General features: G+C 30.8%; 4 protein-coding genes across 5 annotated transcripts; all 4 read left to right on the top strand.

Annotated features, from left to right (window-relative positions):
• Positions 1 to 1,489: 1,489 nt before the first annotated feature.
• LOC129961110 (uncharacterized) lies at positions 1,490 to 5,874 on the top strand. Its single transcript, XM_056074940.1, has 2 exons — positions 1,490 to 1,785; positions 2,508 to 5,874. The coding sequence occupies exon 2, from the start codon at positions 2,579 to 2,581 to the stop codon at positions 3,662 to 3,664; it is 1,086 nt and encodes a 361-aa protein (XP_055930915.1). The 5' UTR covers positions 1,490 to 1,785; positions 2,508 to 2,578; the 3' UTR covers positions 3,665 to 5,874.
• Positions 5,875 to 48,419: 42,545 nt separating this feature from the next.
• On the top strand, positions 48,420 to 49,562 carry LOC129960404 (uncharacterized). The gene is made up of 3 exons (XM_056073823.1): positions 48,420 to 48,435; positions 48,930 to 49,270; positions 49,425 to 49,562. The coding sequence occupies exons 1-3, from the start codon at positions 48,420 to 48,422 to the stop codon at positions 49,560 to 49,562; spliced, it is 495 nt and encodes a 164-aa protein (XP_055929798.1).
• A 569-nt stretch (positions 49,563 to 50,131) lies between these two features.
• On the top strand, positions 50,132 to 52,694 carry LOC129960402 (uncharacterized). Its single transcript, XM_056073821.1, has 3 exons — positions 50,132 to 50,282; positions 51,743 to 51,973; positions 52,045 to 52,694. The coding sequence occupies exons 1-3, from the start codon at positions 50,132 to 50,134 to the stop codon at positions 52,692 to 52,694; spliced, it is 1,032 nt and encodes a 343-aa protein (XP_055929796.1).
• Positions 52,695 to 62,221: 9,527 nt separating this feature from the next.
• On the top strand, positions 62,222 to 66,680 carry LOC129960225 (uncharacterized). 2 transcript variants are annotated; one of them, XM_056073476.1, is made up of 2 exons: positions 62,222 to 62,299; positions 63,290 to 66,680. In XM_056073476.1, exon 2 carries the CDS (start codon positions 63,361 to 63,363, stop codon positions 64,444 to 64,446), a length of 1,086 nt encoding a protein of 361 aa, XP_055929451.1. In that variant the 5' UTR covers positions 62,222 to 62,299; positions 63,290 to 63,360; the 3' UTR covers positions 64,447 to 66,680. The 2 variants fall into 2 exon arrangements, with proteins under 2 accessions (XP_055929451.1, XP_055929449.1); XM_056073474.1 differs by having other exon boundaries at positions 62,228 to 62,533.
• Positions 66,681 to 72,089: the final 5,409 nt, after the last annotated feature.

Raw genomic sequence — 72,089 nt, 5'->3', positions numbered from 1 at the left:
CTTTGGGACGTGTTATCGAACTATTTGAAGGCAAAGACAGCGTCGAACAAGTTGTCAAATTACGTGTGCCTAGTGGAGAAATTATTCGTCCAATTCAGCGAATTTTCCCTTTGGAAATAAATTCTCTTGATATGCCCAAAAATGTACCTAAAAAAGTTGAAGATGCTTCTGATATCATTGATGATGCTGATTATGTGAGCACTGTTTCAAACGAGCCAACTTGTCAATCTGAGGCTTTTCCTAAATAACAATTACAGACTGTGAAAAAACGCGGTGTGGATGACGAATTGTTCCAGTGAAACGATTGGACCTGTAAATTAAATTAATTACTTTAATACCATTATTTATTATTAGTTAATGTTGTACCAGCATTCAGTAATACACAAATTGAAACTAACTTCAAATTACTAAAAAACGCTGGATCAGCAGATTCTTTTGACTCGTAAAATAAGATAGGATCTTTTATCACAAGTGAACACGTTCAAATTATGGGTAAATAATATCTTAATTACTTCAAAGATACTTTTACTCTTTCAAATGAAAAACTCGTATTTATATAACGAACACTCTTTATTCACAATATTTACAAGAAAGAAGTAGAAGTTCTAGTTGTTCTCTTTCTCTTTTAGGACAAGAAACTCCGAAGATGAGTTGTATACAATTTCGCTCACGGACGCGACAGTTAAGATGTATTTGTAGTGATCGTACATCGCCATCTTACATTCATGTTATTCTAAAGCGCCACCTATCTACTTTCTCTAATACACTCTATATTAATACTTCGCCCGGGAAATCCCCGTTATATGTATACGTAGGCTTTTGTATTTTGGTTTATATACTGGACTGCAAACCACAAGGTCCCAGATTCTATTCTAGCACATACCATACTGCCAAATTGGTGACGTCGGACAATGAACCTTCAACATCGTACAGCTGTTGTGGCGCCATCTACCCGCAACCAAAGTCATCAGACTCACTTGACGCATCAATCAAAAGTCGCCAGACTCACTTGGCGCAGCAGCATCGGCAATCACTCACCCACACACACTCGCTATTCAACTGGATAGGCCCATTAAAAAAACAGCTACTAACAAATACATCAACAGTCAACAGTCATATCGTTCGACTCACTGGAGAGACAGTACTGTGGTGAATAGCATATAAGACAGTTAACAACTACACTGCATGAGCGTACGCTTTTGTATCCTGGTTTTGTTACTGGACTGCAAATCTCAAGTTCCCAGGATCTATCCTAGCACATCCCGTACCGCCAAATATTGTATATTATCTTCATATATTGCATATTATTATTTCATTGTATTAAGTATATTTATTGTTTTCATTTTGTATTACTTTAGGCAAATTTCCACTAAATACAATTATTTTGTTGCCAATTTTAATAAGTTGTATAATTCCTTTATCTGTTGCATCTTATTCCAATATGGAATCTGGCAACCACGTTTTGATATAAGTGGAATAGCGTCATGAATAAACTGGTCCGAAAACGAAAGTAGAGTTCTCTGTCATAACATATGAGTTTTCATTGTTGACGTAAATATGTTGAGTTTATTGCAATGAAAATTTTATATTAAAATTTCATTCAAACTATACATGTTAAAATTTTAAGATTCTGTAACAATCATTTCTTAATGCAATGTTTTCGAAATTTTTAATGGACAATGTCAAAATTCCTCTTAATTTTAAATTAAAATTTAGGTAAGAATTTTTTTAAAAAAGGCCCGAAATGGACATCCCTACTCTCCATTGTAAATCTGAGACAAATTGGTAATATTATGTTTAATGATCTCTCTCTCTCTCTCTCTCTTTCTCTCTCTCTCTCTCTCTCTCTGTCTCTCTCTCTCTCTCTCTCTCTCTCTCTCTCTATATATATATATATATATATATATATATATAATAATTGTTGAATGTATAAAGTGAAATTTTCATATTTTTCCAGATTCAAGTTATGGTTATTTAGTCAGGATATAACAAAAATTTTTGCAAATTCAGAATAGTTTAATTTTCAAATGAAATTTATTTTCAGAAATGCACACAAACTTTGAATGTGAGTCTAGAAAAATTATGGTTTTAATGACCATATTGTATACATTAATGAGTTGTGAACCAAAACATTTAAAACAAATTACCTGTCAGAATATGTGGTGTTGTTTACAGTTTATTGATAATTACCTTAGAATGCAATTTGCTTTCAATTTTAAATTCTAAAGACATTTTTGGAACTTTTTCCCCTTTCATCAAGTATGGTCTTTATGATTACTATAATTTATTGCATGCATAGCATTATTTTTTTACAAGATTGATGTATTAATTGTTACATTTTAAAAGAAAAACAATTTGTAAACTAAGTACTTTTTCATCATGCACTTTAATGCAGCTTTAATCTAAGTTTGATGTCAGATTCTGTTAACTGATTAAAAAGATGCTTGCAATGAAATATTCATTTTGTATTGTATGGGAAATACGTAAGATTTTTTTTTTCTTTTCAGATTTCATTGAGATTTTACAGAAGATTTTCTTAAAAATAATTCCTATTCCACATAGAAATTTATTTTAAACAATGTCAGAACCTACTGATTCGAAACTCGTAATTCCATTCATGCCATCACTTTTCCACTTTTCTGTGGTAAAAGTAGCTTTAATATTGTCCAAACATATTGATGCCATAACTGGCTTTACACTCTTTAAAGAAATGAGGCGATTAGGTCCGAAAAAATTTCATGAAGCTAACTATAACTCTAAGGTAAATAAAGCAAAGGAAAAGTTACTTATCGTTCCTGCACATTTAAGAGAGAATGTAGTGCAGGCAATTCTAGGCTTGGATGCTGCTGTTACAGAATGGCATTCGGACCATGAAGGTTTATGGCGTTTAAAGAATATAGAGGAAATCTTTCAATGGAAATCTGATGGGGCAATTGACAGAATTAAAACAATGCAGCAATTGGTTCTAAAAAAAGATGTTGATATCGTTTGGAAGTTTTATTGGGCATGCAGTTACTTTTTGGAAGAAAGTATACAGACTTTGTGGGCAGAAATGAAGGTATGCGATAGATGGTCAATACCTGGTAATCCCTTTACACGATTTTGGGTTAGAAGGATGCAAGATGGATGTGGGGTTCAATGGATAAAGGACATTCCAGAATACCTACAGCTTTCTGAAGAATATCCCAACTGTACCTTTGGTGCATTTTTTCCTTTCTTGCAGCTGCAAGAGAGGGAGAAGTTTCTTTCCTCTATAACAAAGACTACAAATGATGATTTTCTTTTATGTATGTATGGAGCAACTAAAGAAGAAGAAGAGCAAATATTAAAGATGGAGGCTTTCAAACTCCTTGTTGTCTATTTGAATTGGCCTCTGCAAAATTTCTTTCTACAAATAGTGGAAAAGATGTGGCCATTTATTGATTATCCTGTTTTTGAAAAAGTACTACATACTATATTCTCATACAAAGTGAAGAAGCAAGATTTCGATTATGAACAACTTTTGGTGGATATGTTTGCAAAAAGTCCAAAGGACTTCAAAGAAAAGGCAAATGCAAGCCAATATCTCTCTCGCCAAATTTATTTCTGTTTTGAATCAGTAAGGATGAGGAAAAAACGTTATAATGCCAATTTAAAATTAAATTCAAAAAAGAAAAGAAATTAATTACATGCTAACTGGCTGGTATTGGATATGGTGATAGCTGTTTAACTAACTCTTTTTTTTTTAAAGGAGATGAAGGATGCACCGTAGATATGGGGTTCAATGGATAAAGGATGCTCATAAATACCTTGATCTTTATGAACGATATCCAACGTATACCTTCAGTGCATTCTTTCCGTTCTTGCAGCCACAAGACAGGAAGAAATTTCTTTCCTCTATAACAAAGACTACATCTAATGATTTACTTTTCTGTGTGTGTATGGAGCAAATAAAGAAGATAAAGTGTAAATATTTAGGACAGAGGCTCCCAAACTCTTTCTTCTCTATTTGAATTGGCTGCTGCAGAATTTCTTTCTGCAAATTGTGGGAAAGATGTGGAATTTTATTGATTATCCTCTTTTTGAAGAGTACTACTTACTCTCTTCTCATACAAAGTGAAGAAGCAGGATTTTTATTATGAACAACTTTTTATGGACTTTTGGGAAAGAAGCCCAAATCACTTCAAGGCAAAGGCATGCTGTTAACTCTCCCACAAAAGTAATTTATGTTTTGATTCAATAAGGATAATGAGAAAACATAACTTTGATTAACCTGTCAATTCCAATTTAGATTCAAAAAAGAAAAGAAATTAATTATATGCTAACAGGCCAGCATTAGATATGGCAGTAACTGTTGAACTAACTCTTTTTGCTAAAATAATGTCTTTTTTTAAAATGTAAATAAGATAATCTCCTTGTATATAATGCAATACAAAGTTTTATATCATACATGAAAAAATAACTTTAGGCATTTGTTTGTTAAGTGTTCAAAGTTTTAGAATTTACTTTTTTTCATATTGTGTGAAAAAAAAATTTCCACTAATTTAATATGTCATTTTTTTTTTATTCTATCTTGCTAAAAATTGCAGTAATAAAAATTCCATTATTAAATACATTCTTATATTAAATATGTATGATTGCATTATGTTTTAAATGTCATGATGATAGTTTATAGCAATATTGCTTTGGAAATTCGACTGCATATAATATTGACATGAATGATATTTGGCAGCATTGAAGGTTGTGTTAAGCATTACTCTATTTATTTCACTGAAAGAATTCCTTTGTTTTTGAAAAATAGAAAAGCAAATTTCGAAGAATAAATGTATAAAAGATTTATTTTAAATATTATCTTTTGGTTTGTCCAAGACAATATTTGTGGTACTTGGTTTAACAAATGAAAGATATTAATTATCGGTTTGAGTACATATTTATGTATTTTTATTCTTGAAATTTATGAAAATAAGTCACTCTTCACACCAATTTAGTAATGGTGCATTTTATTATCTCATCCACTATTTTATGGTCAATATTAATTATTGATGTCTTACAGAATTGATTTAAATCTTAGATAATTGAAAATTTTGCATGATTTTCGATATAAATTATATTACATGATTCTCATCTGCTTTGGGAAGAAATGCCCTGTTTTTGATTACAGATAAAATATTTTCTTTATGCATGCTAGTAAAAATTGTATAGATAAATTTGGATTCAATTTAATTCAATTAAACATAATTCTAGATGTGTGAGCTTTATTCTAAAATTATATTTCATTTTTTTTATTGCTCATGGCTTTTTTTAAACTATGTTTTTTGTGCTGCAATTTTTTAAATTTTAAAGGAATGTATGATTTTTTTTCCTCTTTTTAATGGGATATATGTTTTTATACTAATTTGATAACTAGTATAATAATCATTTGATTATGTAAGTATAATATTTTTTAATGGAATTTTAAAATATTTATTTGTTTAGTATTAAGAGATTCTTTTCACTGAGTCAAACATACAGAGATTTCACTCTCATACTGCTGTGGTTTGAAATAAGGTTTGTTTTGAGACCTAAAGTTTTCAGTTTTTAAATTCAGTTCCAAAGAATTATTTGAAAACATGTGTGATGTATGTAAATATATTGGATACAATAGTCTTGCTGATGTGCTATGAAAATTTTGAGAATGATTCTGACTCTAATAACAACCTTGTTATATAATCCTGCTGTTGTGTGTGGGTCCATTTCGACACAAAAGCTACTTAATTTTGTAATTAAATTAAAATTAGCATGGATATTATGCTGCATATTTATAAATGTGGTCAAGATTTATTCTGTAAAATATGTTAGTATTTTGTTGTGATTGCAATATAAGCTTATTTGTCAAAAGAAAAAAATAAAATGTTTACATATACTATGTTTGTGTCCTTTTACACCTTTATGTTAAAATGCATTGATTTAAAACGAAAAAATACAATTTTCTCTTTTGTAATATGATGAATACATATATTTAAAGTTTGAAAATATATTTATTATTAATATATAATATAATTATATGTATATTTATAATATTTATTTTATGGTTACATCAGAGTGCATAGCGGCATGAAAAGGGCTTAAAAAGTACTTGAATTTGAAAATCATTTTTAAGTGCCTTAAAAGTGCTTAATTTTCTTGAGAAGTGCCATCACGTATTAAAATAAAATAAAATCCCCCTCTGGCTTTCTTCAACAATGTGTACTGTTGTTTATTGAAATATTGGGAAAGTTATGCCGATGAGGCAATGTAAAATGTGTACTATATCATACTTGTTGTGACTTCGAAAAACGTTTGATCTTCAGTAGAATTAAAAAATTCTGAAATATTGCTTTAGCTATGTCTGATAAATATATGCTTAACCTTTATATGTATTATCAAAGAAAAATACGCAGATTTGTGCAACAGACTGAAAATATAAATTTTGTGCCTCAAAGAGATTTAAAAATGCTTATGAGAAGCCTCTTTAGTTCGTTACACTTTTGATCATTATTCTCTAATATTTCATTTCTGAGCAATGTTTTGATCAACTTATTAAAGGGATTTACTATAAAATGTATATTAAATTCTTACTCATTGCGTTAGTCTTTGCATAAAATCCAAATATGATGAAATTTTAACTTTAAGCCATAGATTTTCAAGGATTGTGATTTCTTTCATGGTGTTTTCTTTATTGTTCCACAAATTGTTATTTGTTGGATCAATCTTGAAAAATTTTAGTTTTTGTATGTATAAAAATTTTTTTTTAGATCTGGTACTTAAAATTTCAAAAAAGACTTCAAAACTATTATTACTATTATTCTTTAGGGTTAAGCTTCTATTATATTTCACGATTTTTGTTTTTTCTTTTTTTGTAACTCATACAGATATATATATATATATATATATATTTGAAATCTCTACTCTTAGAAATTTGCCCTTATTGAGAAATCGTTGAAGTTAGAAATGTGAAATGTTGCAGGAAGCTGCTTCTGGGATGTTAAAAACTCACTAAGCACGTATTTTTTGAAATTTTAATTAGAAGTTTAATTTAAAATTAAAGACAGGATTTATTTCTTTCATATCATTAAAGCATATTATTGAATTAAAAAAAATTTTACACCGTTTTAATGGTTTAAAGAGGTTTTTTAAATTCCAATTTTACTTTAGTGAATGCTTTTTCTTCCTTCCTTTCTTTCTTTATTATTTTTTTTTATTTTTAAAATTTTTTGCAAAATTAATCTTGTAAACGATTTGTAATAATGATTTTTTAAAATAAATTTTAAAATGTCATTTCTTTATTGAATTGTTGAGTAATGTTAAACGTGTTTAACGTTATGATTAAAATTTTAAGGCAATGCAGTATTTAATTTCGCACTAACTTTAAAAATTACTATTTAAAAAAATGCATTAACTGTCATTTATTATTTTAAAATTTTCAAACAAAATTCAAAACTTTAAAGCAATTCATGGAATAAAATTTTTCACTTGATAAATGTTGTGAAATTTGAAGGCAATGTAGTATTTAGTCTCGGATTAGCTTCAAGAATTATTATTTTTTTAAAAAATTCATTAACTTTCATTTTTTTATTTTCATTTTACTTCTAATGTTTTTTATCTTCGTGAATTTGTTTCCATTACTTATGAAAAATAGGAATTGTGAAATGATTTTCATTTCTTCCCAAAATATATAATCACATTTTTCTTACTTTTTTAAAGTTAAAGATATAAAATTTTATTTATTTTTGCATAGAGGTTAAAAAAAAGTTTTTCTTAAATTTTCGAAATGTGAAACATTTAAAAAAGCCCTTTACTAAACATCAGAAATAAGAAGTGATAATCGTTTTTTACTGTTTAGTTTAGTTATATTAACATCCTGTTTAAAGCAACACTTGGGCTATTTTGGGACGGACCTCGTAATATTGAACGTCGGTCAGATGACGAGGACGACACTTGAGCTGGCACCCCCCCCTCTCCACACAACGCCACACCAGCGGGAGGACGTTTGGTCATGACGAATTTAACGTGCAACAGACCCCATTAGAGGACGCTTCTTCGATGGAATCGAGACACGAACCTGAAACCCTCCGGTTCTGAAGCCGAGACCTTACCATCAGGCCACCGCGGCCCTCTGTTTTTTACTATTATTTTCTATTTAATTTCTATTATTATTTCTACTATTTTTATAATTTTATTATTATTTTCTATTTAAAAATTGATCTCAAAAATTCATTTAGAGCATTGCATTATTCTATCATCAATTTCTGGCAGTTTTGCATGTTTTATGATGGTAGCTGTGCTGGTATACTTTAGCTCTTAGCTTTATAAAAGAGTAAATAATTTAACTGATTGATTAAATCTTGATTTAATTTTTTGGTAATGATCAAACTATGGTCATTTTTGTTTTTGTCAAAACCAAATATGTTTTATAATAGACGCTTCTGCAGTGTTGCAGAAATAAATATTAAAATTACCATGGTATTGCAGAAATAAAATATCAAAAATACACATTTAAAATTAATTTTAATTAAATTTAATAAAACCAAAGCCTTATTATAAAATAGAAAGCATCCTTTGCTTTAAAAAAAAGCAGGCTCATGTATGCATGAATGAAAAAAAGGTGCTTAATTTGGGGGGGGGGGGGTAAGGTACTTAAAAAGCACTTAAAAGTGGTTAATTTTTGAAGCATTTCTTCAGTATGCACCCTGTATATTTTATTGCTAGAGATGTGTAATGGTGACATAAAGTCTAGACATAATCATATAGAATCAGAAAAAAGCTATGCTCAGATCCACCAGATATGCTAAGTCAAGAATTTATAATGAACTGTTTATTTTAAAATTGTTTATAAGAGATCATGAAAACTAAACAGGCATTTGAATCAAGTATGCAGAAATTGTACTTCTATAATTGCTCATTTAAGAACATTTTTCTATGTTGGAAAAAGTCATGAACAGGTAACTTTGTCCATATAATAATATAAACATGGAAACGAATATAATATTTATTGTATTTCATTTACTACTTTTTTTAATAATGAAGATATTTGATAAATGGAACAAAATTTATTTAATAATTTTAATTTAATTTCTTTTGTATAGAAAAAAGGGAAGCTTCTAAAGTATTTAGTTTTTGTGCCTTTTGAAATTAAATGTAGATAAATATGCATACAAAATTTTGTGTTTAGCATAAAACACTTTTTTAAATACAAAAAGAAATTGTTCCATTCATTTTATTCAAAAATTGAAAATAAAAGTAATATTAGTAATTGAAATAAGAAACAGTGAGTCTATTTGCACCTGAACACATTGTGCACATATTTGAAATGAACACAACTGAAAAATTAATTATGTTTCAAAATTGCTAAGCCCGTTCAGAAATAGCCCTTGTATTGTATTAAAATGGAGTTTAAGTAAGAACAAAATTCACTTAACTTCATATTCCTCCATATGTAGTGGTGCTGTCATGTTGTTCTTTTAGAAATGCTTAATTTGAAATAGATACAAATGAAATAATCCTCATTGTAATGACATACAAGAAACAATGTACATATTGCATTTTTAATTTGCTTTAATGGATATTATTAAATCCATCGCTAATTTTACATAATTACCATTAAAAAGAAAGTTTTTTTGAAGTATTTAATGCTATTAAGCTCAAAAGTTACATATATATATAAAAGCTCTTTATCCCTGAAATTATATAGAGTACAGTTTTTCATTTTTGATAATATCTAAGTACTTTATTCTAGTTGCCTGATTATAGGCAGTTAAATACCTTCTGCTATATTTTGAGTGTATATATTTGAATTAAAAGTTTCAAACTTCTATGGAAAATTGAGTTTCTGCCATTATGCAAGTATTTACTATATTTTAATAAATAAAAAACTGCCTTTGCTTCTTCTTTCAAGCATTAATTCTTTCAACCAACTTCTTTACCAGAATTATATCAACTTGCATAAATGTTGAGTCAAGCATTTTATATGATTTGGTCTCTCAATACCTTCTTCAGACAAAATATTTAAGCTTGAAATTTTTATAGTCATAACTCATAATATTATGGAAGCCTTATGCTGTTCTATTCATTGTACTATGTATCTCTAATTTTTTCTTTTAATTCCTGTAAAATTTGAAAATTAAATTGATTTAGAAATGATAAAACTTCAATGAATACAAAAACATTTTTGCTTAAACAAAAGGTTTCTGAAAAATAAATAGAGAAAACAGAATTGATGAGTGTTTGTCTCATGGACTACAGAATATTTTTTTAATAGCTTATAAAGTATCTCAAACACTTATTGAATAAAAATTTCTCTGATTCATCATAAAATTCAATTCTTATTTTACTTTTAAAAGGATTTAAATGATGTAAATAATATTGTTTCAGTCAGTAAATGTATTTTTAAAAAAAAATTATGACGTCTAAATTTTCTAGTCTTTTGATCATAAAAAAATCATATTTGCTGACAAGGGTGCTTTGTCCGCCACCCGATGTTGCCTTCGAATTAAGCATGACCTCTGTCTGGTAGGGTCGCCTGAGGGATTGATTCCCTCCCTTTCGACGAAAAAAAGTAAACAAGAACAAACTTTTTAAAATGTCATGAGCAAAAAAGCTCAATTCCAAATTAAAAATATATATGTAATGATATTTTAACTCTTAACTTCAATTCAATTAATTTCCAAAGTTTTACCTTAATTTAGCCCATAGTGAGTTCATGCTCTTATTTCTTGATCCAATTCCACTGTCTCTATTTAATTAATTCAACAGAAACTTTATAAAATTGCTGAATCGGCTAAAAGCCTAACTTTTCCACACTCCGCGTGAAGTGGTAGTAAAATGTCCAGTAAGCACATTCTTTTTAAAGAACCCTGTGTTTTCCTTACTTGTGATTGACATGCGTCAGAAATCCCTATCAGAATCTTATTAATATATTAGCACTATTTAGAAATATTTTCCCAATCAAAATCTAAGATTATATAAGACGAGGGATCAGAGGCGGCGGTAGCAGGGGGGCAATTGCCCCCCTGTCGGCAGCCGCTTGGCCCCCCCCCTTCGGCGAGAAATTCAGAGTGTCGTCGGCAAAAGTGTTCACCATTTCATAATGGTTGTAGAGAGTTGAGCATTATCGAATATGATTATTTAAAATCCACCTTAAAGTTAATATTTTGTAAGCAATCGAAATATCCAAGTAATGGTTAAAGTGTTTTGGTTATATTTGGCAAAATCGATTGGGGGTAGGTCAATAATCGATAGGGCGGTAGTTTCAGTAATATGCCGTATTTTGCGGACAATTTTTGATAGACCAAATTAAGAACTGAATGCAATGGATGTCGAAGACTTTAAGTTCGCAGATTTTCAGACGTCTGATTCAAATGTCTTTCATTAAGCTTATGATTTGTATTACTTTTGCCAATATAACGACAAGGTAACAAGTGAATAAGATATTGACTAGGTGATATTCTCATTTTGTTAGCAATTTTTGGTCGGTCGAATGAACTCAATGCGGTGAGTACCAAAGATATGATTTTGATATATTTAGGCTTAAAAAAAACCCAATGCATTTTATTTGAAAAAATAAATTAGATCTTGAACATGAATTCACCTATCTTCATTTTTATTTATGTACTTTCTGACTATTCTATGTACTATTAAGTACTTTCTTAATTCGAAGTTATTACAAGCTAATATTAATACCAAAAGGTGAGTTTTATCCCTCAGTTGCATGCACAGGCTTTTTTTAACCCCTTCGTATACAATGGCGAGTCTAACTCGCGTATGGAATTATTTAATTTTTAAATTAAAATTTTTATTAAGTGAAAATATTAAGTAATTTAAAACGCTAAAATCACTTGAAAACGCATCATTACCTCAAAGGTCCTTATATTTTTCTGGGGATTCAGATAACGATAATTATCCCAAATAAGATCTGCCATCTGATTAGGAAATTAAGTAAATTCGTATATCAAGGGATTAATGTGTTATTTATGAACATTCTAATAATAACTATTTCAATCTTCTTTTTTATCAAAACATCTTTATTCAAAGTCTATTAAAAATTTAGGAGTATTTGAAATTATATACTTTTTGCCAATAATAGTAATTGGAAGAAAAGTATATATAAATGATATGTTCTCCGATTACATAGTCATAATATTGAATGCAGAGTCGTAAGCATTTAGGTAGTAATTTATTTTTAAAAAAAATTAGTGCATACTTGGATAAATTCTTTTGGTGTAGCTATAAAGCTACCATACGAAAAAAAAATTTTTTTTTTTTCGTCGTCAACTGCAGTCGGTAAAATTTCTTTAGTGTAATAATTGTAGCCTGATAAATTAGATTGTAAAAGAAAACAGATATTTTATTGTTAAGGTATCTGTCTACGTGCGAAGACAAATTTTTGAAAAAAACTGTTTAATTTTCATTTTTAGTTTATTTTTTAGGTCATTGCAATTCAAAACAATGAATAATACCATTTAAAAAGTTTTATGTAATTTGCAACTCAGTCAAATGGGGAAATTTGGATAAAAAACCGTGAAAATTGGTGTAAAACGCAAAACATCATAACAAGAATTTTAATCAAAATTTTCAAATTCTTTTTAATGGATTTAATTTACAATTATACAATTTACTTACTCCAGTGATTTATAATGAATTAACATAATTTGGTTGCAGCAAAATAATTCTTCTTACCATACATATTCACAAGAGTATCAAAAGAAAACAGTTTTTTTTTTTTTTTTTTGCTTTTTAAATTTAGTTTAACCACTTTTAATTTAGTTTAACTAGATTTTAGGCAGGCAATTCTCATAGTGAAATGAATAAAATAAATTTGTCGATTCGTTACCGAGGAAGTAACAATTATATGAATAAGATGATGATTAATTTCAGAACTTGGATTTGAATTATGAATTATGGAAAACAACTCTATAGTCCTATTCATGAATAATATAAAAGCTTCAATTTCAATTTCTCTAATAATTCCACTGGCAGGTAATCGAAGTGCCCGATGAAAAAAATATATCAGCCAATCAAAATCTAAGATTATATAAGACGAGGGATCAGAGGCGGTGGTAGCAGGGGGGCAAGGGTGGCAATTGCCCCCCTGTCGGCAGCCGCTTGCCCGCCCGTCGGCGAGAAATTCAGAGTTTCGTCGGCAAAAGTGTTCACCATTTCATAATGGTTGTAGAGAGTTGAGCATTATCGAATATGATTATTTAAAATCCACCTTAAAGTTAATATTTTGTAAACAATCGAAATATCCAAGTAATGGTTAAAGTGTTTTGGTTATATTTGGCAAAATCGATTGGGGGCAGGTCAATAATCGATAGGGCGGTAGTTTCAATAATATGCCGTATTTTGCGGACAATTTTTGATAGACCAAACTAAGAACTGAATGCAATGGATGTCGAAGACGTTAAGTTCGCATATTTTCAGACATCTGATTCAAATGTCTTTCATTAAGATTATGATTTGTATTACTTTTTCCAATATAACGACAAGGTAACAAGTGAATAAGATATTGACTAGGTGATATTCTCATTTTGTTAGCAATTTTTGGTCGGTCGAATGAACTCAATGCGGTGAGTACCAAAGATGTTAAATCTGCAGATTTTCAGACATTCGATTGAAATGTCGTTCTCTTAGCTTATAATTTGCATTAGATTTCGCAATATATCCGACAAGTGAATAAGATACCGCATTCTGCCGATAACTTTTGAACTAAATCTAATGGACTAAATATGATGAATGTCGAAGAATATATCCACAGATTTTCAGACATTTAATTTAAATGTCGTCAAGCTTTTAATTTGCACTACTTTTGACAATTTAACCGACAAGACGACATGTGTATAAAACATAAGACATGTCGCATTTTTTCAAAAAATTTTGCTCGGTTGACTAAGAATTCAATGCGAAGGGATGTCGACGAGTCCAAATTCTCAGTCATTTTATTTACATGTTATAATGTTCATTCAGCATATAATTTATACTATGTTTAGCGGAATAGTCAATAAACTGGCAGATGAATATACGACGTCACATTTTTTCCGACTAATATTTATTCTTCGGCTAAGATTTTATCATAGATTATATATATATAAAAAAATTGTTTTCATCGGGCACTTCGATTACCTGCCAGTGGAATTATTAGAGAAATTGAAATTGAAGCTTTTATATTATTCATGAATAGGACGATAGAGTTGTTTTCCATAATTCATAATTCAAATCCAAGTTCTGAAATTAATCATCATCTTATTCATATAATAGTTACTTCCTCGGTAACGAATCGACAAATTTATTTTATTCATTTCACTATGAGAATTGCCTGCCTAAAATCTAGTTAAACTAAATTAAAAGTGGTTAAACTAAATTTAAAAAGCAAAAAAAAAAAAAAAAAACTGTTTTCTTTTGATACTCTTGTGAATATGTATGGTAAGAAGAATAGAATAGTCAGAAAGTACATAAATAAAAATGAAGATAGGTGAATTCATGTTCAAGATCTAATTTATTTTTTCAAATAAAATGCATTGGGTTTTTTTTAAGCCTAAATATATATAGAAAAATAAATACAAGGGGGATCTAATGTTTAAGCAGTCCATTTTTCATTAGAATATTTTTCATATCTTACATAAAATAGTAAGTTTGGACATATATTTACAAAATGTTTTCACCGGCCTTCTTAAAAAACAACATATTGTATCTTTTCTGCATTCTATATTGTTCGTGTCCGAACTATAGTAAATTTTTGTTGAGTACGCGCACTTATTTTCCTCGGATTCGAAACACATCTTAACTCTTGCTCGTTGTTGCAATCCTTACTTAACAAATATTTTAGGTAGAGGACTAAACAGAAAAATCGGTTTTTGGAGAAAACATCGAATATTTTTTATTTATTATTCTGGATTTCTAAAACAGTTACTTTTATAAAACTTTTTGTTTCAACGTTCATTTTATATAGCTTTTAATATAAAATAGTAAGAGCATGCATTTGTCCATTTAGCATGACACGTCATTCTAGTACAATATGTGTTTCTATCTATATACTACAATCTAGAATGGAATATGATTATATTTTTCTAAAATTCGATGGCAGAGAAATTAAATTTCAAGAGTCTCATAAAAAATAGATTCAAATATTGACAATTTCTTATGGTTAGTAAAAGAAACTGAGAACCTGTTTTTTTACAAATACCTTTATAAAATTTTAACAATGAAAAAAAAAGGATCAGCATCTGAATAAAAAAGAATTAAACAATACTTGATTTTCTTTAATTAAATTTAAAATTAATTATTATGAGTTATTTTGAGGCCAAATTAGAGATATTGTGCTTGCCCCCCTGTCGGATCTGTCTTGCCGCCCCCCGTCGGCAAATCTCTACCGCCACCTCTGCGAGGGATAATTTATTTCTCACTTCTTCCCCACTTTTGCTTTGTGCCGCGCTGTGGCGGGCGAGCAATATCCGCATCTTTGCTTGTAAATGATTATGCTTTCCCGTTAGATTAAAAAGAATTTTTAAAATGTAAAAAATCTCTTCACTGTCGTCAAACAGCCTTCTGCTTTACATAAAATAATGTTACATATTAAAGAGACAAGGATAGTTTCCTGTGAAAAATTGTCAAATTAATTAAAATTAAATCCGCTGGTCAGGCTTCAACGTTGCATTGCGCTCGTCGTGCTCCAAAGATAACTGCTTCGGTCCAGGTTCGCCCAGCTGCGATGTTTCCGTGGCGAAGACTAGCGTCTCAATCGCAACGTCTATCCCTATGGGATGGGCGAATCCATCCCAAACCATACTTTCGACAGGTAGGGACGTTGACCGAGAGGGGCAGCAGGGATAAACGTTGTCTTTTAAATGTTGAGTTGTAGCTCAACGCTTATCCCGCTTCAATTGAATCGTTTTCCGCTGGAGTGGAAGGATGCGTTTTCCAAGCAAGGTGTTGACATATTAGCTTAAAATATATTTTTCAGTGACCTTCATCTTATTCAACGGATATTTAATACAAATACCATTTATTTTACCAAAAGCAATATTTCAGACAATTCATTTTCAGGTGGCTTTTACTTGTTTTCTACTGTTTTTTTTATTATTATTACTAATTCTGTTTTTATAGGGTTCTGAATTTCCTGATATTAATGAATCTTGAAATCATTTAAAAGTACTTTTGACCCGACGAATGTTTCCATTAATACATCATCTTCAAAACTGGTAATTTACTGATTTTGAAAAAAATTTAATTGTAATATGATAACATTCCTTTACAGAAAAATTTCTCAATAATATGGAAACATATTTTTCATTTACATCTAACGTGTACTATTTCTGCAGTAAGTAAAAAAGATGTGCCTATTATATGATTGTATGGATATAATATCTTTATAGTCTGAGAAAAAAAATTATTCTGCCAATGGTTATATTTGCCGTTACATTCCCAGAACAGTGTATGTCTATTTTTTTATAATTCCTAAATTTCACATTTCTATTTGTCTTAATATGTTACCATGAACGGAAAAAAAATGTATACTGCTATTTTTAAATTTAAAATTTGACATGAGAACATTTCAATTTTGTAATATAAACTAAAATTTGGATTTTTTAAACCATAGATAGTCACAAAAGGCATTGACAAATTGAAGCATCTGAAATATATATACTTTAAATAGAATATGCTTCCTGATATAATCTTTCTGTAGAAGTATTTTCTATAATATGATTAGAATGTTGTTAATTCAGAATATAAACTCAAACAGAATAAATTTGGAATGGATTTAGAATGTGTTCTGATATTTTGCATTTTCTGCAGTCCCAATTTAAAGATATAGCTGGCCAATTTTTTTCTGAAATAAAAATTTCATTCCCAAAACTGTATCATGTTCTCATATCATAAAAACACAATTTAAGACATTATTTGGGAACTTCATATGTTTTACATTTATTTTCCCATTAGCCAGTTGCAGTTATATAGTTTCTAAAAATAATTATGCAATGATAAATTCTTTTTAAAAAGAAAAAATCCAAGTAAAATATTGCACACATAGATTCATAGTGTCTCTTTTAGAATGTACTAAGTATTCAAAAATTGATTATTCAAAATCAATTGTAGTATTGGCAATTTGAATCTTGGAACGTTTTTTAACGATAAAATGCGACACATCACATGATTTGTGAGAAGATGTACTAGTGTTTAAAATACTTAGGTAAATTTTTCCTTCTTGTCGCTTTCTTTACTTTATTGATCCTGAAATTGTAATTATGGTAACTATGTTTTTCAGTTGTAATATTTTTTTTTATATTATGCGTTGTTCTCATTCTTAATAAAGTTTACAAATTTTGCTTAGCATTTTATATGTAGTTTGTGCATTTAATATGTGTCTATTCATTGCAAAACCCTCTTGATAATGTTAATTCCTTTCATTAAAATTTTACATTGTAAATTAGAGCCAAATATATCAATTCAATAGACAATTTTTTTTTTTCATATTAGTATTTCAATTTAGTTACATGCTAAATAATTTGCTGTTTTTATTATTTGATTTTTGAAAGTTATATAGTAAAATATTCTACATCCAAAGCATCTCCTATTATGCAATATCAATGTTTGTTGGACTAACTCGGTCAAATATTCATGTATAAATGTTTTTCATTGTTAGTCTTATAAATTATGAGAATTACCTATATAATTCAGTAAAATAAATAACAAATTATAGTTATTTTTTTTAATCACTAACCACTTACCAAAGACATTTTTAGCAGGCATTCAGCTAAGTGTAGCCTTCTGTAACCAATCTGTAAATATTTTTACTATATTCTTTAACACTGTAACATTTCTATATTTTAAGTGAATAAATATTTTTCCTATACCTATAGCACAATTATGAAAATTACATATATAATGCACAATGGTTCCAATGCTAATTGAGAGTACATTATCTATGCTTATCATTCATATTTTGGTTTCCTTAATGATTTCGAAGCAAACCTAATGAAAACAAATATATTATTTTCTTAACTGCCTCAGAAAAATGAGCTGTTATGTAAATATTTAAAAACAAGTTTTAATCAAATTACTTTCATTCTGTTTACTTTGCTTCTAGAGTGTCCATCCAACTTTATTTTGTGTTTATTATTTTTTTTATTGTAAAACAATAAAATTAATATAAAATTATAGAAATATAACATTTCTTCTCATAGAAAAGAACATATTTTTATATAAATACTAATAAAAAATGGAAATAACTATTTTCATTATATTTTTTTAATTTGTGTTAAGTTTTTTTTTCTGCCTCTTATAGTCAAATAGCACAATAAGTTCTTCAAATGATGAAATATATTGTATGCTTTTGAAAAATTCTTTGTTTCTAATAAAACTACAATGCTATATTGTTTAATAATTAGATACAATATACCAATGGAGAAACTAAATTGCATTTGAAATTTTTAAAAAATCTGCCTTGAAAAATTTAGATTCATTATATTAAGTAAAGAAACTATTTCATTTCTTATTCTATATTCAATAAAGATAATAAAAAAAAAAGTTGTTTGCTATAGAAAGTTTATAAAATATTATTATTTAAATTTATTAAATTAAAAGTTTCTATAAAATATCTATTAACTATCATCAAATTTATTCAATTCTTGAGAGCTGAAGTTCTACAGATTCACTAGTTTATTTAGCATAATTATAATATATAAACCAAAATACAGTTTGTAACATTTAACCAAATAATAGAATTGCAAGTCATCGTGCTCAGAGTTGTTGTCTGTAGTATTTATGTAAATATCTTTGTCTGCATTATCTAATCAATAAAAAAACTCATTTATGGTATCACTTGCATATTTTTTTAGTATTATTATATTTAACTATTTTATTTTAATACATTATAAAGATAAAAACGGAATCATTTTTTAATCCACCTCATACCTAACTTGCTTCAACGAACGAATAACGAAACATTTAATTATAAAAAAAAGTGGAACAAATATATTTATATACTAATAATAAAGTTGAATGTGTGTGTTTTGGTGCTCTACAAGCCAAATATTTGACCTACATGTATCAAATGTGACACATATGTAGAATGGTGGATGTGTGCACCTTGGACCGATTTTTTGGAAATTTTAAATAATATTTTAAGCTGAAATTCGCTGTTTTTCCACGATAATTTCTGAAAATATCACTGCACAAACATAAATTTTACATTGTTTGAAATTTTTTTAATTATATCAATTGAATTGTAGAACAAATATTTGCTTTTTTAAAAAATCCCCCCCCCTACATTTAATGTTACATTTTTACCCTGAAATCCAAATCGTTTTCATTTTTTTATCATGTAATTAATCGCATGGTTTTCGCCTATTATTGAAAATCAAGTAAAGAAGTATTATATTTAATATCTGAGCAATTTATAAAACAAATAGAAAAAGGGAAGTTACAATACCTCAAATTTAGAAGATAGATGAAAGGGTTATTTACATTTTCAACAGCGCCATGATGTCAAGTAACAGTCTCAATCAGAAAAGTTTATGATCACAATACACAGAGTAAATAAGAATATTTAAGTAAGTCAGTTAAAATCACAATTTTAATGCTAAACTATTTAATAGACTCATTGATATGAAGTTATATCTAAACAATTTACCTAAAAACAAATACAACCAATGTTCCTGATGAACAAACTGGTCACCTGATGTGACAAATATGAATATATATACTATGAAATGCATAACAGAATGATGGAACAGACTATAACAAATATGAAAACAATGTCATGTTTCAATATTGCATAGTATTCCCTTGTCCTTTATTAATCCATTTTCTGTTTGTTTCATTACACAATGTTTTCGTAATAAATATGTCTTGCGTTTTTATTATATTTAACTTTATTACATACTAAACATTTTACCATTTGTGAGCAATGTCATTTAGATTACATCTCAAAAAACAGTTTGCTTCTGTAGGCTCTTCTAAATTTAGCTTTTAGTTTTCCTTGTTATGATTCAAGTGAACTTGCTAATCATTATTTAATTCTTTTTTATCATGATTTCATATTTGGCAAGGATATCTTTGTATTTTATTTGATAAACAGTAAGATGAGAATCTTATTTTGTCATTGTTTTGTTATTAAAATAGTAGAAACTTTAGTAATGTGTAAACTTGCACTATCATTTTAATAAGATAAGCACTAAGATTTAGATGAGAAAAATTTTGACAAATCAAATAAAACCTTTCTCATGATAAGGATTATATATATCATAACTATTTCTTTTTATGACTCTTATAATGAAACCAACCAAGATTTTTCAAATAAATTAATAAGTATTGCAATTATTCACAAAAGGAAGATAACACGATTACTTTATTCCCAAACACTGTAAATATGATTTTATGTCACAGAACAACAATCTGAAAAAAAATTACCATGAACACATTTATTTACATTTTCTAGTTGTATAAAGCTAACAATCGATACGTTATATTTTTCATCACTCTAAAAACTGCCTAGTTATGATCATTAACTAGTTTAAGTTTTGCATTTGGTTAAGTAAGTTGGCATTAAGTTTTGGTTATATGTCTTCTACTCACAAAACGTGTTATTTAAATTCAATGTTATTTCATTCCTGTTAGTTTATTACCTTTACAAGAATTTAACATGCATTTACTTAAAACTACAAAGCACAAGAGTAATATAATGACAAAAAAAATCAACAAGTATGAAAATGAAATGGTTAATGATTTGCTTTATTTCCATATTACATACTATGAAACTTAAATATCACATTACCTCTTCATTCTCAATGTAATTTTATACATTTCTAAAAATTATACGATCCGTTTATGAAATGCAACACAAGAACAAATTTGTAAACATTTTCAAAGATAAGAAATAGTGATTTAAAAATAGACATTAATAGAGAGGAAAACTATATCCACATTCACATGGAAAAGTAATGACAACGTATTCGCTTCTGATCCACGAAAAACGATTCAACTGAACCGGGATAATCGTTGAGCTACAACTCAACATTTAAAAGCCAACGTTTATCCCTGCTGCCCCTCTCGGGCAAACGTACCTACCTGTGAAAAGTACGGTTCATGATGGATTCGCCCATCCCATAGGGATTACGTTGCGATTGAGACGCTAGTGTGGCGAAGCTCTTTCACCGCCGTCTCCTTCGGCTGCCTCCGGCAATATCGTTTCACGCAAACCGTAGTCCAGGGTCCGGTCCAGTTCTCGTTGAATTTCCTGCTGCTCAACACTACTCCTGCCGCAACCTGAGATCTCATCCGACGTTCCTGCACTGCTGTTCAATAAATACCCTTGTTTTGTGCTCCATATCGTCATGTGCGGGCTCCTTATATCTTCAAAGAGTTGGGACTCCTTGTCATCATAAAAAATTTCTGGCTCCTTACCTGCGCTGAATAATTCCGATCTCGACGTCTTTTCCTTGTTCTATTATCATCACCAATATAATAATCACCTGCCATAGTCTCCAGTGCCAAATTGAATCAACCAGATTTCCATAATATCACTTGTGTTTTAAATTATCACCAAAATATACTGATCCCCTTTCGTTTACTCTCCAGTAATCTACAGTGCCAGTCCAGTGCTCAAAATTGTCTTTTGTGATTAATTAAAAAGTGATTATTCTTCAAAAAGTGATCAGTGTTTTAAAAAAATCATCCATCAGCTGACTCAACGAGGGAAATTCAAAATTTATATTCTGTACTTTTGATTTGATTTTAAATTGCATTTTTCTATTATAATATAATTGCAAATAATCTTTTTATGTTACTATTCAAAATATCATGAGTTTTAGTTTAAAATATTGAATTTTTAAATTTTTTCTGATCTATTATTTAAAAATTATGCATACAGACTTTGTGAACGAAAAAAGTAGCATATCAAGATTTTTATATACAGGGTGGTTATAATTAAAGTTACCCTGTTTAGACCTACGTAGTGTCCGCTCTAGTAGAAGGATGTCGAAAAAACTTGATACTTAGGTTGTACGGATCATGGGGAAAAGAAATATGCAATAAAAAAAAATTTAGTTCAAATTTCAACCGCCAGGTGAGAAGGCGGCACATGAAAAACAAAAAACACAATTTGGAACTTAAAAACTTTATTTAATTGCAATATATGTTCAATGTGCATTCCATTTTCGTCAAGCACATGTTCAAAGCGTCGTATGGTGTGTTCAACAGTGGCACGAAGGGTTTCTCGATCAATTTCAGCAACATGACGTGTTATACGTGCTTTCAATTCATGCAGAGTCCGTATGCTTCCTCCATAGACACGATCTTTGAGGAATCCCCACAACCAGAAATCACAGAGATTCAAGTCCGGAGAACACGGAGGCCAGGCAGTTGTAAAACTTCTTGAAATTGCCCGTTGATCTTCAAAATAGCCACGAAGTAATGCCGTCACTGGCCGAGCAATGTGAGGTGGTGCACCATCTTGCATGAAGACAGTAGTCCCTAAACATTCTCGTTCGTGTAACGCAAGAATGACTTGCTGCTGAAGAAGGTCGCGGTAACGGGCACCCGTAACAGAACACCTTTGAGGGCCATGAGGCGTGTTCTCCTCAAAAAAAGGGGACCAAGAATGAAATCAGCAGTAAAACCACACCATACAGTAATGTAATCAGGATGTAGAGACTGTTCATGCACATCATTAGGACTTGTAGTACCCCATATGCGACAGTTCTGAGTATTAACTGCCAAGTCTAGGGTAAAATGAGCCTCGTCCGACCACAAAATGTTCCAAGGCAATGAATTGTCAACGGCTATTCGGGCTAAAAAATTCTAGCAAATTGATTTCGTTTCTCCGGGTCCAGGATTCAGCGCTTGCACATGATGGATGTGTATGGATACCACTTTACAATGGGTCGAAGAACATTTCGTACTGTAGACCAAGGGAGGGACAAATCACGTGTCACCGCTTGAGCACTTGATGAAGAATATTACGAATCAGACGCTCTTTCGACACGGCAAGAGCGACATCTTTCGCAGTTTCATTTGAAATCCGTTTCCGTTCTCTGCCATGTACCACACTCACCTCTTCAGTCTCTTCAAATTTAATAATCATCTTTTTCAAAACCTGCCCGGACATAGGCACTTTTCGTAAGTCTTTCAAGCGCCGATATTCTCGCAGTGCAGCTGACAAATTATGTTGTTTTGATAAAACAACTTTATCAGTAAAGCTCTTCCTTTCTTCTCTAACGACATGGCGAAGAAGATTTTGTGGCAGTGAGTACTGGCTTTTTAAATTACTCTGAATTTGCATAACGGCCTTTATCGTACATGAAAACCGCCATCTATCGGCCGAAATTTGAACTAATTTTTTATTGCAGATTTCTTTTCCCCATGATCCATACAACCTAAATATCAAGTTTCTTCAACATCCTTCCACTAGAGCGGACACTACGTAGGTCTAAACAGGGTAACTTTAATTATAACCACCCTATACTTAATAATTAATGGCACATGATAATTAGACTAAGGTAGTGAATACCTCAGGGGAAATTTTTACACCCCTAACAGTTATTGAGTTGCCCTCTATTATCACTGTGTCCAAATACTTGTTTTTTACAAAATACAGATATATTTTATATTCCATATTTGTTTTTTCAAATATTATAAGAGTATTTTGATTCTTGTGTTTGTTACATTCATTCACAAGTGTTTTGTACTAACTCTTTGAATTTTGCATTTATTATTTTTAGTTTCAAGTTTTTCATTTGATATTTTTGAATTTTGCAATTATTATTATCATTTCCAAATGATTTATTTGAAAAACATAAATCTTATATTTATTAACATTTTTAAAAGTTTTATATGAAACCATTCAATTTTACAAGTATTATTTTCATTTCCAAGATTTTCATTAGATATTTTTGAATCTTATGGTTTTAGTTCCAAGTGTTTAATATGAAATATTTCAATTCTGCAAATATTATTTTCATATCCAAGATTTTTTACCTGAAGTTTTTAATCTTGTGTTTTTATTTATAGCTGAAATACTTTATTTAAAATCATTACTATACTGATATTTCAATTGGTTGAAATCATCACAATATTGATATTATAGTTAATAATTTAATAATTTATTTCTAATTTAATAATTTATTTCTAATTTAATAATTTTGTTGAGTCAGATTTTCTAGAATTTAAGAATAACATAAGCAAGCCTGTCAGATTATTTTCACCAAATTAAGTAAACTGCAGAATAATAACAAGAATACATGGGTGCACCATAGCATTTAATTTTTAATATGTTGTTATTACTGTTAATTATTAAGGTTTTATATAACGTTTTCACAATTATAATTCTTGGTATTTTTTTATGTTTCTAATATAAAATGATGAATGGGATTTCTGTATTAATGTTTATTAATATAAAGGTGAGGGAAACTTGGGTATCACTTTTAATATGCCTTTAAATTTAAATTTTTCTTACTTGAACACCACTGTAAGGTATGACTGTGTGTCAAGGGCACTTCCAAGTCTTACGGTGGGGGGGGGGATGTAATGATATTTTAACTCTAACTTCAATTTAATTAATTTCCAAAATTTTATCTTAATTTAGCCCATAGTAAGTTCATTCTCTTATTTCTTGATCCAATTCCACTGTTTCTACTTAATTAATTCAACAGAGGCTTTATAAAATTGCTGAATCGGCTAAAAGCTTAACTTTCCCACACTCCGCGTGAAGTGGTAGTAAAATGTCCAGTAAGCACATTCTTTTTAAAGATCCCTGTGTTTCCCTTATTTGTGATTGACATGCGTCAGAAATCCCCATCAGAATCTTATTAATATATTAGAACTATGGAAAAATATTTTCCCTATCAAAATATAAGGTTATATAAGACATTAGTTAATTTTAACATTAGTTAAACTAACTTAAGGTTATATTAGACATTAGTTAACATTAGTTAAAATTTAGAAGATTCACATAAAATAATTATATATATATATATATATATATATATATATATATATATATATATATATATATATATATATATATATATATATATATATATATATATATATATATATATATATATATTAACATTAGTTAAAATTTAGAAGATATCTCATCATAATTTTACTTATTTTCACCAAGAATGAAGAATTAAAACATAAAATTTAAAAAATTCACAAATTAAATAATATCTTTTTTAAACAATTAAAAGATTTCTTCTCTTTTCAAATTGGCAGATTCTTGTTTGATTCTTCGAATGTTTACTTCATCTAATAGTACTGGACGCACCATTACTATTTTTAAAAAACATTGCAGAGTTAACATATATATTTCTTAGGTACTCAGACTATTGCTACTTATCTCCGTTACTTGTAAAAGGTAAAGAAGCCTAAAAGCTATTCCTTAATGTTGGCACAAACAGTGTTTCTAACGGCCGTATTCACCAACCGTATAATTAAACGCTGCTCAGCAGTCAAATCATTATTCTTCAGACCAAACCGGTTGTCGATTTCCCCCTGTTTGGCTCTATTTTTTGATCATCCGACAACGGATGATCACATTCTGATCAACTGTTTTTCGGACGCAGTTACCGACTGGTGATGATTTCGAAATGGAAAAAGTAATGTTTAGACTAATAAAGAATCTAATATCATTGTTTTCGTGTATTTAACCTGAAATTGATCGTTTTTGCTCATCACAAGAAATAGTATTTTGAAGAAAATAAAAATTATGTTTTCTATGTTTTGATTTTTATCTAAGGTTATCTATTAAACATTCTTGCTTTAAAGAGAATTCCAAAATTTTATTATCTGTATGTTGTAAATTATAGTATGATATTTTAAAAAGATTTATTGATGCATAAAAATGTTTGAAAGTTTTGTTCAAATCTACAAAATTTTGTTGTTAGGTTTATTTAAAATTAATTTCTCGAATCTCTATCTCGAATGAAGAGTTTGATATCTTTGAATTATATAAGTAGGGATTGCAATATTGGATCAAAAGTTCAATACCGGTATTCGGTATTTTTTAGATCTTAATACCGGGATACCGGTTTTAATACCGGTATTAGAAATTTTAGAAAAAGAAAGAAGACACAGGCGTTTCTTTGTTTTATTTGCCAGTTTTATTAGAGAGTGTAAATATCAGTAAAAATAAATTGTAACATAAATTATAACAATATATAAAGAATCTCAAAAAAGTAAAAGAACATTTTATTTACAAAAAATCACAAAAAAGTGTAAATGTAACTAATCAGTCTGTGGTACTATTACAAATTTTTGAAATGTGATCTTAAAAAACATAATGCATCAATTGCACTGTCATTAACCCTGGAACGCAATTTTGTTTAGCTGCCGAAAACGCTCTTTTGGCATCTACGCTAGTTGGTTGTACTTTTAGCAATGCGCGATATACTTTTTCCAAGTATTTAAATCCCTCATCTTCAAATAAATCGATTTCTCGTCGGAAGGGTTTGGATGTAGCTGATTTCTGTATTGTATTTTGGTTTGTTGAATTTTTTTTATTAATCACTAATTCTAATTTTTGTTTGAGAGACAATTCCTTTTCATTATCGACTTTAGTGTCATCATAATCTTCGATAACTGTATCCAATTCTTCTGAATGTGGATAGGTTTGTGGGTAAAAATTTTTAAGAAAATTTACTATAAACTTGATCAGATTTGAATTGGTTAGTCTCTTTTTTTCTTTTTCATTTTTAAAATCATTATAATTATGTAAATACCATAAGACATTTTCTATTTCTGTATGCTTTTCTTCTGTGCGGTTTTTCAATGTAATATATAATTCTTCAGCTAGTGATGTGTGCTGTTCTTTCAGTGACTGCAACATGAAATTTATTTTTGCATTAGTTGTTAATGAATTTGAATCTCTCCGACATAATGCCTTAACAGCCAGTTTTATTGGAAGTAGAGCTGACACAGTTCTGGATATTAAGTCGAATTCACTATTTGAAAAATTAATTTGCAGGTTTAAATCGATTATTGCTTTTTGGATTGGATTTCTCAGTTTCAAAAATCGTTCCATCATTAGGAGTAAACTGTTCCAACGTGTTTTAGAATCTAATATTAACATATATTTTGCTTTATTTTCAGATAGTATATATTTTTGAAATATGGAATTTTTTGTAGGGGAATGTTTAAATATCTTAACAATTTTTCGAACTTATAAATTATAGGAAACAATTCTTGATGGGTTAATATTTCATCCTCATTAGCAATATCGTCTTCAACAGTTACATTGTCTTTATCTTCATTGTTAATATCACTCTCACTCTCTTCAAAGTCGGAATCCGAAGTTTCTATATCCAAAGTATTTGGATTCTTCTGTTCTTTATTTTTTTGGTAAAATACATCTATTACTCCTAATTGAATTCCATGAGCATAGCAAAATTGCTTATTTGCACCAATCAAATTTCCAACTTTTTTCATATCTTCTTTCAGGGATAATCCATTTTTCGTTAATTTCAACTTAATCACTTCCACACATTTTTTCGGCTCGCATACTTCCCGAGACATGTGTAACTCCTATATTCCCAAATTTTTTTTCGGAATGAATATTTATATTTAAATAGCGTCTATTTCTTACACTTGTCCATTAATCAAATATAAGACTAAATTTTTGACCATTTACTTTTAATTGTAATAGCTCGTGTTTCAAAGAATTGCAAACACCGTTACTGTAGTTTATAACTGTTCTTCTTATAGTGTTTATCGATGTTCGTAGATTTTTAAAACCTCTGGCGGGTAGTGATTTTATTAATTCAGTAGAAGTGCAAAACACTCGAAATGCAAACCATCAAAAGCTGTCATTTTACTTATAGTTTCATCCAAATTATCTTTTCTTTTTTTCAAAATAATCTAAAATTCCTGATGGCTTGGCCTTAGAAACTGTGCTTAAATTTGTATCTTCATCGCAATTAGATTCTTTCCTCTTTAATAAATTTGTATCATGTTTCGTTTTTAAATGTGTATGGAGTCCGCATTTACTTCCTCCGTTCACTTTAATAACTCTTTTCATCATATAAATAATAAAACCAAACCGAAGTATTAGCAACTGATTTTTTATGTTCTTTAAAGTTATTCTTATTCATTACTAGCCGCCTTTGGCAACCAGCCGGTTCGCCAATCTTAATGCATGTTAAAATTTTGATAATTAAATATTTTATGGAACTCTCATTTTAATTGCTTTTTCATTAAAATATTTTAAAACTTCAAATTTTAATAGTCATATAATTCGCTCAAAATATTATAAAGGCCATCAACCATAACGTAATATGTATCTCTCTAATTTTCTGTTAGCTCCCGTAGAATTTATGCTTTAAATTAAAGTGAAAATGATTAAACTGCAATAAATATAATATTTTTTTTTACTGAAACGAAGCATTTTTTTTTAAATATGAGTACTGAAAACAGAGTCGCTGAGTATTTAAACCTTATGGGCACTAAAGAATAGTTTTCTTAATTTATATAATATTTCAAGAAGTTTTCAACAAAATTTTCTCCGATTCATCATGAACAGATCGATTAATTAACAATGTTTAGTTTTAAATGCATCAAACACTGAAAAAATAAACAGAATCGTTTGAAATAATCTGTCGAAAACACATTAAACCTTTAAAACCAAGTCCGTATTGTCAACAATCAGAACACAATGCGCATGCTTGAATTTTCAACGCCAGTTACGGTAATGCAAATGCGTGAATTTTTCTACGCCAGTTGGGGTAACGCTATGCATATCAGAAATTTTTAATTTCCTTTATTCTGTTTTATTTTAATTCAAAATTACCTCCGAATGAATCTGAAGGATCAATTAATTAACAATGTGTAATTTTAAATGCATCAAACATAAAGAAAATAAACAGAATCGTTTGAAATAATCGGCCGAAAAATCTTACCCCTAGCCTCATTAGCGTGGGGGGGGAATGAAGCCTTACTCATTTGGCGGTGGGGAAAATGAAAAGATTTTTTTGGCGGGAAAGTTAGATTTAATTAATAATTAAAATTCTAATTAAAAATTCAAAAACGGGACCCCAGGTGCAAATTCCCAACCTCCAAGGTATGCATGTGCCAAATTTTTTAGCTGTAGGTTGAACGATCTGGCCTGTAGAGCGCCAACACACACACACACACACACACACACACACACACACACACACACACACACACACACACACACACACACACACACACACACACACACACACACACACACACACACACATTGAGCTTTATATAAGTATAGATTATGGGTTATTATTTATGAGTATATATATATAATAAATCTGAAAAATATTTTGATCCCTAAAGTATGATATGCAAATACAATGTGAATAACAAACTCGCCAATCATACCAGTTTTACAAAATATTTTATTCAATTTTAGATAATCATAACCAACCTTCTTAAAATCTTTTTTTTTAGATTACATGTAACTTTTGATTTGATTTTTTCTTTCATTCTATTATTATTTTAAATCGCCAATTTTTTTTTTCCAAATGCATTTCAACTGTGGGTATTAAAAAATTCATGGAGGGAGAACCTGCTAATTTGGAGAATCATACCAGTTTTAGAAAAATTTTTATCAACATTTAGGTAACTTTAGATAACATTCTTAGAATCTTTTTTTAGATAACATGTAACTATTGCTTTGAATTTATCTTGCACGCTTTTATTATTTTAATTCGTCAATTTTTTCCAGATGAATTTCAGCTGTGGGTATAAAAAAATCCATGGAGAGAGAACTGCTAATTTGGAGAATAGTACCAGTTTTAGAAAATTTTTCATCGATATTTAGATAACCTTCTTAGAATTTTTTTTTTTTTTTTTTTTTTTTTTTTTTTTTTTTTTTTTTTGAGATAACATGTAATTTTTGCTCTGAATTTTTCTTTCATTCTATTATTATTCTAAATCGTCAATTTTTTTCCAGATGAGTTTCAACTGCGGGTATAAAAAAATCCATGTAGGGGGAACCTGCTAATTTGGAGAATCATACCAGTTTTTGAAAAATTTTTATTCACTTTTAAATAATCATAATCAACCTTCTTAAAATCTTTTTTTTTTAGATAATATGTAAATTTTGCTCTGAATTTTCCTTTTACTCTTTTATTATTTTAAATCCCAAATTTTTTTCCAGATGCATTTCAACTGTCGGGATTAAAAATTTGATGGAGGGGAAACTTGTTAATTTTAAGAATCATACCAGTTTTAGAAAAATTTTTATAATAATCATAATCAACCTTCTTAGAATCTTTTTTTTTTTAGATAACATGTAAATTTTGCTCTGAATTTTCCTTTCACTCTTTTATTATTTTAAATCCCTAATTTTTTCCAGATGCATTTCAACTGTGGGTATAAAATAATTCATGAAGGGAGAACCTGCTAATTTGGAGAATCATACCAGTTTTAGAAAAATATTTATCGACATTTAGATAACTTTAGATAACCTTCTTAAAATCCTTTTTTTTTTTTTTTTTTTTTTTTTTAGATGATATGTAACCTTTGCTCTGAATTTTTCTTTCGTTCTATTATTATTTTAAATCGTGAAATTTTTCCAGCCGAGTTTCAACCGTGGGTATTAAAAAATTCACAAAGGGAGAACCTGCAAATTTGGAGAATCATACAAGTTTTAGAAAATTTTTTATTCTCTTTTAGATAATCATAATCAATATCTGATTTTTATGTATCATCAGTAATGTGGTTGGCAGTGTGGTAAAGAAAATAATTTCGTTTATTAAAATTTCTACGTTCTTATTATAATATTAGTTTCATTTTCAGCGTAACGTGGATTTCAACTTTGGGGGGGGGGATTATAATGTTCGTATTAAAATTATTTATTTCAACTAATTCTTCTTCTTTTTTTCAATAAACTAGTTTTTTTCTTAAAAATATTTTTAATTGTAATGCAAATAAATAAATTACCACTTTAACATAACGTTTCGTATGTTTTTTGCTAAAACCTTTTGAAGAGGTATATAAAAGATAAATTAAATAATTGGTTTTTTACACTCGAAAATATTATAAATTTGCTATAAAATGGTTTCAAGAAAATGCCGATAATACTTGCCGAGTCTCAGTACCTAACAAAGACAAACAAGAATGAAATTTCTGAAATTAAAGCAATTGGTGAAAAAGGACTGTAACCCGCCTTTTGACTGTCAGTCAACTATTCCAGCGTGTAATATGTCTACATATTATCTTTATTCGAACTTTATTTTATCTTTTCAGAAAAACTTTAATAAAAGAAACGAGCATAGAGTATATGAAAAAAAATTATAACATTTAATCATTTACAAAATATTTATTAACAAAATAAAATTATCTTCAAATCATCAGTTTTAAATGTTAAAATAAATATATTGGAAATATTTTTTTAAATGTTGTACATTTCTAAGCTATGTTTCATAGAAAAATTTTCACAAATTGGTATTGTGTATAAGTAAGGTATGGCAAAATGCGATATTTGTGGCTCTCAAAACTATATAGTTTTAGGAGTTAAAACAACTTAACACTAAAGTTATTACATTAATGACATAATATAATGAAATAAATAATTTCATAATCAAAATTAAATTATAAATTAAAAATACAATTTAAAAAATCATAAAAGGTTTAGAGATCGTAATTCGTAAAAGTCTTTTCCTCCCTTTGCGCATTTTAACCTTTAACAAGATAATCCAATAGAAGCCCGCATGAAACTCAGTATATTTACATAATTTTCGAAAAAAATCTGTCTTTTGTTGCTTATCGGTTCAAACATATAATTTACAAATAATAGCACTTTGTAGCGGTATTCGTCAAAATTATACTTTCTGTGGTTTGTTTACTCATTAAGAGTGTAAAAAAACAAACTGAGTCAATAAAATACTCTTATATAATTCCTTCAGTACATAAAATTAGTTTACACAAATTTAATGTATGTTAAATAATTCCCACGCTTGGTTTTTGCTGCGTATTAAGAACTCATTAATAAATCCGATGTGTCAATTACGATATTATTTATATTTGTTGTTCCCATATACACTCATGTCCATAAATTAAGGATAGTTCAGAGAAATCGAACTGTAAAATACATATATCATCCGTAAAATGACTACATACGTCTTCAAAAATTTCAGGAAGCCACCAGATGACATCGATAGTACGTCAAAATGATAAGAGTGTAAGCGAGTGATGTATAAGGAATACAAGCAAAGAAGTAAAATTGTTCGCAAGCGCTTTATAAGCCTTTCAATGCAATAACCGCATCGTTATGACACAAAGGACGCATTTGGATGATTTTTTGCTCGGTAGCTCCATGTGGGCGTACCCAAGTGGAAGTATCCGAGGAACTTGGAATCGCCCAGAGTGTCATCTCCAGGCTTTCGCAAACGATTCCAAGATTATTGTAATGTGAGTAGATGTTACAGCACAGGTCGCCCCCGAATTACAACACCGAATAAGGACCGGTATGCATGATTGCTCATTTGGGGAGGTGGTGCACAGTCGTGCAGGATTGCTCGTTTGGGGAGAAATTATACTGGGTTCCAGAACTGACCTGCACGTTGAAATTGGAACCATGACTGGCCAAATCTATCGGGACGTCATTCTGGAAAAACATGTACTTTTGTTTCAGGGCGCCATCGGCGCAGAATTCGTGTTTATGGATGATAACGCCCGACCTCACCGTGCAAACATCGTAAATGAATGCCTTCGATCGTAGGATATCACCCGTATAGACTGGCCAGCATTCTCACCGGACTTAAATCTAGTAGAGCATGTGGATGACGTGTTGTAGCCCGTCAACCACCTCCTACATGTCTACCGGAACTTCGGAGAGTATTGCTTGATGAGTGGTGTAATATTTCCCAAGATCAGATCGATAATTTAATACTCAGCATGCCTAGACGTTGTACGGACTGTATTGCATCGTCTGGGAGACATACTATGTATTAACCATCATACCAACCATGTAATAATGGTTTTTGTAAATAAGTTTTTTTTTTGTAATTTGCTCCAGGGAGCAAAAAATTGCAATTTTTATTAATGATATCAAACATATAGCACCTTTTTTGCACTTTATCTTTTGTTTAATAAATAGGCTTTACAAATAAGTCACATTTGTTTTGCTTCTGACTCTTTCCTTTCCTGAACTTGCAATATTCTTAATTTATGGACACAAGTATAGATAACTGAAAACTGAAATCTACTGAAGCCAAAATGATAAAAAAAAAACAAATAATTTATTTCAGTTGAATTTAATAACATAAAAGGAATACCATCTAAAAGTTTCCTATCCCCCAAATACCCAAATTATCAATATCAATAAATGATAAATAGAAAGCGTTCTTCAATTATTTACTAAAAAAGATAAAAGTTTTTTTTTAATGTTTCTTATGCATAAAATAAGTTAAAAGGTTCCTGATGTCAGTCGTAATAAAACATATTAAAATATCGTATTATTTAACTGCATATTTTTCTACCAAAATTTCAATCCTTCAGAGTTCCTATAGCACATATCACTGTCAGTGTTCACTGTTGACGAAAGCACATTTCACTATTAGGGAATTCAGATTCCCACACAAAACATATGCCGAAAAGGCATTACCATTACAACAAGTAACAACAACAACAAGATTGAAATCTTGCTCCTTAGCTTTCATTGGACAGATCGTATCGATTGGTACTTTCTGTCTTGATCCAAGATCTGCAATCGAAATATCAACAGTAAAATCATATCAAGGATTTGAGTCACACCTCTCTTTGAAAAGTATTGATTACATATGATATTCTGTTTGTAACTTTTTGATATTGCTTACATAAGAATCACTCGAAAAATATTTGTCATCCCTTCTTATTTCTCGAGGCGAAGATCGGCTTCACCACAATCATAATCCCAGATTTTCCTATTCAATCAATCAATGCATCATAATGCTTAGTTTGAAAAGTAAATATTAATGGTAAATACATCAAAATTTCGAATTTTTTTATTAAAAATGTGCTTTGGACAGATATCTATTCAATATGGCAAATTAAGCGTAATCTTCGTACTTTGATAATAATCAATAATGAAAGAATCCTGGATGAAATATTTATAAATATTTATGTCAAGAATGGTGTTGCCATTCTTAACAAGTTTTATATTTCCTGTTTCTGTTGCATCTTTTTCCAACTTGGAATCTGGAAACCCGGTTTTGATTTAAGTAGAATATGCCGTGTTTGCTTTAAGTACGGAATTTATACGTTACATTATTTTCATCTCTTTCATGTACGGATCATTTGATCAATTTAAGTCTACTTCATCTGTAAATACGCTCATAAATTTCTATTATCATTGTGTAAATAGCCTCATGAAATTCTCTGTCTTCTGTTGTGCATAAATAAACTGATCCAAAAGCGAAAGTAGAGCTCCGAGTCCTAACAAACTGGCATCCGTGAACTGGATATTGTACTTTGCATTACGTAATGAAGCAGAAATCCTCAAATTTACGATCTGGATATTATTTTGTTCAAGATAAACCAGGTAATTAATGATTTTTGATTTTTGACTGCTTCTGTTTTATTTATATACGAAGTTCCGTTTTCGTATTGAGCAGCGTTTCTCAACCTTTCAGTATTCTTGGCCCAGTTTTCAATCATTATTTTTATCGCCCCCCCCACTTACCATAAAATGTATACAATAATAATGTATGTTGAGTCCTTTGGATTCTGTTTTTTAAATTATTTTTAACTCACTGCCAAAACAAGATTAAAAACGAGCCAACGTTGGCGAGAAACCACATCTGGCATTTTGCAAAGCGGGCGGTGAACAGATGGAGCGAAAGAAAGAGGGGAAAATTTAAATATTATATTTGAAATGAAAGCCAAGCAGAGATATAACGTTAAAAGAATATGAAAGTAGAAAATTACAATAGTTAATGAAAGTTAACCTAGACGGGTGAGCTAAATTTAGAAACTGGGAATACATTTTTTTGAATAATAAAAGAAATAAAACAAAAGCATAACTAAACAAAAGAAAAAAAATTATGTTTGTGGAAGGGAATCCACACAACCAAGCATGCGCAGAGTAAATGTTTTCTCATAGGAAGAAGGAGAATGTTCGATAACACAAGTTTCAATTCCAGCCAGACTCATTCGAATCGATCCTTCTATCGCTATTAAAATCTATCGTGAATGTGTATGTTATATAGGTTTTCGTGTTAATTGCAATTCACCATATTAAATATTCACGGCAGCAGATTATGCAAACTCATGGATAAATTTTTAAGCGGAAGTAAGCTAGCATTATATGGTAGTCAAGCATCAACAAGTACACTGATGAGCGTCATTCCGAAAATAAAATCAAGAAAATATTCTCAAGAATATTTAAATTTTGGTTTACTAACACTGAAGTAAATGAAGAAGAAAGGCCTCTGTGTATCATTTGCTCAAAAATGTTGGTCTTAGACAGCATGAAACCTAATAAACTTAAACAACATTTGGAAACGCGCTTCATAGTGAGTACGTCAACAAACCCAGAAATTTCTTCGAATTAAAATCATATGAAAAGCAAAAATCATTTTTAAATAAACTTTTTCTGTGAATAAAAAAAGCTTTAATTGCATCTTACAAAGTTTCATATAAAATAGCCTGATGTAAAATAACCTCACACCACTAGTGAAGAGCTTATTTTGCCAGCAGCAATTGAGATTGTAGAAACTATGTTTGGAGATAGTTTTTCAAAACAATTGCAGTCCATGCCTCTTTCAAATGATACTGTTGCTCGTCGAATTGGTGATATAGCTGAAGATGTACAGTGTCAGCTTTTCTCGAAGTTGCGTGACAAATTGTTTTCAATACAGCTTGATGAGGCAACATATAGTAATAAAGATGCTCATTTAATTGCCTATGTTCGATTTTGTGATAATATGTTAGTAGTAGAACTACTTTTCTGCAAACCAATAGAACTCAAAACAACTGCATTATTTGCTATTTTAAATGATTTTATGAACGAGGAAAACACAGAATGGAAAAATTGCGTCGGAATATGTACCGATGGTACTCGTTCAATGTCCGGCTTCGAAAGAAATGAGTCCTTGTCTGAATATTGTGCTAACTACGGTTGTAAACGTAGTAAATTATATGAAAATGAGAAATCGAGAATCTTTTCTGCACTTTGTAAAGGCATGGGTTCATTACATTCAGCTTTACAATTTTATTGCCAGGCAAAATGGTTATCAGGTGGGAAATTTTTGCAACGTGTTTATGAATTAAGAGAAGAAATCGCCATTTTCCTAGAAGAAGAAAACAAACCGGAGGCCGAGAATTTTCGCGATGGTTTATTTGTGATGAAATTGAGCTACTTGGTCGACATATTCGAGAAATTAAATAACTTGAACCTTCAACTCCAAGGAGCAAATACATATATCTTGGATACGAGTGATAAAGTTCATGCTTTTTGTATTAAATTGGAAAGGTGGAGCAGAAATTTAAAGCAAAAAAACCTAATAATGTTTTCAAATGTGGATGCTTGTACTAAAACTTACAAGGCTGAAGAAGAACATGTAAAAATTGTTTTTGTAACCATTGAAAATCATTTAGCCATACTGGCAAAGAATCTTAAAGTATTTTCTTGCTGACGACAAACTGATAGAAAGTTACGAGTGGGTTAGGGATCCATTCATAAGACTCCCGAAGGACTCTCAATTGCTGAGGAAGAAAAATTCATCGACTTCACAACAAGCGGCGAAGCTAAAAGTCAATTTAGTTATAAATCACTATTTGAATTTTGGGCAGAAGTAGTGGATGATTTTTCTGCTCTAAGAACAAGGGCATTTCGCATTTTCTATTACCATTTTCAACATCCTACATTTGTGAAACTGGATTTTCTGCTGTGGCTTCTTTGAAGACAAAATATAGATCTCGGCTAAATATAGAAACAGAACCGAGAGTATCTATTTCTAATATTAAGCCTTCCTTCGAAAAACTTTGCTTTGCAAGACAGGCCCAAGGAAGTCACTAATAATTATTAATTTTGTTTTTAATTTAGTATGTTTTAATTTAGTAAGCTGTTTTACTTTATTAAATTATTAAATATGTCGAAATGTATTTTGCTTTCCTTTCAGTCAGTTAATCAATTTTTTTAAATAAAATTTTCTCTTGGATATTCTCGCGCCCCTCCTCTAGTCTGCTGGCGCCCCCCTAGGGTGACGCGCCCCACAGGTTGAGAATCGCTAGTGTACAGTGTTTATGATCAATTGATTTTCGTTTATTATAAATTAAAGTGATTCTGGATTCGAAACAAGCAGTGACTGAGGCTAAAGTAAAGGCTGAACAAGCAAAATTAGAAACTAAATTACGGAATAAAAGAAATAATCCGGAATATAACGGAATAAAGAAATTACTACATCGGCAAATATATTCGATGAAATGCATCGTAAGGTCGATAATGAAAAAGATATTCATATTCAGTATAAAAAGGTTATCGAGAAGGTGGAACGTTTCTTTAAAGTTGATGAAGAAATTAAAGAATTGATTGATTATACTGATGAAGATTATGATATGATAGAATCTTATAGAGACAGATTTACAGAAATAAGAGTACATTATGAAAAACATTTTATTGAACATGCTGTATGTATCTCTGTGATTTCAAATAAATGCTCACTGGAAATTTGAAACTACCGAAATTACGTTTGAAGGAATATGATATTATTCCCAGATTATGGGTTGCTTTTTGGGGACAGTTTTGTATGATTCAGGAAGAAGACAGCATAAGGGAAGACGGCAAGTTTCAATATTTGTTATCTTCACTAAAGCCAAAAACGAAAGCAGGTGATATTGTTGAAAGCTACCCACAATCCAAAGATAATTATTCAAAAGTTATCGGCCATTTCAAGTCCCGATTCTGTAGAAAAGATTTATTGCTAGAAGATTGCTTTTAGCATTAGTAAACAACAAATCAAACATCCTAACTGATTTATATGATAAACTTGGTTCGTATTTAAGAGACTTAGAAACATTATGTTTGACAACGTCCAATTATGCAGTGATGCTGTATTCTGTTGTGGAATCATGTCTTGCAGCAGAGATCCTGAAGGCTTGGGATAGATATAGAGTCAATAGAGAAGTCAAAAAAAGAGGATTCTGTTCTGACAAAGGAGAAGGTTTTGGAAAACGTCATGAAGTAGAAAGCGAAAAACATCGTGTTTTAGCAGAATCTTCATTTGGAAGTGGGATAAAACGAAAGGATTCGCTTAAATCAGTTCAGAGAAATGAAACTCTGGCTGCTATATTGATTGCAAATGCTACCTCAAGAAAAAGTTGTTGTGTTTTCTGTGGCCGTTCTCAACCGAATCAGGACTGTCAGAAAATATCGAATATGAATTATGAGGATAGAAAATTACAAGTAACGCTCAAATGATGCTGCATAGTTTGCTTCAAGCCTTGTCATATTGCCAAAAAATGCCACAGTAGTGTAAAATTCTTGATTTGTAAAAGGAGGCACTATGTAAAGAAGGTTTTGTCCAGATTTACACAGAGCTTATAATTGTTCATCAAAGAACAAAGCACCAGATGAAGAGCAAAATTCGACAGAAGTCTTGTTAACAAATCTTCCCTCAGTGCGTGAAATATACCTAAAAACAATAAAAGTCAGACTTCGGCACAAAGGTAAAGAAATTTGTGTCAGAGCATTAATGGATGATGGATCTCATCGTTCGTTATCGAGAAGAATTTAATTGCAGAGTTGAATCTTTCTCCCTCTGGAAAGGAAGTGTTTTATGAAAGATTTTGGAGATGGCCTTTCTCCTGCAACAGAGCACGGTAGATTTACAGTAACTGTTGAAAGTTTTGATCGTAAATATTCTACTTCAGTAGCTCTCCTTGATCAACGGAAAATTTCCCAGGTTACGTGATGAAATTTACTGGCTGAACTTGCTTCTCGATGTATTAAACTAACAGATGTTGGAAAGGATGCGCCACCTATAAGAGTTCTTCTAGGAGCTGACGTATTAGGCAGCATTTTGACCGGAAAGATTGAGGTGTTTACATCTGGAGTGTCAGCCGTAGAGACTTTATTTGGTTGGGCAATTTTAGGACTAGGCAGTAAAAGGCAAGTAGTTAACATGGTTACTTTAACCATACAAAACATCGAGTTACCGAAGATTTGGAATTTATAAGTTTTTTATATCAAAGATCCAATTGAAAGGAGAAACAAGACTCTTCTTGAAGAAGAAACTATGACCCATTTCCGGGAAACCTTAAAGATCCGTGAAGATGGGAGATACGAAGTAGCTTTACATTGGTTGTCTGGATATCCACCTGTTTATGATAAACACAATGTTGCTGAATCTAGACTACGTTCAGTAACAAAACGCTTATTGAAAGAAAATATCTACGAGATCTACGATTATGTCTTAAGACAATGGCAAATTGAAGGCATAATAGAAACTATACCAGATGATGAAATTTTGAAGCCAGATCATTATATTCCCCACAAACCCGTCCTCAAATCCTCGAGTGCTACAACTAAATTACGACCTGTTTTGATGCCTCTTTCAAACGACCTGGATATGCTTCTCTAAATGAGTGTTTAAGTGTTGGACCTAGTCTTTCAGAGCAGATTTCACAATGGGGTGAATTCAAGGTCACGTACCAAACAAACCGCTTCTGTTCAACTTTCAACCGTTCTGCGCATGTCGTAATGTCTGCCGATAACGTTGATGAAACCATTGTTTAGTAAATATTACGTTAGCCGATCAATTATTAAAAACTTCTGATTTTTTTTAAAGATGTTATTTTGAATTATTTTCACCAAATTTAGTTATATAATTTTATTTCTTATATTAAAATTTTTATTAGTATTTTCAATGGAAGTATTGTTTTTGCATAATTAATTTACATGGCTTTTTAACTCGTTTGGTGCCGCTTTATTCTCCCCCCCCCCCTTTTTATCCGAAGGATAAATTTTGACTCATGACAATGGCAGTGTTTTTGAAAAATTACATATGTTCTTTTTTACATATTATTTAAATATCATTGAATGTTGAATCTTATGAATATAGTTCCACCAGTTAGTTCTTTTTAAAAATAATTATTACTCTTAGAAAAGTTAATATTTTAAAGAGCTTACTAATAAAATTATTATTTTTTTTTCTTATATAATTACTTTGATGTTTTCAGTTTGCTCAGAGGAAAGAACATGAAACTCAAATTAGTATATATTGAATAAATTATGTTTACAATTTCAAATTATGAAATATAAAAGGTATGGATACCTTTTTTTAAATCTATGCAACTTATGAATAAATAATTTCATTTTAATTTGTTGAAATCATTAAAGGAAAACAAACAAAATCACGCTTTCATAAATTTTATTTACACATTACAAATATATATATATATAGAGAGAGAGAGATATAAAATATATGTGATAATTATTTGAAAAAATATGATCAAATGTATGTTTCAACGTACACCCTAATTAAAAAAAACTAAAAAAAAACTATTTAATATTTACCAGTATTTATTTTTCTAGACACTTATAAATTATATAAACACAGTATGACAAGAATGTTAATGTAACTGATGAAATCATTTTTATTCAACAGGAACATCCTAGATACTAAAGAACAGTTTTTGTTATCACTAATAAAAACATAATGTTGAACAATATACTTTTAAAGCAGAACATTTATGAAATTTTTTTTAAATGCTAAAGATACATTGATAACAATTACATTGAATGAATATCATAAAATAAAACAAAAACATACAATACAGTAAATTTAATAAACACGAATAAGGGCATGATATATATATATATATATATATATATATATATATATATATATATATATATATATATATATATATATGTGTGTGTGTTAAAAAAATATAAAAAGAAAAGAAAAAGAGTGAAACATGCATGTAGCAATGAAGTTGGGAATAAAAATTATATAATAAATGCTAATATGGAAATTGATTTTCAATGAAAACACCTGTATTTATTAAAACAGAAATCACTGAGGTGCACAACGTTAGAACAGGATATTATGATAACAGTCAATTTCAGTTTAAATACAATAAACTATTGACATTTCATTTTTAACAATAGAAACGTTGTTTGATATAAATTCACTTTGTATCCATCCTAAATCTGCAAATGTAATTAGAAAGCTAGTAATATTCACTTCCACCTAAATTTATCATTATAGCAGCTGCAACAGGAGTTTGTTTACTTAAATTAATTAAATTTATATAAGTTTTTGTAAAAAAATGCATTGTAATATTCATGTAAAAATTTTAAAACCTTCTAAGCATATTCAAAATTATCAGAAATTTCATCAAATGGGAATAAAGTAAATTAGAAATGCACTCGCGATTTTGTTTGATTGTTTTTGACGGCAAATCGCTTACCGATTTCTTTTTCTTCAAAGAGTTTTTCTTACAAATTACTGGAACTGCTATATTTAATAAATGGACACACACTGAATGAATTCTTCAAAATGATCGGAGCATAGCAGCGACTTCGAAGGCTTGAAAAAATCTATACCAAAGCTATCAACCGTAGTCAGGATTGTTAAAAGGAAAATAAGAAAACATTTCATCATTACAGGCACTCTTGTGTTTCGCATTAAAGCATGCATCCATCAGCACACCAGTATTTCCTCTTTTAACACATAATAAGAGGAAAGAAAATGACTCAAAAATTATAACTTCAAATGTAAACAAAAAATCCGCTTCATACTTGGCGGAGAACGTTAATGACAGACTGATCAACGAAAGCGGTGCGGATGAAACTTAAATGCCATGCGCAGAAAAGTACATGACATGTGACTTTTTCGTCACATGAATTGACGCCATTCACGCTCACGTGTCAGGTACCAAACAAACCGTTTCTGTTCAATTTTCAACCGTTCTGTGCATGTCGGGATGTCTGCCGATAACGTTGATGACACCATTGTTTGGTAAATGTTACGCTATCCGATCAATTGTTAAAAACTTCCAACTTTTTTAAAGATATTATTTTGAATTATTTTCTCCAAATTTTCGTAGTTATATAACTATATTTCTTATATTAAAATTTTAATTAGTATTTTCAATAGAATTATTGTTTTTGCATAGTTAATTAACGTCGCTTTTTAATTCGTTTGATGCTTCTTTATTCTTTCCTTTCCCATATCCTCCCCCCCCCCTTTTTTTTTATCCAAAGGATACATTTTCATAAATGACTATTGCAGTGTTTTTGAAAAATTACATATGTTCTTTTTTACATATTATTGAATGTTGAATCTTATAAATATAGTTCTTTTTAAAAATAAATTATTACTCTTAGATAAGTTAATATTTTAAAGCTTACTAATAAAATTATTACATTTTTTTTTCTTATGTATTGATTTTTATTAATATTGAGACTTTGCTGTTTCAGTTTACTCAGAGGAAAGAACATGAAATTTAAATTAGTATATATTGAATAAATTATGTTTACAATTTCAAACTAAAAAATATAAAAGGTATAGATACCTATTTTTTTAAATCTATGCAACTTATGAATCACTTATTTCATTTTAATTTGTAGAGATCGTTAAAGGAAAAAAAACAAAATTACACTTTCATATTTTTTATTTACAGATTACAAAAAAAAATATAGATAAAATAAATATGATAATTATTTGAAAAAATATGATCAAATGGATGTTTCAATGTACTCACTAATTCAAAAAACTAAAAAAAAAAAAACTATTTATCAACATTTATTTTTCTAGACACTTAGAAAATATATAAACACCTTATGACTAGAATGTCAATGTAAATGATGAAATCAATTTTATTCAACAGAAACATTCTAAATACTAAACAACAGTTTTTTTTTATCACGAACAAAAACACTATGTTGAACAATATACTTTTAAAGCAGAACATTTACGAATTTTTTTTTAAATGTTCAAGTTACATTGAATTAATATCATAAAATAAAACATACAATACAGTAAATTGAATAAACAAGAATAAGGTCATGATATATGTATATATATATATATATATATATATATATATATATATATATATATATATATATATATATATATATATATATACAGAGAGAGAGAGAAATGGAGAGAGAGGGAGAGAGTGAGAAGTTAAACAGAATATAAAGACGAGTTAGAAGAAACACTTTTATGCTTTTACAGAATTTTATAATTCAAAATTGATATGTTAAAAAAATAGAAATAAAAAAAAAGTGAAACATGCATGTAGCAATGAAGCTGGGAATAAAAATTATATAATAGATGCTGATATGGAAATTGATTTTCAATGAAAACATATGTATTTATTAAAACAGAAATCACTGAGGTGCACAATGTTAGAACATGATATTATGATAACAGTCAATTTCAGTTTAAATACAATAAATTACTGACATTTCATTTTTAACAATAGAAAAGTTGTTTGATATAAATTCGCTTTGAATCCATCACAAATCTGCAAATGTAATTAGAAAACTAGTAATAATGCTTTCTGGAGTTATCCATTTTGCTCTTTTTTTATTAGTCATGATTACCCAGCAATAACTGAATAACATGAATTACTAAAAGATAAAGGAATCTTTAAGGTTCATAATATAAAAGTAAAACCTCATAATGCATTTTATTATAATGCCAAAAACTAAAAATGAAATGCAAAAATTATTTGATGTTAATTAATGGTTTTTATACTTAACTAATTTATATGCTTAATTAAATGACATGTGTTTTCAAAACTTAAATATTGTTACGTACGTGTTACTGTATGCTGCTTCCCAACATAGTTGTTTCCATAGGAGGTCCCATAGCTTGGCAACAAATTTGGCGACCATTTGGCGACTTTGGCGCCAAAATAGATTTTAACATAGATTATAACATAGACATAACATAGATTATACAATAGATTAAACATCGAGAATTTCATCATGCTGGTGTGCAAACTACCCTGTCTCATCTACGTGAACCATTTTGCATACTTCCGGGCCGGATTTTTGTTAGAGAAGTTGTTCAGAAGTGTGTAACATGTAAGAGGTCTACATCAAAGCCCGTTCTGCCAGTCGATTCAACTCCGCTTCCTGTTGATAGAATCAATCGTGTTGCTGCATTTGAAGTAACCGGAGCTGCTCTATCAGGTCATATCAATTTGAAAGGAGGTCAGAAAGCGTAGATAGTGCTTTTCACATGTGCAGTTTATCGTGCTATTCACTTAGAATTAGTGACATCTCTGTCGACTGAAGCCTTTATGCTAAGGCGATTTTTTGCTAGAAGAAGGCGTAGTTTTATTATGTATACATATTACGGGACAAACTACGGGAACTTCAAGAGCTCTCAACACTCTCAGTTGGCAAGAAATAAGAGCTAAATGTGCCATTCGAAAGACTAAATGGCATTTCAATCCCCCAACCACGCCATGGTATGGATATTGATGGGAAAGAATGATTCGCACCATCAGACAGCCTCTGAGAAAAGTCTTAGGTCGTGCTTGTATCACTTACGAGGAGATACTGACATTGCTATGTGCGTGTGAAAGCATAGTCAATGGACGCCCGCTCACATAAATTTATGATGATCCGAATGAATTGAGAATCATTAAACCATCAGACTTCATCCAAGTTATAAAAGGAAATGAAACTATGGATCTGGACATCGTAGACGCTAAGCATCTACTTAAACACATTCATTACCTTCAGAGTCTACGTTATCATTTACGTCAATGATTCCGAAAGGAGTATTTAGCAGAACTTATTCGAAATCTACAGTTATCTTCTAAACGACAGAACCTGTCACCTGGGGACATGGCTCTCATTGGCTTAGACAATGCAAAGCGTTTAACTCTTTAACCGGCTGGAACGTAGAAAGTCGCTAAACACGTCTCTTGAAACCCGACTGGAACATAGGAAGTTGCTTTCCACAAACTGCTTTAAACCCGGCTCCGACGTAGAAAGTCGTCAATGCTTTCCCCCGTAAATGCAATAAACGGGGTCGGTCATCTGCTTGTTAAGGTCCTTTTGTGGTTTTCGCTGACAGTTAGAATTTGGGTGGTCCCTCCAATTAGGGGAATGAACTCCCGAGAAGGGGAAATAACGTTTTTCGTAAGAATGCGTGATTGCAGGATCGATTGGTGATATGAGCTGTATACTTCATTTCTGAATTGAATATTTCATTATTTCACCACAAATTTAATATCAAATGAAAACTATTATACTTAATAAAGGTAGGGAATCCCTCATATTTACATGTCATAATCAAGCATAACAGTTAATGATTGTGATTAGTTCGCACAAACATGTTCGATTTTTCTGTACTTGGTTGATGAAATATTAAAAAAGTACGTTTGAACTTTTAATAAAACTTTTATTTAAATGCAGTAAAATATTAAAAAAAATATCCTATATAAAAATTTTAAATTTATTTATTTTCATTCCGATTATTAAGTGAGACAAATATTTATTTATTAATGTAATTTTAATTATTGCTTAAGGTTTGTATATAGATTTTGGCCAAGCATTTAATACGTAATGAAAGGCAAATTTGAAAATTTTTGGATCTAATTATTTATTTTTTAATGTTTAGAGTGAGTTTTTAGTAAAACGTTTTTAATTATTTTTATAGACGTTTTTATTTAAAGTATCTTGATAAATATAGTTAAAATTATTTCTTTCTACTGTTTAATATTATATTTTATTTCATTATTTAAATACAAGCGTTGTTTACTGCTTTTTGCAAATCATATTTGTCTTTCTTTTTTTTGTGGGGTTCTTTGATAAATATAAAAAATACTCTTTAGAAATTTTATCTTTAAAATGTATAATTATATTATAAATATGTATTTAAAATCTCGATGAAAAATTAAAGCACATTCAGATGGGAGGAAGTTTTGTGTCTTATGTCTGGCTTCAAAAAGCGTAAATGAAAAAAAAATACCTAGTAATAATAAGGAATATTAAAAAAAAGTTTAGCATATGAAAGAAAGAAAATATTGTTACCAACCTGTGATGCTGCTTCCCATCATAGTTGGTTCCATAGGAGGTCCCAGTGCTTGGCGACCAACTTGGCGACCATTTGGCGACTTTGGCGCCAAATTAGATTATACCCGAGACATCGAGAATTTTCCCGTACCGTCCAGTAGTAACCGAGTTACTCCTCGAACATTCCTGATTGGTTGAGAGGCTTCTAGCCCCGCCTCCTGAGACCTATAAAAGGAAGCAGCCGCAGCTGCCGAGTAGTCGTTGACCGGTGGAGTCGAAGAGCAGTCGGAATCGACGGTGAGGAAATTGCCTTCCATAGATAAGCGGAGCAGCGACGGAGTGAAGCTAGTGCTGAACTGAGCTGTGTGCTACTGTCTGCAGTAGAGTCTGTTGCATGCTGCTGTTTATGCTGTTTTGTATGCTGCTGTGTATGCTGCACGTCTCAGCTGAAGATAATTGTCTTCTGTGCTGTATATAGTTGCCGTCTTTGTGCTGCCCTGTGTGTCTTCGTGCAAATAAATGTCGTTGTTTTATTTTCTACTGCCGCCTTGTGATCGAGCGTTCTTCGCACCATATAACTCCCACTATCCAAATGAACCCGGAAATTTCGTAACAATATATTTAATAAATGGAAAACATTTATTTATATTCAACAAAATTCGATGATGTGTATTATATTGCTTTGAAGAATAGAATTAATAAATGTGTCTGTGAAATTATAATTATTGCTTTGCATTAAAACAGTATCAGCTATTTAATGAAATTAATTAAATGCATTAAAGGCTGATACGATGTCTAACTGTTTGAACGTATCACAAGGCTGTGGATTCAGAATTTTTTTTTATCTATGGATTTCGGTTCCTTTCAATTGAGTATATTTGGTAAGTGGTTGGTCCATGTGTTTCTCTATATGAAAGTAGTTTTTCAGCTTGTCCGCATTGTTAATAGAAGTTTTACGATCAAATCAAGCAGTAAAATATCGGTAGGGTTAGTGCTTAAAGCTGCCCAAGTTGCGTTACAAAGAGAAGCGTTACATCTGGCGACAACAACCTATTCAAGAAAAATTAGTGTCTGAAAATGGGTTATATAGAACATGCGCCAGGGAGATTGTACAATAGAAGTACTTTTAATATGAATTTTGCATTGTAAGGGAGGATATTTTCCCTTGATAGGCATTCAGCAAGACACGAATGAATTCTTGAAAGAGGTTCTGAGTAGTTCTTTGAATCTTTACCATTCTTGAAATTTATGAGTCTTGGATTCAAAAGATTAATTCATCACGCCTGAAAGTGCTGTTCTTTTTATAAAATTAACAGGGGTATTATGGCAATAATCTATGAAAAAAGTTTTTAAGCTTTGCTTTTTAATCAGTGTTAGATTTTATGTCAAACAAAGTGTGTACACTACTATTTTTGATTTTCATATCCATTAAAGTTTATTTTCATATAGCATTTAAAGAAGTACTTCTTAATATATGTAATAATAATTAATGACTAAAAAGTAAAATAAAAAATTCGATTTCTCTTTTCACTCATACAATGCAAGTGGGTTTTCTTACTAAATTTGTTTATATTCTGGTTGAAATTCGGCTATTGATCAGATACTACTGAAGATTGTTTCCAATAGAAAAATTTCTTCCTTTAGGAAATTTATTTCTAATGCACCTCCTAAGGCCAATCCTAATAGCAATTTTCAAAAATGAGCTAAACATTTTTCACCAATGCTTGATTCTGTACTTGAACTTTATCTAAAGTATAACAAAATGTTTAACAAAAGCATACCACTGAAACATACTCAACATTAAATAATAAGTTGGATCATATCTTGATATCAACAATGGAAAAAAATTAGGTTGAAATGATAGAAGCAACAATGAAGACAATTTAAATTCACTTCCATAATGAAATATATTGATGTAAAATATACTTAAATTCGATAAATTAATATATAAATGTCAACTTGATTTGCTTTCCTTCGAATTACCAGGGAAAAATTGTAATTAAAATTTTTATTATGCTGCAGCGGCTAAACAGGCGATAAATGACTGTTTGTTTCGCCAGTTGGCGATAAGCATCAATCATACCTACGGAGATGAACTTTGCTCTCCAACGAATACGAGTACTCACTTCCTGCCTTCGCCGGTTTGCTCCGAACTTCTGCCTCGTGCTGGTCGATGGAATTACGGCCAATGTATCATGATCTATATTTGTTAATTTAATTTGTAATTAAAATTTATTTTTGTTATCTACATGGCTGGCAGTTTTCATTAAGTAAAAATGTTTTAATACTTTAATTTAAAGTAAATTTGGCAATGCGTCTTAAACCACGCACCAAACTGATGACTCGGTACTTTCGTTTTTACTCTTCTAAAATTTGCGTCCCGCCTCAAAATTTCTAAAATACGCTCAAATCAGATTTTGGTGATTGAGCTTCTCAATCACTTTTCGTAATGGATTATTTTGGATTATTGTGCCAAGAGGTAATGCATCAAGGACCAGGTATGTGCTCGAATTTTCTCTTCATTTCTCTGTGATTGGTCAATATTACATTTCTCTATTATTTTGGCGAAGAAATCGTATTATTTATATTCAGTATTATTTTTCGTGTTATTTTTGTATTCGAAGTATTAATTTCTTATTACTTTCGTTTTGGCTACCATGTTTATTATTATGATACTTAACTCCAAATTTTTTTAAAAACACGTGTATTTAAATAATCATAACTTTTTCTGATACTCGTAAATATTGTAAAAATTATCAGTTTCCCACATCGAGTAACCAAAAATGCTTAATACTGAAAACGAAACTGTCAATACTGACGCTCCGATAGAGTCGCAGGTGTCCCATCTTTCGGTGAAAATACCGCCGCTGTGGAGGAACAATATAAAATTGTGGTTCATCCAAGTAGAAAGCAATTTCGCTCTAGCTAAGATAACTAACGATCTTACAAAATACAATCATTTGATTTGAAACGGAAACTTTATCTGCGGTAGCTGATATTTTACTCACACCTCCCGACACCAACAAATATGATGCATTAAAGACTCGACTTATAGCCGAATTTTCCGCTTCGGAAAATGAACAGATCCGTCGACTGCTTTCTGAACTACATTTAGGCGCCGATAAACCATCGCAGTTACTCCGAAAGATGCGCGAACTCGGTGGTTGCACAGGCATAAAAGACGATTTCCTCAAAACTTTATGGCTGCAAAGACTGCCATCAGAAATACAGGCAATCTTATCAATAAGTTCTGAACCCCTCGACAATTTGGCCAACATGGCCGACAAAATTGCCGAGGTCCGTATTTCCTCAGCAGATAGCAGCGCCTTTGCCGTTAGCCGAGGCGCGGAAAGTACTTCTATGCGGAAATGAGTTTATGCTGGATGAGTTTACTGCACTCCGAAGCGAAATCGCCGCTTTAAGTAAGCAGGTACAACGGCTTTCCCGCGGCAGAAGCAGAGGCCCTTTCCATCTCAAAAACAAACAGCGCAGTTTTTCGCGTGGGCGTTCCGGTGATCGTGGGAGAAAATTCTGTTACTATCATGCGCGTTTCGGAGAAAAGGCACTGAAGTGCGTATCGCCGTGTTCGTACTCAACTAACGCGGATCCGGAAAACTCGCAATAGCGGCTGTCGATCAACCTACATCGACGGCAACCGCGCAATCTTATCGTTTGCATGTTTTTGATAAAAGATCCCATTTCAAATTTTTAATAGATTCCGGCTCTGATGTTTCATGCATACCACTCAACAAAAACCAAAAAAATCTAAAGCCTGATTCTCTGCAACTTTTTGCAGCTAACAACTCCAAAATTCATACTTATGGATCTAAATTATTAAATGTGGACTTAGGTCTCAGCCGAAATTTCCCATGGAAATTTTTAATTCCTAATGTACCTGTTCCAATAATAGGGGCGGATTTTTTACAAACCTTTGACCTATTAATAGATCTCAAAGGGCGCAAACTTATTGATAATGTAACTAAATTTACCCAACCCGAAATAATTTCAAAATCAAAAGATTATGCGTCTCTAAAACTTATTTCTTCTGAATCAATATACCATAAAATTTTAGAAGAATTCCCACAATTAACAAAATTAACATTTGGGGTAAAACCTGTTAAACATAATACGGTGCATTTTATTGAAACAACCGGTCCGCCTTTCCATGGTAAACCTAGAACGCTAAATCCAGAAATGTATGACGCCGTCAAAAAAGAATTTCAGTTCATGATGGACCAAGGCATATGCCGACCATCAAAATCACCTTGGTCATCTCCCCTTCATGTCGTTACCAAAAGCTCAGGCAGCATTCGCCCTGTTGGTGACTATAGGAGATTGAATGCCTGTACTGTACCGGACCGTTACCCCATACCCCATATCCAGGATTTTTCCAATGCACTCCACGGAAAAAATATTTTTTCAAAACTTGATATAGTCCGCGCTTATTTTCACATACCAGTGCATCCGGATCATATACAAAAAACCGCAGTTTGTACACTATTTGGACTGTTTGAATTCCCATTCTTAAATTTAGGACTATGTGGGGCAGCACAAACTTTTCAGCGATTCATGAATGAAATCCTGGGAGATATTAAATTTTGCTATGTCTATTTGGATGATATTTTAGTATTTAGTTCCAACCAAGAAGAGCATAAAGCTCATTTAAGAATCGTACTGGAGAGATTAAACACATATGGACTAACCATAAATGTTTCAAAATGCATATTTGGCGTCTCAGAAATTCCATTCTTAGGTCATTTAATTACTAGTTCGGGAACTAAACCTTTACCCCATAAAGTTGAACCAATTCTCAAGTATCCACAACCAAAAACAGTTATAGATCTTCAAAGATTTTTAGGTTTTTAAAATTTTTTCCATAGATTTTTACCAAACATAGCAAAACATCAGGTACATTTAACTTCATATTTAAAAGGCGCAAAAAAGAATGATAAAACGAAATTGGACAGATCAGATAAAGCGGAAGAAGAATTCCAAAATTGTAAACAATTAATTGCAAATGCTGTTTTATTGGCACATCCGAAACCAGATGCCACATTAATTTTACAAGTCGACGCTTCAGACTTTGCAATCGGAGGGACATTGTCTCAATTAGTAGATGAAGAATTGCAACCACTCGCATTCTTTTCTCGGAAACTCTCCCCAGCAGAAAGAAACTATAGCGCGTACGACAGAGAGTTATTAGCAGCTTATGCTGCCATCAAACACTTTAGGCACATGCTTGAAGCTAGAAATTTCTCTTTGTTTACGGATCATAAGCCGTTAACTTACGCTTTACAACAACGCTTGGACAAATGCTCTCCGAGACAGGCTAGACAATTAGATTTATATCCCAGTTTACTACCGATATTCACCACATAAAGGTCTCTGAGAATATATTAGCAGATGCACTTTCTAGGATAAACTCTATAAATATACCAAATCCCATAGAATATAACGAAATTGCACAAGCGCAACAAATTGATTCTGAATTAAAAAATTTAATCGATAATTCTGCAACATTACAATTTAAAAGAATTGCTTTTCCAAATTGCGAAACTCCCATTTATTGTGATGCATCAACAGGTACAGCTCGACTTTATATTCCTGAATCATTTCGTCAACAAATTTTTGCATCATTACATAATTTATCTCATCCTAGCATTCGCAGCACTTCAAAATTAATCCGATCGCGTTTTATTTGGCCTTCCATTCGAAAAGATTGCAACAATTGGGCTAAACATTGCATCCCGTGTCAAAAATCGAAGGTAATTAGCCATACTAAGACACCAGTAGGAAAATTTGTAGACCAATCACAGAGGTTCGAAAATGTGCACCTGGACCTTGTAGGCCCTCTACCTCCTTCTCAAGGAAACTATTACTGTTTAACAATGATAGATAGTTTCACGAGATGGCCAGAAGCCATGCCAATTCCAGACATGACAGCACAGACAGTAGCACAAAAATTTTTTGAGCACTGGATAGCCAGATTTGGTTGTCCTGTAAGAATTACTACTGACCAAGGCAGACAGTTTGAGAGTAATTTGTTCCGTGCTCTCTCTCAACTACTAGGAATTAAAAGGATAAGATCCTCTCCTTATCATCCTCAGGCCAATGGCCTGATCGAAGAGTTCCACCGCCCATTAAAGACAGCTTTGAAAGCCTACAACACAGATCAGTGGTCTGCGCACTGCCCACCTTGTTACTCGGATTCCGGTCCGTCTTCAAAGAGGATCTACAAGCGACAACTGCAGAGCTGGTATATGGCAAGTCTCTGCGACTACCAGGAGAATTTTTCGATCCAACACCTGGAGACGCATCACCCAAGCAGCTCGTGGATGACTTAAAACGCCATTTTGCAATGATGAGACCAGTTCCAACATCCTGTCATGGACAAAGAACAATCTTTGTGCATCCTCACCTCAACGTGTGTTCACATGTATTTGTGAGACATGACGGTGTACGCAAACCCCTACAAGCATCATATGATGGACCCTACAAAGTTCTTGTCAGGCGACAGAAAACTTTCGATCTCGAGATCAGGGGAACTTCCCATACTATTTCTATAGACCGTCTGAAACCTGCTTTTATTATTCCTCCTGAGTGTTCCAGTATACCACCGGCCAAGCAAGAAGCAAGTTCCACTACTAAGTGTACCAAAACACTTCCAGCTGAGACATCCATCGTCGTTCCAGCAAGGCAAACAACTCGCTCAGGGCGACAAGTTCGACCCCCACGTCGTTATGTCCATTTCCAATGAGACTGCGGAGGGAGTGTGCAGCGGCCAAACAGGCGATAAATGACTGTTTGTTTCGCCAGTTGGCGATAAGCATCAATCATACCTACGGAGATGAACTTTTCTCTCCAACGAATACCAGTGACTCACTTCCTGCCTTCGCCGGCTTGCTCCGAACTTCTGCCTCGTGCTGGTGGATGGAATTATGGCTAATGTATCATGTTCTATATTTGTTAATTTAATTTGTAATTAAAATTTATTTTTGTTACCTACATGGCTGGCAGTTTTCATTAAGTAAAAATGTTTTAATACTTTAATTTAAAGTAAATTTGGCAATGCGTGTTAAACCACGCACCAAAATGCTTTACAAATTAATAATTTACGAAAATATTAGTTTCTGGATTTTTTTAAAACTATTTCGGAATTTTATTTTTTGTTTTGATAAAAAGTAGTTACAGATAAGAAGATTTTAACATCATGAGACCCCGATGAGTCATCTGTGACTAGACCACCAATAACTTTCTGCTTTACCACACCAACATGATTCTCTGACCCTGTCTTTGCTAATTAATTCTATGGCGTAAAAATTCACGCTTCTCTCTATTTTTCTTATATATAAAAAATAACTTATATATATATATATATATATATATATATATATATATATATATATATATATATATATATATATATATATATATATTATTTCTGATTTAGCACAACCTTCTTAATATGTAATGTCATTGTTAAGCCACTTTTCTTCCATCCAATTTTTGTGACCGGAGGATATGATCCTTTAAATGTTCCTCCACAAACTGGAAAAACTATTACAGATTCATTAATATCTATAATTTGTTTTATTTTAATGAATATGCCAAAATTTGTAGCAAGTATTTTTATTGTTGTAACGAAAAAAAACCTTATTTTTCACTCACGGGTTTTAAACGTTATTGAAGTTATGATTACTTACTCTAGATGGTTTTTCTTTTATTTTATTGTGCATCTATCTTTTGAAATTCACATACAGTGAAATACCTTATAAATATTGCCAATGAAATTCGTTTGAATTGTTCAGACAGGAAGAGCATGGAAGTAACAGTCTGAAAGGGTAATTCTTAATTGTTGGACACATGCAGCTAAGTCTCATTTTTATCTACGAGATAATTTACGAATTTCCATAAAAAATCATAATGTTGTAACTTAATAAAATGGGTACAATTGAAATTTTGATTTCATTGATGGAGTTAGATGAAGGAAAGATTCTTTGCAATATTTGTCAGCAGAGAAATGCATGGATTTATGAAAATATTTCTGCACTGACTAGGAGTCATTTTTACGAAGATTTGTGATAAGATTAGGAATGATATAAGAAATTGACATTCAAAATATTCACTTATTAAAAATATGAATGAAATGATGATTTTTATCAGATATAAGCCTTGTGAGTAAATGGATACATTAATTTGTTTTTTTATTTTAGTATTAAAATTAACTTCAAAAATTTATTATTTTAATTATTTCAAAATAAGATAATAAGTCAAAAATATTCAAATTAATAATATTTTCATCAAAATATTATCAATAAAATATTCAACTACTATGTATTGAGAAAAGATTGCTTTATTATTTTCAGAACTTAAAAAAATGGAATGAAAAACAAAAATCTGAAAACAAACAACAACAAAAAAATGTACAAATTTTATTTAAAAATTTTCAATAACAGATTATATTTTCCGAAATGTATGTGTAGTGATTGGATTTTGAAGCGTTAAGAAAATAAACGTTCATAGATGGCGCTAGGCAACTAGCGCGAGTGTAATTCAAAGAGTGATGTCATTCGAATGTTGGCTCTTGGTGGAGAAGGAGTTACTGAGCAGAGTAACTCGAACGAATCTGAAATAAATCTGTTAAGTTTTCTATTTGCCTAATTTTTTTCAAAGCACTCACGAACCAGCCACGACATTTGGCGCAGTCGACAGGATTGAGAATCGAGTGCTATTTTTGACGAACTTGAAATCGAACTTTATTTGATAAAGGTGTGTGCTTTCGGTATCGATATGGCCTTCCTAGGCAGTGCGAAAAAGGAAGATTTGAAGTTGTTGGCGGAAGAGCTGGGTGAAACTGTTTCATTAGAGATGAAAATTGTGGACTTAAAAAAATTAATTACTGGAAGTGAAAATTACGAGGAAGAGTTTGTGAAGAAACAAATGATAGTTATCATAGAGGATAGAAAAGAGAGAGAAGATCAAAAACGAAAGCAAGAAGAACAAAAGCGAAAGCAAGAAGAACGAGAATTGGAAGAAAGAAAAATTAAAGAAGAACGAGAATTGGAAGAAAGAAAAATTAAAGAAGAACGAGAATTTGAAGAAAGAAAAATTAAAGAAGAACGAGAATTTGAAGAAAGAAAAATTAAAGAAGAACGAGAATTTGAAGAAAGAAAAATTAAAGAAGAGCGGGAATTGCAGGAGAAAAAGGCACAAGAAGAACGAGAATTCAAACTTGAGAAACTGAAGCTGCAATATTCCAGTGTACCCTTGGATGTCGAATTACCAACTCCCAAGATAGAACTCAGGCACGTGATGCAAAAATTCGATGAAAAGAACAGTGATATCAGTTTATATTTGCTGTTGTTCGAGAGGCAAGCCGAGTGGGCTCAAATAAAACGAGAAGATTACGTGTCGCATCTATTAGGATTATTGCCAACGGATATAACCCAACTCATCGCTCGAGAGCCAATCGAGAAAGTTAAGGACTATGACCACATCAAGAGTTTATTAGTGAAACGATTTAAACTCAGCCCGGAAAAATTCAGGCAAAAGTTTATGACTCATTTTAAAAGACCGGAGACTACCTGGTGCGATTTTACTTACGAACTTAAAAATTATTTTGAGCAATGGATTCAAGGATTGGAAATAACTACTTTTGAAAGTTTGTCGGGTTTAATCATAACAGAACAGATAAAACGAAAAGTACCTACGGATATTAAAGAACATTTTATTGATGTTTGGTCACAATTCACGAATCCAAACGAAACTGCAAGCAAATTAGATGATTATTAAAATGTGCGATCAAACAGTGTGAGGAAAAAGAAAGAACTATATCAAGAGAATAACTTTACTAAACATCAAACCTACGACGAAAGAGAAGAGAGACATTTTTCGGAACGGAAATATGTACCCCCGCATCAACGAGAATTCAGAAACAAAAACTTTCATAAAAACGAAACTACAAATTCAAGAAAAGTAACAAGGGACTGTTACGTTTGTGGATTGTCGCATTTTGCTAGAGACTGCCCAAATAGACATAAAAAATCGCAGTTGAGAGAATCTGCGGCAGAAAAGAAACGGGAAGACATTTTAACCGCGGAAATGCAGTCGGAATTAATTAATGGTGAAAAAAGCTTAAATATCAACCCTTTACAATACGTTGATATTTGTGTGGACAATAGAGAACTGAAAACCCTAGTTGACTCAGGTGCTATGATACCAGTTTTAAATTCTAAATATGTGTCGAGTGAACAAAGAGAAAAAGGAAAAATCATTTTAAAAAGTGCATTTGGAGAAAGGATTAACGCTACTCTTTCGAGTTTCCAAATATCACTAAAAGATAAAAACAACGAAGGATTTTCCAGACCTATTGAGATAGTTGCAGCTGTCACGGATAGAATTCAAGAGCAATTCATCATCCCCCCCTCTGTATTAAACTTATTGGGAGAAAGCATAAACCACAGCCGCAGCCAAAACACGTCTGGATTAGAGGCGCCGATGGAAGAGAGCTTTGATGAATTTATGATTTGTTGTGGAATTAGTCAGAGCGAAGAACAACCGAGCGGAAATGAAAGCGATTTTTTGGATAAGAAAAACAAAATTAATGCGTTGAAAGAAGAACAAAGAAAATGTGATACTTTGCTGTCAGTAAGAAAAAATTTATCCCTTGGAAAAGGAAACTTTTTTATGAATGATAAATTAATATTCCACTGGGATAAAATATTAGGCGAAAAAGTGAATCAGTTGGTTTTGCCCAAAAATAAGAGACAGCAAGTTCTAAATTAGCACATGAATCAATTTTCGGATGCCATATGGGATTAAAAAAGACTAGTGAAAGAATTAAATACAGTTTTTATTGGCCAAATATGACAGATGATATTAAAAACTTTTGTAAATCCTGTAAAGAATGCCAGTTGAGGAGTCCGGAAAAAATGATTGATAAAATTCCTATTACTCCTGTTCTCCGTCCGGAATTGCCATTTGAGATAGTAAATATAGACCTAATAGGACCCATTGAACCCCCTTCTGCTCGTCGGCATAAGTATGTATTATGTCTAATGGACCAGCATTCTCGATGGCCTGAGGCTATCCCTCTTCGTTCGTGAACGGCTAAAGCTACGTGTGATGCTTTATTGGAGATATTCATGCGGACTGGAATACCCAATGTTATTGCAAGTGATAATGGAACGAACTTTATTTCTAAGTTAACTCAGGAATTCATGAAAAGATTAGGTTGTGCTCCCAGATTTACGACGCCTAACCATCCAGCTGGGAATGGCCTTATAGAAAGATATAATAGGGTGTTCAAAAATTCACTCCATCACATTATCAGAACTGATCCGAGTAATTGGGATAAATACATTCCATATATGCTTTTTGCGTACAGGGAAGTTCCTAACTGTACGACGGGTGTTTCGCCATTTAAGTTGATATATGGACGTGAAGCACGAGGACCTCTCAGTGTTCTAAAATCGAGCTGGTGTGGTGATATTGTCATTCCGTTAAACATGGAGAAATCGGTTGTGGATTATTTACAGGAGCAAAAAATAAACTTAGAAAGAGCTGCAGAGGAAGCATCTCTCATCGCTTCTGGTAAACAGCAGGCATATGCAGAATATTTTAACCGCCGAACCGCTTCTAAGGAATTTAAGCCAGGTGACCAAGTTTATTTATTAATACCTGATTCATCTAACAAATTATATGCCCGTTGGACTGGTCCTGGAGAAGTTATCGAGCATTGCCCTCCACATTCATATAAAGTAAAACTTAGCGATGGAAAAATTCGGCATTGTCATGCAAATAAAATGCGGAAATACTATCCAAGAATTAATGCTGTAGGCATGATCTTTGAAGATGATGCAGACTTTGGAGAAGTTTATTCATCCCCCAGTTATAAAAATGTATATTACTGGAAAGAGATATTTGATCAAGTGGATTTGCGACATCTTTCTGAGGAAGTGAAATGCCAAATCCTGAACTTATTGCAGAATCATCATTCAATATTTACCGGACAAGTTAGAGTTGCAAAGGTTGGTCATCACAAGATAAAATTAGAGGGCGATAAAGAAAGGAAAAAACCTTACGTGTACAGGATTCCTGAAGCGTTGAAACCTCAAATAGACTCCCAAATCGAAGAGCTCCTAAAACTAGATCTAATCGAAGAGAGCTCAGCTGACATTGCCTATCCTATAGTCTGTGTAAACAAGAAGGATGGATCTATCAGGATGTGCGTGGATTATCGAGCTTTGAATGCAGTGACTAAAACCGACGATTTTCTCATGGAAGACGCAACGGAATTAATATATTCCATAGGACAGGCAAATGTGATTAGTGTGTTAGATCTTTTGAAGGGGTACTATTCGCTTCCCATGGAAGAAGATTCGCGGGATTATACATCTTTTAAGACCCATAGAGCACAATATCGTTTTAAGGTAATGCCTTTTGGGCTGAAAAATGCAGCTGCTACTTTTCAAAGGGAAATGAACAAAGCATTGTCGCCATACAGAGAATTTTGCCGTGCTTATATTGATGACATTGCTATATTCTCCAATGATATTTCATCTCACTTGAAACATCTTCATTTGGTGCTGGATAGATTGGAAGAGCTGCAATTCACCGTTAATCTTTCAAAGTGTGCTTTCGCGAAATCTGAAATTTCATACCTGGGACATATAATTGGCTCAGGAAAGCATCAAGCTGATCCAGCTAAGTTAGAAACAATCTCTCGTTTGCCCGTACCTGAAACCAAGAAACAACTACGTAGTGCTCTTGGCCTGTTCAACTATTATCGTGATTATATTGCGAATTTCGCCGAGATTGCCTTTCCATTAACGGAACTAACAAAGAAAAGAAGCCCTGATGTATTACCGTGGTGTGAAATGCATAGTATTGCTTTTGAAAAATTAAAATCAGCATTGTTACACGCTCCTACTCTACACACTCCGAATATGAGCAAACCCTTTGTGATTCATTGTGATGCCTCGTCAATCGGGATTGGCTCGTGTTTATCACAGACTGTTGGTGGAAAAATGTGCCCTATCGCTTATGCAAGTCAAAAATTAAACAAAAGCCAACAATCTTGGTCGACAATCGAACGGGAAGCATTTGCAATAGTTTGGAGCTTGAAAAAGTTTGAAACCCTTGTGTTTGGATCCGAGATCCACATTTTTACCGATCATAACCCCCTTCCTTATCTGACCAAGTGCGCTCCTCAGTCATCTCGACTACAAAGGTGGGTATTTGCCTTGCAGAGATTCAACATAACATTAAAACATTGCCCTGGTTCTAAAATGCCGCATGCTGATGCGTTGTCACGTTTATTGCCAAAATAGACTGAAAAACATTTTTTTTAGTAATAATATCATTTTTCTGTTTTATATATCAATATGGGATTAATGACTGTAAAATAATAATAATTTGTGCTTGATATTTATGTATATTTGTTTTAATGTTTTTTTTATTATCATTTTCTTAATATGTCGAATAATTGGTATTCGCAAGTTTGGTTAAGAGTATAATGTGCAAAACTATTTGAAATAGGAATATAACTTTTTCTAGTGTTTGTTATAAATTTTCATTCAGCAGTTTTGGTTGTATTTGAAATATCATTTGAGTAATGTTATCAAGTGAAATCCTTTCTTAATTATGTATTAATGTTTACTAAGTGATTATATTCATTATAAATTTGTGTTTATTAGTTGATAAGTGATTATATACATTATTAAGTATATATTAACTGATAAGTGAGTTTCTTATTATCAAGATGGTATTTATATTCAATTGTGCATTTCTTATTTTACCTCATTGCTTTCTTAAATGTTTGTTAGTAATTAGTTATTCATTCGAGTTAACTTTGCATTTGTGTTTATTTTTATTTGGATAATTTGATGTTATTAGATACGTTTTAAAATCCAATTCATAATTTTAATTCAGAGGTATGTTTATGTTTTCATATAAACATTACTCTTACGTTGGGGGTGTAGTGATTGGATTTTGAAGCGTTAAGAAAATAAACGTTCATAGATGGCGCTAGGCAACTAGCGCGAGTGTAATTCAAAGAGTGATGTCATTCGAATGTTGGCTCTTGGTGGAGAAGGAGTTACTGAGCAGAGTAACTCGAACGAATCTGAAATAAATCTGTTAAGTTTTCTATTTGCCTAATTTTTTTCAAAGCACTCACGAACCAGCCACGACAGTATGTAATATTTTTAAATTATTAATAATAATTTTTTTACAATTTATTTTAATCAGAGAACTATATATTCATCCGTTGTATATATATCTATCCTGGTATAAAATTCACTGAATATCAGTACAAAGAATGTATTATATTCGTAATGCAATTTGATGAATGATAATTCCTTTTAAATAATTTATTAAACAAATTTTTCTATTACTTATAAAATCGTATTGCGAAATTTTTTTAAAGTTTATTTTTTATCAAATTCTATTTTCTGCAAACATTGCAGATTAAAATAGAAGTTCTCGGTTCTCAGAGCGAAAACCAAATTCTTAGTTGAAAAACCTCATGGCAATTGCCCTGTGTCGACAGATTTATTACTTGATTGATCAGTCAGTACTATTCAAAATCCCCGGTGTTTAGGGGGACGTGATAGTCGAGACGCGGGAAAGTTTACCCCCTGTTGTTAATGGTCGGGGGAAAGCAAAAACATACCAGGCCGGTTTACGAACGTTCTGCGAATTTCTTTTCTAGCAGATTGTGTTCAACCTTTATCTTGACTGAAATTTTATTTGACTTTATTTTGAAAATTCTTAAGCTAGACAGCAGGCGCTCGATGGGTTAAACTGGCCTTTGGGACGTGTTATCGAACTATTTGAAGGCAAAGACAGCGTCGAACGAGTTGTCAAATTACGTGTGCCTAGTGGAGAAATTATTCGTCCAATTCAGCGAATTTTCCCTTTGGAAATAAATTCTCTTGATATGCCCAAAAATGTACCTAAAAATGTTGAAGATGCTTCTGATATCATTGATGATGCTGATTATGTGAGCACTGCTTCAAACGAGCCAACTTGTCAATCTGAGGCTTTTCCTAAATAACAATTACAGACTGTGAAAAAACGCGGTGTGGATGACGAATTGTTCCAGTGAAACGATTGGACCTGTAAATTAAATTAATTACTTTAATACCATTATTTATTATTAGTTAATGTTGTACCAGCATTCAGTAATACACAAATTGAAACTAACTTCAAATTACTAAAAAACGCTGGATCAGCAGATTCTTTTGACTCGTAAAATAAGATAGGATCTTTTATCACAAGTGAACACGTTCAAATTATGGGTAAATAATATCTTAATTACTTCAAAGATACTTTTACTCTTTCAAATGAAAAACTCGTATTTATATAACGAACACTCTTTATTCACAATATTTACAAGAAAGAAGTAGAAGTTCTAGTTGTTCTCTTTCTCTTTTAGGACAAGAAACTCCGAAGATGAGTTGTATACAATTTCGCTCACGGACGCGACAGTTAAGATGTATTTGTAGTGATCGTACATCGCAATCTTACATTCATGTTATTCTAAAGCGCCACCTATCTACTTTCTCTAATACACTCTATATTAATACTTCGCCCGGGAAATCCCCTTTCTATGTATACGTAGGCTTTTGTATTCTGGTTTACATACTGGACTGCAAACCACAAGGTCCCAGGTTCTATTCTAGCACATACCATACTGCCAAATTGGTGACGTCGGACAATGAACCTTCAACCTTCGTACAGCTGTTGTGGCGCCATCTACCCACAACCAAAGTCATCAGACTCACTTGACGCATCAATCAAAAGTCGCCAGACTCATTTGGCGCAGCAGCATCGGCAATCACTCACCCACACACACTCGCTATTCAACTGGGTAGGCCCATTAAAACAACAGCTACTAACAAATACATCACCACTCAACAGTCATATCGTTCGACTCACTGGAGGGACAGTACTGTGGTGAATAGCATAGAAGACAGTTAACGACTACACTGCATGAGCGTACGCTTTTGTATCCTGGTTTTGTTACTGGACTGCAAATCACAAGTTCTCAGGTTCTATCCTAGCACATCCCGTACCGCCAAATATTGTATATTATCTTCATATATTGCATATTATTATTTCATTGTATTAAGTATATTTATTGTTTTCATTTTGTATTACTTTAGGCAAATTTCCACTAAATACAATTATTTTGTTGCCAATTTTAATAAGTTGTATAATTCCTGTATCTGTTGCATCTTATTCCAACATGGAATCTGGCAACCCCGTTTTGATATAAGTGGAATAGCGTCATGAATAAACTGATCCGAAAACGAAAGTAGAGTTCTCTGTCATAACATATGAGTTTTCATTGTTGACGTAAATATGTTGAGTTTATTGCAATGAAAATTTTATATTAAAATTTCATTCAAACTATACATGTTAAAATTTTAAGATTCTGTAACAATCATTTCTTAATGCAATGTTTTCGAAATTTTTAATGGACAATGTCAAGATTCCTCTTAATTTTAAATTAAAATTTAGGTAAGAATTTTTTTTAAAAAGGCCCGAAATGGACATCCCTACTCTCCATTGTAAATCTGAGACAAATTGGTAATATTATGTTTATTGATCTCTCTCTCTCTCTTTCTCTCTCTCTCTCTCTCTCTTTCTCTCTCTCTCTCTCTCTCTCTCTCTCTCTCTCTATATATATATATATATATATATATATATATATATATATATATATAATATATATATATATATATATATATAATAATTGTTGAATGTATAAAGTGAAATTTTCATATTTTTCCAGATTCAAGTTATGGTTATTTAGTCAGGATATAACAAAAATTTTTGCAAATTCAGAATAGTTTAATTTCCAAATGAAATTTATTTTCAGAAATGCACACAAACTTTGAATGTGAGTCTAGAAAAATTATGGTTTTAATGACCATATTGTATACATTAATGAGTTGTGAAGCAAAACATTTAAAACAAATTACCTGTCAGAATATGTGGTGTTGTTTACAGTTTATTGATAATTACCTTAGAATGCAATTTGCTTTCACATTTAAATTCTAAAGACATTTTTGGAACTTTTCCCCCTTTCATCAAGTATGGTCTTTATTATTACTATAATTTATTGCATGCATAGCATTATTTTTTACAAGATTGATGTATTAATTGTTACATTTTAAAAGAAAAACAATTTGTAAACTAAGTACTTTTTCATCATGCACTATAATGCAGCTTTAATCTAAGTTTGATGTCAGATTCTGTTAACTGATTAAAAAGATGCTTGCAATGAAATATTCATTTTATATTGTATGGGAAATACGTAAGATTTTTTTTTTTTCTTTTCAGATTTCATTGAGATTTTACAGAAGATTTTCTTAAAAATAATTCCTATTCCACGTAGAAATTTATTTTAAACAATGTCAGAACCTACTGATTCAAAACTCGTAATTCCATTCATGCCATCACTTTTCCACTTTTCTGTGGTAAAAGTAGCTTTAATATTGTCCAAACATATTGATGCCATAACTGGCTTTATACTCTTTAAAGAAATGAGGCGATTAGGTCCGAAAAAGTTTCATGAAGCTAACTATAACTCTAAGATAAATAAAGCAAAGGAAAAGTTACTTATCGTTCCTGCACATTTAAGAGAGAATGTAGTACAGGCAATTCTAGGCATGGATGCTGCTGTTACAGAATGGCATTCAGACCATGAAGGTTTATGGCGTTTAAAGAATATAGAGGAAATCTTTCAATGGAAATCTGATGGGGCAATTGACAGAATTAAAACAATGCAGCAATTGGTTCTAAAAAATGATGTTGATATCGTTTGGAAGTTTTATTGGGCATGCAGTTACTTTTTGGAAGAAAGTATACAGACTTTGTGGGCAGAAATGAAGGTATGCGATAGATGGTCAATACCTGGTAATCCCTTTACACGATTTTGGGTTAGAAGGATGCAAGATGGATGTGGGGTTCAATGGATAAAGAACATTCCAGAATACCTACAGCTTTCTGAAGAATATCCCAACTGTACCTTTGGTGCATTTTTTCCTTTCTTGCAGCTGCAAGAGAGGGAGAAGTTTCTTTCCTCTATAACAAAGACTACAAATGATGATTTTCTTTTATGTATGTATGGAGCAACTAAAGAAGAAGAAGAGCAAATATTAAAGATGGAGGCTTTCAAACTCCTTGTTGTCTATTTGAATTGGCCGCTGCAAAATTTCTTTCTACAAATAGTGGAAAAGATGTGGCCATTTATTGATTATCCTGTTTTTGAAAAAGTACTACATACTATATTCTCGTACAAAGTGAAGAAGCAAGATTTCGATTATGAACAACTTTTGGTGGATATGTTTGCAAAAAGTCCAAAGGACTTCAAAGAAAAGGCAAATGCAAGCCAATATCTCTCTCGCCAAATTTATTTCTGTTTTGAATCAGTAAGGATGAGGAAAAAACGTTATAATGCCAATTTAAAATTAAATTCAAAAAAGAAAAGAAATTAATTACATGCTAACTGGCTGGTATTGGATATGGTGATAGCTGTTTAACTAACTCTTTTTTTTAAAAGGAGATGAAGGATGCACCGTAGATATGGGGTTCAATGGATAAAGGATGCTCATAAATACCTTGATCTTTATGAACGATATCCTACGTATACCTTCAGTGCATTCTTTCCGTTCTTGCAGCCACAAGACAGGAAGAAATTTCTTTCCTCTATAACAAAGACTACATCTAATGATTTACTTTTCTGTGTGTGTATAGAGCAAATAAAGAAGATAAAGTGTAAATATTTAAGACAGAGGCTCCCAAACTCTTTCTTCTCTATTTGAATTGGCTGCTGCAGAATTTCTTTCTGCAAATGGTGGGAAAGATGTGGAATTTTATTGATTATCCTCTTTTTGAAGAGTACTACTTACTCTCTTCTCATACAAAGTGAAGAAGCAGGATTTTTATTATGAACAACTTTTTATGGAATTTTGGGAAAGAAGCCCAAATCACTTCAAGGCAAAGGCATGCTGGTAACTCTCCCTCAAAAGTAATTTATGTTTTGATTCAATAAGGATAATGAGAAAACATAACTTTGATGAACCTGTCAATTCCAATTTAGATTCAAAAAAGAAAAGAAATTAATTATATGCTAACAGGCCAGCATTGGATATGGCAGTAACTGTTGAACTAACTCTTTTTGCTAAAATAATGTCTTTTTTTAAATGTAAATAAGATAATCTCCTTGTATATAATGCAATACAAAGTTTTATATCATACATGAAATAATAACTTTTGGCATTTGTTTGTTAAGTGTTCAAAGTTTTAGAATTGACTTTTTTTCATATTGTGTGAAAAAAAAATTTCCACTAATTTAATATGTCATTTTTTTTATTCTATCTTGCTAAAAATTGCAGTAATAAAAATTCCATTATTAAATACGTTCTTATATTAAATATGTATGATTGCCTTATGTTTTAAATGTCATGATGATAGTTTATAGCAATATTACTTTGGAAATTCGACTGCATATAATATTGACATGAATGATATTTGGCAGCATTGAAGGTTGTGTTAAGCATTACTCTATTTATTTCACTGAAAGAATTCCTTTGTTTTTGAAAAATAGAAAAGCAAATTTCGAAGAATAAATGTATAAAAGATTTATTTTAAATATTATCTTTTGGTTTGTCCAAGACAATATTTGTGGTACTTGGTTTAACAAATGAAAGATATTAATTATCGGTTTGAGTACATATTTATGTATTTTTATTCTTGAAATTTATGAAAATAAGTCACTCTTCACACCAATTTAGTAATGGTGCATTTTATTATCTCATCCACTATTTTATGGTCAATATTAATTATTGATGTCTTACAGAATTGATTTAAATCTTAGATAATTGAAAATTTTGCATGATTTTCGATATAAATTATATTACATGATTCTCATCTGCTTTGGGAAGAAATGCCCTGTTTTTGATTACAGATAAAATATTTTCTTTATGCATGCTAGTAAAAATTGTATAGATAAATTTGGATTCAATTTAATTCAATTAAACATAATTCTAGATGTGTGAGCTTTATTCTAAAATTATATTTCATTTTTTTTATTGCTCATGGCTTTTTTTTAAACTATGTTTTCTGTGCTGCAATTTTTTAAATTTTAAAGGAATGTATGATTTTTTTTCCTCTTTTTAATGGGATATATGTTTTTATACTAATTTGATAACTAGTATAATAATCATTTGATTATGTAAGTATAATATTTTTAAAGGAATTTAAAAATATTTATTTGTTTAGTATTAAGAGATTCTTTTCACTGAGTCAAACATACAGAGATTTCACTCTCATAAGTACTTCAGGAAACTCATTTAATGGGACTGCTGTGGTTTGAAATAAGGTTTGTTTTGAGACCTAAAGTTTTCAGTTTTTAAATTCAGTTCCAAAGAATTATTTGAAAACATGTGTGATGTATGTAAATATATTGGATACAATAGTCTTGCTGATGTGCTATGAAAATTTTGAGAATGATTCTGACTCTAATAACAACCTTGTTATATAATCCTGCTGTTGTGTGTGGGTCCATTTCGACACAAAAGCTACTTAATTTTGTAATTAAATTAAAATTAGCATGGATATTATGCTGCATATTTATAAATGTGGTCAAGATTTATTCTGTAAAATATGTTAGTATTTTGTTGTGATTGCAATATAAGCTTATTTGTCAAAAGAAAAAAATAAAATGTTTACATATACTATGTTTGCGTCCTTTTACACCTTTATGTTAAAATGCATTGATTTAAAAAGAAAAAATACAATTTTCTCTTTTGTAATATGATGAATACATATATTTAAAGTTTGAAAATATATTTATTATTAATATATAATATAATTATATGTATATTTATAATATTTATTTTATGGTTACATCAGAGTGCATAGCGGCATGAAAAGGGCTTAAAAAGTACTTGAATTTGAAAATCATTTTTAAGTGCCTTAAAAGTGCTTAATTTTCTTGAGAAGTGCCATCACGTATTAAAATAAAATAAAATCCCCCTCTGGCTTTCTTCAACAATGTATACTGTTGTTTATTGAAATATTGGGAAAGTTATGCCGATGAGGCAATGTAAAATGTGTACTATATCATACTTGTTGTGACTTCGAAAAACGTTTGATCTTCAGTAGAATTAAAAAATTCTGAAATATTGCTTTAGCTATGTCTGATAAATATATGCTTAACCTTTATATGTATTATCAAAGAAAAATACGCAGATTTGTGCAACAGACTGAAAATATAAATTTTGTGCCTCAAAGAGATTTAAAAATGCTTATGAGAAGCCTCTTTAGTTCGTTACACTTTTGATCATTATTCTCTAATATTTCATTTCTGAGCAATGTTTTGATCAACTTATTAAAGGGATTTACTATAAAATGTATATTAAATTCTTACTCATTGCGTTAGTCTTTGCGTAAAATCCAAATATGATGAAATTTTAACTTTAAGCCATAGATTTTCAAGGATTGTGATTTCTTTCATGGTGTTTTCTTTATTGTTCCACAAATTGTTATTTGTTGGATCAATCTTGAAAAATTTTAGTTTTTGTATGTATAAAAATTTTTTTTTAGATCTGGTACTTAAAATTTCAAAAAAGACTTCAAAACTATTATTACTATTATTCTTTAGGGTTAAGCTTCTATTATATTTCACGATTTTTGTTTTTTCTTTTTTTGTAACTCATACAGATATATATATATATATATATATTCCCATTGAAATCTCTACTCTTAGAAATTTGCCCTTATTGAGAAATCGTTGAAGTTAGGAATGTGAAATGTTGCAGGAAGCTGCTTCTGGGATGTTAAAAACTCACTAAGCACGTATTTTTTGAAATTTTAATTAGAAGTTTAATTTAAAATTAAAGACAGGATTTATTTCTTTCATATCATTAAAGCATATTATTGAATAAAAAAAATTTTTACACCGTTTTAATGGTTTAAAGAGGTTTTTTAAATTCCAATTTTACTTTAGTGAATGCTTTTTCTTTCTTCCTTTCTTTCTTTATTATTATTTTTATTTTTAAAATTTTTTGCAAAATTAATCTTGTAAACGATTTGTAATAATGATTTTTTAAAATAAATTTTAAAATGTCATTTCTTTATTGAATTGTTGAGTAATGTTAAACGTGTTTAACGTTATGATTAAAATTTTAAGGCAATGCAGTATTTAATCTCGCACTAACTTTAAAAATTACTATTTAAAAAAATGCATTAACTGTCATTTATTATTTTAAAATTTTCAAACAAAATTCAAAACTTTAAAGCAATTCATGGAATAAAATTTTTCACTTGATAAATGTTGTGAAATTTGAAGGCAATGTAGTATTTAGTCTCGGATTAGCTTCAAGAATTACTATTTTTTAAAAAAATTCATTAACTTTCATTTTTTTATTTTCATATTACTTCTAATGTTTTTTATCTTCGTGAATTTGTTTCCATTACTTATGAAAAATAGGAATTGTGAAATCATTTTCATTTCTTCCCAAAATATATAATCACATTTTTCTTACTTTTTTAAAGTTAAAGATATAAAATTTTGTTTATTTTTGCATAGAGGTTAAAAAAAAGTTTTTCTTAAATTTTCGAAATGTGAAACATTTAAAAAAGCCCTTTACTAAACATCAGAAATAAGAAGTGATGATCGTTTTTTACTGTTTAGTTTAATTATATTAACGTCCTGTTTAAAGCAACACTAGGGCTATTTTGGGACGGACCTCGTAATTTTGAACCTCGGTCAGATGACGAGGACGACACTTGAGCTGGCACCCCCCTCTCCACACAACGCCATGGTATTGCAGAAATAAAATATCAAAAATACACATATAAAATTAATTTTAATTAAATTTAATAAAACCAAAGCCTTATTATAAAATAGAAAGCATCCTTTGCTTTAAAAAAAAGCAGGCTCATGTATGCATGAATGAAAAAAAGATGCTTAATTTGGGGGGGGGGGGGTAAGGTACTTAAAAAGCACTTAAAAGTGGTTAATTTTTGAAGCATTTCTTCAGCATGCACCCTGTATATTTTATTGCTAGAGATGTGTAATGGTGACATAAAGTCTAGACATAATCATATAGAATCAGAAAAAAGCTATGCTCAGATCCACTAGATATGCTAAGTCAAGAATTTATAATGAACTGTTTATTTTAAAATTGTTTATAAGCGATCATGAAAACTAAACATGCATTTGAATCAAGTATGTACAAATTGTACTTCTATAATTGCTCATTGAAGAACATTTTTCTATGTTGGAAAAAGTCATGAACAGGTAACTTTGTCCATATAATAATATAAACATGGAAACGAATATAATATTTATTGTATTTCATTTACTAATTTTTTTAATAATGAAGATATTTGATAAATGGAACAAAATTTATTTAATAATTTTAATTTAATTTCTTTTGTATAAAAAAAAAGGGAAGCTTCTAAAGTATTTAGTTTTTTTGCCTTTTGAAATTAAATGTAGATAAATATGCATACAAAACTTTGTGTTTAGCAAATACAAAATACAAAAATTGTGTTTAGCAAATACAAAAAGAAATTGTTCCATTCATTTTATTCAAAAATTGAAAATAAAAGTAATATTAGTAATTGAAATAAAAAACAGTGAGTCTATTTGCACCTGAACACATTGTGCACATATTTGACATGAAAACAGCCGAAAAATTAATTATGTTTCAAAATTGCTAAGCCCGTTCAGAAATAGCCCTTGTATTGTATTAAAATGGAGTTTAAGTAAGAACAAAATTCACTTAACTTCATATTCCTCCATATGTAGTGGTGCTGTCATGTTGTTCTTTTAGAAATGCTTAATTTGAAATAGATACAAATGAAATAATCCTCATTGTAATGACATACAAGAAACAATGTACATATTGCATTTTTAATTTGCTTTAATGGATATTATTAAATCCATCGCTAATTTTACATAATTACCATTAAAAAGAAAGTTTTTTTGAAGTATTTAATGCTATTAAGCTCAAAAGTTATATATATATTTAAAAGCTCTTTATCCCTGAAATTATATAGAGTATAGTTTTTCATTTTTGATAATATCTAAGTACTTTATTCTAGTTGCCTGATTATAGGCAGTTAAATACCTTCTGCTATATTTTGAGTGTATATATTTGAATTAAAAGTTTCAAACTTCTATGGAAAATTGAGTTTCTGCCATTATGCAAGTATTTACTATATTTTAATAAATAAAAAACTGCCTTTGCTTCTTCTTTCAAGCATTAATTCTTTCAACCAACTGCTTTACCAGAATTATATCAACTTGCATAAATGTTGAGTCAAGCATTTTATATGATTTGGTCTCTCAATAGCTTCTTCAGACAAAATATTTAAGCTTGAAATTTTTATAGTCATAACTCATAATATTATGGAAGCCTTATGCTGTTCTATTCATTGTACTATGTATCTCTAATTTTTTCTTTTAATTCCTGTAAAATTTGAAAATTAAATTGATTTAGAAATGATAAAACTTCAATGAATACAAAAACATTTTTGCTTAAACAAAAGGTTTCTGAAAAATAAATATAGAAAACAGAATTGATGAGTGTTTGTCTCATGGACTACAGAATATTTTTTTAATAGCTTATAAAGTATCTCAAACACTTATTGAATAAAAATTTCTCTGATTCATCATAAAATTCAATTCTTATTTTACTTTTAAAAGGATTTAAATGATGTAAATAATATTGTTTCAGTCAGTAAATGTATTTTTAAAAAAAAATTATGACGTCTAAATTTTCTAGTCTTTTGATCATAAAAAAATCATATTTGCTGACAATAGTGCTTTGTCCGCCACCCGATGTTGCCTTCGAATTAAGCATGACCTCTGTCTGGTAGGGTCGCCTGAGGGATTGATTCCCTCCCTTTCGACAAAAAAAAAGTAAACAAGAACAAGCTTTTTAAAATGTCATGAGCAAAAAAGCTCAATTCCAAATTAAAAATATATATGTAATGATATTTTAACTCTTAACTTCAATTCAATTAATTTCCAAAGTTTTACCTTAATTTAGCCCATAGTGAGTTCATGCTCTTATTTCTTGATCCAATTCCACTGTCTCTATTTAATTAATTCAACAGAAACTTTATAAAATTGCTGAATCGGCTAAAAGCCTAACTTTTCCGCACTCCGCATGAAGTGGTAGTAAAATGTCCAGTAAGCACATTCTTTTTAAAGAACCCTGTGTTTTCCTTACTTGTGATTGACATGCGTCAGAAATCCCTATCAGAATCTTATTAATATATTAGCACTATTTAGAAATATTTTCCCAATCAAAATCTAAGATTATATAAGACGAGGGATCAGAGGCGGCGGTAGCAGGGGGGCAATTGCCCCCCCCGTCGGCGAGAAATTCAGAGTGTCGTCGGCAAAAGTGTTCACCATTTCATAATGGTTGTAGAGAGTTGAGCATTATCGAATATGATTATTTAAAATCCACCTTAAAGTTAATATTTTGTAAACAATCGAAATATCCAAGTAATGGTTAAAGTGTTTTGGTTATATTTGGCAAAATCGATTGGGGGTAGGTCAGTAATCGATAGGGCGGTAGTTTCAATAATATGCCGTATTTTGCGGACAATTTTTGATAGACCAAACTAAGAACTGAATGCAATGGATGTCGAAGACTTTAAGTTCGCAGATTTTCAGACGTCTGATTCAAATGTCTTTCATTAAGCTTATGATTTGTATTACTTTTGCCAATATAACGACAAGGTAACAAGTGAATAAGATATTGACAAGGTGATATCCTCATTTTGTTAGCAATTTTTGGTCGGTCGAATGAACTCAATGCGGTGAGTACCAAAGATGTTAAATCTGCAGATTTTCAGACATTCGATTGAAATGTCGTTCTCTTAGCTTATAATTTGCATTAGATTTCGCAATATATCCGACAAGTGAATAAGATACCGCATTCTGCCGATAACTTTTGAACTAAATATGATGAATGTCGAAGAATATATCCACAGATTTTCAGGCATTTAATTTAAATGTCGTCAAGCTTTTAATTTGCACTACTTTTGACAATTTAACCGACAAGACGACATGTGTATAAAACATAAGACATGTCGCATTTTTTCAAAAAAT

The sequence above is a fragment of the Argiope bruennichi genome, chromosome X2, assembly GCF_947563725.1.
Source record: "Argiope bruennichi chromosome X2, qqArgBrue1.1, whole genome shotgun sequence".
Lineage (NCBI taxonomy): Eukaryota > Metazoa > Arthropoda > Arachnida > Araneae > Araneidae > Argiope > Argiope bruennichi.
The sequence above is the reverse complement of the archived record's forward strand: the minus strand, read 5'-3'. Positions and strand labels throughout refer to the sequence as shown.

Bases quoted from the DNA above. Each gene is read 5' to 3' on its own strand.
- LOC129961110 (XM_056074940.1), top strand. From the start codon at position 2,579: ATGTCAGAACCTACTGATTCGAAACTCGTAATTCCATTCATGCCATCA.
- LOC129960404 (XM_056073823.1), top strand. The intron at 49,271-49,424 runs GTTAGCCGAGGC...AAAAACAAACAG, and splicing joins CAGATAGCAGCGCCTTTGCC to CGCAGTTTTTCGCGTGGGCG.
- LOC129960402 (XM_056073821.1), top strand. From the start codon at position 50,132: ATGTATGACGCCGTCAAAAAAGAATTTCAGTTCATGATGGACCAAGGC. The intron at 50,283-51,742 runs GTACTGTACCGG...GAAAATTTGTAG, and splicing joins CTATAGGAGATTGAATGCCT to ACCAATCACAGAGGTTCGAA. The intron at 51,974-52,044 runs GTAATTTGTTCC...TATCATCCTCAG, and splicing joins CCAAGGCAGACAGTTTGAGA to GCCAATGGCCTGATCGAAGA.
- LOC129960225 (XM_056073476.1), top strand. From the start codon at position 63,361: ATGTCAGAACCTACTGATTCAAAACTCGTAATTCCATTCATGCCATCA.